Below are 60,788 nucleotides of genomic sequence, written 5' to 3' on the forward strand. Positions count from 1 at the left end.
CAACACAGGCAGAAGGTGTGAAAATAAAAGGCATGTTGGCGGGGTGTAAGATAGCAATAAGCATTAGTATGATGGAGCACAATGTGATTAGGGGTTAATGTGTAAAGCTTAAGCTTTGTGTGTGTTCTATTACTGGTGAGTCATTATGTCTATCCCTTTAAAGGCCAGTAAATACATTATGTACATTACCAGCACTAACTCATTCAGCTGGGAATTAGAGAGCAGGGTTTATAATTGAGAATAAAAAAAAGAGTGAAAGGAAGGACTATATTAGGAAACACTAAAGCTCCACTGTTTCTGAGGCTTTTTCATTAAATTCTTCAACCAGCATTATTCACAATTTGACGTTGTATCATCAGGGGCAACAATTACTTTCTGCAGGCTTGATGAGAGCAGTGATAGTCAGCGTTAGGCCGGAGCTGGGAGATGTATGCGTGCTTGTTGGATAACACATTTTCCATTGTCGCATGTGCTTATTTTCTATACAAATCCAAGAGGATAATAATCTAAACAGCTATGTCCTCCCGCACATAAAAGACGATAATGAAAAGCCTTAGCAAATAAACAATGTGCATCAGGAGAACAATTACACAGACTCAGCTGGAAACTTAGAGGAAAAGAAATCACAGTGGTATGGGATAAAATCATTTCAGACAGAAAATGACATGCAATTACGGCCATATAACTATAGATTTTTTTGGTGATTGTTATTATGTTTAAATTACTCCAAGATTTATGTTACTTGGCGTGAACCAGCACACTGTGCTTGTTTCTGTTAATCTGTTTCACATAGTGTTTGTTGTGCTGTGTGTTCTGTATTGGAGCTGGGCCATTATCTATTTAGAGTTGGAAACTAAGTAACAAAAGTTGCAGGGCTTCAAAAGAGGCTTGAAATGTAATGCACTGCAGCTTTAAGAAATGGTATGCACATCCACACAGCTGACCTATGATTAAAACACATTTCCCTAATTATTTTTTTAGATATTTTATATTAGATCTTTTTAAAGTCAAGTTTAATATCTACTTTACTTTTTATGTGGGGAAAAAAAGCGTATCACTTATCCAGTTTTCAACATTGAGTAAAAGCATTTTTGGTTAAAAGAAAATTTCTAGAAACACCATTTCAACCGCACTGGGGCACCACATTAGGGCTGCATAGTATTGGAAAAATTGTACATTGCAAATGTACTTTTTTTTCCGACAATATATATCACGATATTAAACAATGCAGGGCCAATAATGTCACCAGCCCCACCCCCCACCCACATGCTGTTTCGAGATCAAGAGCTAAATCAGTGCCGAGCACTCAAAACCTGAGGAAAACAGTAAAACAACAGTAATTGATTTTTAAAAGGTAAATAAGGGAGTTTTTTCTGGGATTAAACCGTGAATTCAGATGTAACTAGAAATATCTGCGCAAAACTGTGCTGGACTAAGGTGCACAGCTTTCAACACGTGCATTTACAAGCACGTGCCCAACCATGTGGATGGAGGCCATGCGGTTACCTCGTGTTTACTTCACATAATCTAGGCAACATTTGCAGGAGCAACATCACAACAACCATCTAGCAACAACATAACAACGGGCATGCAAAAACTTTTCCACCTTATTAACCACATAGCAACAGCTTAGCAAGACATTGCCTAGAATAAAAAAAAAACAGCTTTAGCTGCACAACCACTTTGATTTACCATCAGAAAAATACATATTTCAAATTCTATAATTAGATCTGATTGTGTGATATGGGCTTGTATGCAGCCTTTGGATACAACTTTGGAACTCTTCTATCTGCTTTATTTATTTCCATCCTTTTGTCCCCCATTATGAATCCCATCCACTTTTATTCATTTTCATACATGGCCAAAACCTACAATTTTATTTTCCAGTCAATAATCAAACCACATGGATTCATAAAGGGCAGGTCTCCAAATTCTAATCTACAGACATTCTGACCTGCACTCATCTGTTTTTTGTTTTTCATCCCTTGTTCCATTCATTCAGTCTCATTATTTTTTTGCACACATCCAAGCCATAGAGTTTTTGTGTCTCAGAAGTCACCAAACTTCATGTACTCCTTCAGGGCAGGTAACTAATATTTAATCCACGTCCATACTGACTCACACTCCTCTAATTGTCATCCTTGTTTCATCCTTTATTCCTCCGATTCCCTACCTTTCTTTTTCATCCACACCCCAAGCCTACAGTTTTCTTTGTCCAGCAGACAATTAACTGCGTGTACACCTTTAGAGAAAGTCCACAAACACTAACCCACAGCTATATTGATCCATATCGACTCATCTCACACTCATTTTTTTCATCCCTTGTTCTTCCTATTCAGCCATGTAATTATTTAGCTCATTCTTCAGGGAGTGCACATTTCTTGATTTATTTATTAATTTAATTAAGAATTGAATACCAGTGGTGAATGCTTTGCTTACAGAGCTTAGTTCCAGAGCCGACACTGTTTGTAATGACATTGTTAAGCGGTTCTAACAGTGCTGTAGTGATTCATCATTCATTTCACTTTCCTTTTATTCCTTGTTGCTTCTTGTTCTGCTCCTGTAAAAATGAAAGCCCTATGAATAGGAAACTATCAATAAAGCACAACCATTAATCATCAGAGAAGTTCTGCCCTGCAGATTATTACAATTAATTTAGAAATCCATCTTCCAACAAATGTTCCAAATGAGGCAATTAAATCAGGTCTAATGTGCTAACCCAGCTTTTCCAGCCTGTCCAGTTCTATTTTGGTGGATAAGTGGCTTCTTAATCCATTTCCCTGATACTGATTCAGGGGATAAAAATGACATTGGTGAATGTGAAATAACATTAAAACGTAATATCATGGAAACAGTTTTCCTTTTTTTTTAAAGATTGGAATGCTAGACAGCCGTTACTTCAGTGACAAATGAAAACAGTCTGCAACGGCTCTTTATTTTCATTCACAAGAGCTGCATTCTTTCTTAATGTTTCATTCTTTACTTTGTTTTCAAATTAAATTACCTTATAAAGATTAAAAAAATATTGCACAGTATCTAGAACCTTTTAACACTGTTAATGTATGTGCTATACAATAATGTATACACTATAAAATATTTCTGTATGAATATATGAATAGAATTGCTTTAAAAGTACTTGAAGAATAACTTACTTTACATAGAATTTCTTACAAAATTATGAACAGTTTTGCCTCTTCCTGCAAAGTCACCATTGTGGAGATACACATTTTTTATTGGACAGTTTTTTCCATTTTTTTGAATAAGGGCCCAAATAACATTGATCAGGCACAAAAAGAGACACTGGAATACAAGTGTTCAGTATTAAGTCAACATCCCATGAAGTCCCAGTGGAATTTGACCTGCTCATGGTCCAGGTCTTGGAACAGAGCTGTTTTCCTCAGGTTCTCTCAAAAGGAAGGGTGGCTTGGTGGTTAGCACATTCACAATTCATCACTGGGGTCTTGGGTATAAGTCCATATCTGTGTGGAGTTTCCATGCTCTCCCAGTGTCCACGTGGGTTTCCTCCAGGGACCTCCAGTTTCCTCTCACAGTTCAGATTAAATGTGTGTTATAAAGATGTAAGAAATAAAGATAAATATTGATGTTCAGTATCAGTTTAAAGTTTGGACACAAATCGATGTTGATGTTTTTCTCTTTTTCCTACAATGTCAATTAACACTGATTTAATCTAGACTATGAAGAAACACATAAGTAATCATGTATTAACTTATATGTGTGATTTCTGAGGATGGTAACCCTGATACACCTATCCTGTGCAACATAGGTAGCTTTAACAGAGGTCTTAGTTTTCCTGGGGTGGTCCTGATGAGGGCCAATTTCATCATTTTTAATCAGTTTTTGTGAATTTTTTAAAATATTTTTTTTCTTTACTTAGTTGAGTAGTACCATAATATGGATTAGACCATTACTTAAATAGGGCTATTCACTGTATACCATCTCTACCTCTTTACAACTTTACAACTGATGCTCTCAAACACATTAAGAGGCAAGAAAATCAAGTAATTAACTCTTGACAAGTTCAGCACAGCTTCTAACTAATTCCAAATGACTCTACCTCATAAAGCCGACTGAGAAAATCCAGCCAAGATGTGCAAAACTGTCATCAGCAAGAGGTGTCTAGTTTAAAGAATTTAAAATACAAAACATATTTAATACTTTTTTGTTCACTAAATAATTTCATATGTTTTAATAATTTAATAATAATTTCATTACTTTTGTATTAATGTACAATACAAATTTAAAATAATGAAAAACACCTGAATGTAAGGTATATTAAAATGTTTGATTTGTACTGTATAATCAAAAGTTAATCAAATGCTACAAAAGCCCTTAAAATGTCAGTATGTCAGTATTTATCATTTATTCATTTTCACAAATCTGGAGGTGCTTCTTTACGTTTCATTGTTTAAGTAATCAATATTGTAAAATTGCTCCTTTTTGAGCTTTGTCTACAACACATGAGAGTCAGTGAGACGTTCTGGGATGCAGCGCAAATGGGATTTGTGTTTGCTTTGGTAAAACACAGATATTTGCTTTGGTATAACACTTGTAAATAACGATCAAAGTATCTGAAGCATGGGAACCAGCCCTAGCCAACACGGTTCGAGCTAAGAAACGTTATGTCCGCATCCTGAATCTTACGAATGTTTGCTTTTGAATTAGGAGGTCATGGAGGTTGACAGATTCCTCGCCTGAAGCTCTGGATATCATCATGTGTCTCTGCATGTGTCAGTCAGCCTAACTGACTCTGGAATGGAAAGAATCAGTAGCACCGTCTGTTCCTTCTCAGATTCAGTCACTGCAGAGCTGTGTGTCACTTTCCTCCTGTTATCTCAGCTTGGGCCAAAACCTCTGGACAGTTTAATAGAAAAAAAACAAAAACAACCAATGACAGATATTAATGATCATTGGTTTCCTGATAGACCACAGGGCATCATTTTTTTTATTATTTTTAGGTGCAAATTACTAATACTGCACAAACTCTAAAAATATAAAACTACCCAAAATGCATTTAAAACCAATCAGAACAAATCTGATAATTCAAGCATCTTTGGGAGGTGGTCTAAGACACACCTGAATCTGTGTAATGTGTGTATCCGTCTCTCTAATGTACCTTCGACATCGATAATTCCTCCCAGTACAACCAAAACACCCATATTTGCTGTGCAACTAGTAAATTTCATATTCCCGTTTTACGCAGAAATCAGATTACGGGTGTAGTACTGGATTATATGACCAAAACTGATATAACAATATATTCTATTTCTTCATTTCAATTGATGCAATATAATTCTGACATTGATATGAGTAAAATAAAAGCCACTGAACAAAAATGATCTGATGTCTGTACCTAAAAACGTCTGAAAAATTAATTTGCCAATTAACACTAAAGAATGCTGTGAAAATGTGTTAAATATCGGAACTGGGTTTACGGAATCATTTTCCTTCACAACAAATATTGACGAAATAATTTCCCCTTTCTTAAATTTAAAATGTAATTTTAAATTTGTTAAACTGTTTTTTCATTGCATAGAAAGTATTTTTAGTGTTTTTAATCAGTAAATGCTATTCACATGTATTGATATTTTGTTACATTGTTAAAAAATGTTAATGCAATGTAAATGTAATGTTCCTTTGATGAGCTGATGTTAATTTATATGTTGTAGTAGTGATAATAATGTATTATCATATAGTAATTGTAATGGTAATTGTAGCATATAAATCGATGACTCTGTAATATGATGTTTGTCCTCTGTGTGCCCCCTTAACAGCTCTAACCTCTGCCCCGTGGTATCTTTTAAGATACAAAAAATAAGACATTAACAGCCCATCCATTAATCCTTTATTAATTAAGACCTTTCAGACACATTTGAGGTCGTCTGATATGCCCGCACATCAGACACAGATTTCACCTATAGTAAAATATTTGGTACATCCTAAAAATAAGGCTCCTTTATAAAGGGCTTATAAAGACATTGTTAATGTTATTAATTAGGCTGTAAATACTTTGGAGGTCAGGGCAAAACCAGGAAACTCCTTCCTGAAAAAATGTGCACAGTGAGGTCGGAGACATTATCCTGATTAATCAGTCATATGTTTATTTTATATGGTGACAAACTGTACCATTCAAAAGTGTTACAACTCAACTCTCTATCTCTGCACATCATATTGTAATCCAGCTGTTATAGCAATATTATTATGAATGTGGTTTCATCACAGCTGTTTACTGAAGCATGTCTGTACCTGTAAATGTCTGGAGGGCAGCTTAGTCTCAGCAACACAGAATGTCAGATTTCAACAAGCCCATTTGAGTCCATTTTTAGATGAATGGACAAGCACAGTGTTTAACTATATGTGAATGGTATCTATCTGCTCCTGAGGCTGATCAATACGATTTATCCAGCCAATAAATGCCAAACCATCCACACAAACCTTACATCTGTCTTCATTTCTACTGCGTTTAATCTGCTGTTACTCAAAACCCGAGGAAAACAGTGAAACAACAGTAATCAGCCCTTTAATGAGGCATTTAAATGGCCTTTTAAAAGGTAAATAAGAACCTTTTTCTGGGATTAAAAGCGTGAATTCAGCTGTTACTTGAAAATATCTGAGTAAAACTGTGCTAGACTGAGGTGCGCAGCTTTCTTCACGTGCGTTTACAAGCACGTGCCCAGCCATGTGGATGGAGGCCATACGGTTACCTTGTGTTTACTCCTGCATCTCCCCCCCCATGCTCCCCCTTCCCCTCGCGCTTCTTGAACAGACAGCCGCAGCCTGTAACTTACACAGACACAGAGACAAGATATGTATCTACTTCTTATGTTAAGAATCAAAACATTGCAACATGATGTGTTTGATTTAATAGCCTTAAGTGACATTGCACGTCTTGCAAAGTGAAATTTGCGCATGCTCACATCGTCATATATATGATATATATTAAAAAGATATCAAAGGGTCATTATCAAAATACTTTTTGGCCAGTAAAACTTTCAAAACTTGATTTAAGATTTTTAATTAATTCAACATATTTATTATATTTACAATAAACAGATTTGCCTGGTTTACAATGCAAAACAGGGTGGACAATGACAGGGTCAATAATTTTAGTGAAAATTGACATTTAATGAACATGTGGTTGACATCGAGTTGTAAAAATTTTGATGACCCTTTTCTGTTTCAAAGATATATTTTGTTATTAAGTAGGGAGACAATTTGAAAATTGGTAAGAAAATTTTATATTATTAATTTGTTTTAAAAAACGTGTGACGGTTGTGATATCACTGATGTCAAAGGTTACTTTTTTAAAGTTTATCCCAAGATCATAATTTCCATTGTGATGCTGCCGGTCAGCACAGGCATCTGTTGGCTGATGTATCAAAGCTGGGAATCCCACGCAGTTATCTGCCTAGTGGTGCATCACTTGTGGCAGCTTGAAAAGAGTTTGGCTTCACAAGATCACAGTCTGCCCACACTTTAACCATTAATGCTTACAACTAGCAAAACCTCATTATTTTTATTATGTTTCAAGAGTAAAAAAATGGTATAGTTATCTCTGAAATAAAAACATTTAAAACTTACTGGGATTTTGGGGATATGTAGTAATTGGCCGCTATTTGTCTATCACCTTTGTGTGGGTCAAACATTATTAGACCTAAGCTTATTAATTGCATTTAAGTGGACGGTATATTGTGCAACAAATACTTGCAATTCACAATATTCTATACTGTTATATGCCACTGATATACAGATAAGTTTAAAGCATAATAATAGAAATACATCCATTTATAGAACAATGAACTTTTAATTATTAATAATGTGGACAATGTATATTTTTTCATCCATAGGTTTGCAGCATAATTTTTAATTTAATTATTATTTTTTTTGCCTGAAGTATTAATTTTCAAACAGTTAAGGACAACACAATACGCAATACCGAAGCCATGTTCGTATATTGTACAGTACATTGATAATTAATTATCATAATTATCATGACATGCCTAATTAAACAACAAAAAATATCTAATTTGCATTGGATATACTGTTGTATTCTTATGTATTATTTTGTGTGCACTGTGATTACTCCATGGTGGGCAAAGCTTCTGTTGGGCAGATTTAAAGTATACACAAATGTTCCGAAAAAATACTTTTACACATATTCAGATAGGGTTAGGTTTCTCACACACGCTTTCGCAAGGAATACCGCATGTTTGTCCAGCCATCAAAATGCTTATTGAGGCTTAAATACTTTTAATTCGGGTCGCGCTGCAGATCACATTTATTTATTCACTAGAAAAGATAACAGTTGGTTGGGAAGTAGGATGTTCTCAAACGCTGCCACTCCAACATTTAAAGGAAAACATCTTCTGCAAGGTTATTTCCTGCGTGGTTTGCTGTTGATCGTGATGTGACCAGTTTGAACCCTGCTGGAAAAACAAACATGTCCTCACTGTAGATCGTGCAGGGCTAGTTTGGAGAGGTTTTTTTTTAGCAAAGACTTCAATGAACCTGACCCGACCACTCCTAAATATCCTTTGAGAAATGCTACTGATAGGCTACTTACGTGGCTCACAAAGCGTACTTCTGCAGCACAAGTTCTACAGTCATGAAAAGAGTTTATCAGTGTCCAAAAGCGTCCGGAAGCGTACAGCTATAACATTTTCAAAATAAATCAGACAGCAGAACTTGAAATGAGGACTTTGTTGGCTATTGACACTGCAAGTGCTGTGGGTCAGAAAGTCATAGAGCACAGAACTGAATAAAAAAACACAACAAAATTTCACAGTTACTATATAGTGATACAACAGTACAAAAGCATTTTTTGAATGAATTGTAACCCTTAAATACACACTTTGATTCAATACCAACCCATGGCCTCATTTTTACTTACATGAAATATTTTGGCTATTTTGTTATTATCAGCAATTATTTAAAAAATGCACTATTGTAGCTGTTTGTGGATTGATTTGTGTTAATGGTAGACTGTAGGGTTGCTAATGCCTCAAAGTATGTATTTTTTATGCAATTTTACCCTTGTACCAAATGTAGTCGATCTGCCAGGCTGAATTTAAATAAGTATGATTGTCTATCTGAAAATATAGACTTCACAAACATTTAAATACATTACTAAACTAAGAGAACTGAAGACACACTTTCCTGTTAATGTACCTGTTAATGTTAAGAACTTGTTACAAATAAAGTGATTCAATTTTGTATATTTATACCTTTGGGGGACATCTAACAGGACTGATTTTAAATGTTGTTTATAAATAAAATATATATATTTATGAGCAAATTTATTTTTATTTTATTTTTTATTCCCAATCAAATCTGGATTGTAACTTCAATTTTAAAAAACTGTTATTTGTGTTTAGCTCAATGAAACTCTCAATATTACACTTACTGGATGAACTGAGCATCCAGTAGAAAATTCATTTTGCTGTTGTTCTTTTAGGCTCTGCTGTAAACTCAATAAAGGCGGTCTGAGACAATGGGTCTGTGAGAAGGGGGTGGGTCTGCCCAATGAGTTGGTAAGTCTGGCTCCACCTCTGGTCTGTACTCCACAGGCACAGATTGCAAATTTTACAACATGGCAGACATTTTGGGATTAATTTCTTTAGTATGGAAGAAAATGGAACAACAGTATCCATACTTCCAACTCAAATAATCAAAATTTTAGCAAAAGAAATTTCTGATTTTTTAATTTTTTTTTACAGAATTGGTTTATGTTTTAAACCCAAAGCATTTGGGACTTTTTCCTAAAAAATAGAGACAAAATTCAGGCTTCAAGATTGCTTGATTTGCTTTATATGCATTACATATATTGTCCATTTTTTCTAGAAAAGAATATGTCTTCCTAAGTACCAAACTCAACGTGGTTTTAAAAACATGATTTAGGCTTGAAGTTTAAGCAGAGCTAATTGGTTATAAGTCCATTCGTTTGTCCTGGCTGATCGACTGTGTTCGGAATGAGGGGAAATTGTAAAAAAAAGGTTTGATTTTGGCAGAAACGTCCAGTGAGGCACTAAATACTTTTCTCTTGGAATGTCACATTGGTTAAAGTCACTTGAAGAGATTGGTCTTTAGAGGAAGAATCCTCAGGAGCATTGTTCATGGGGCTAACGTTCGGACACGTCGCTGCCTCGCTGTTTAGACTGCTCCTGTTGGAGGATTCTGAACTGAGGTCTTTGGAGGAGTGGCCTACAGAAGGGCAGGAGCCACACTGGCTGGAATGGCATGTGCCTAGGTATATCTCGTTGGCTTCAGGGAGATAGAGGAGAGTCTGGGAGGTGCTCGTGACCTCCCTCAGGTCATGAGACACGAGTGAAGGAGACTCTCTGGACATGATAGAAGAAACCTGCTGGCCCTCTACACAGGGGAAGGGTCCTGGTCTTTGTTGTCCCCGTGCACCAATCTTGCAGAACAAGCACTTGATGTTTTCTATGAGTTTCTGGAGCACCGATTTCCTCAGTAGGATGTAGATCCACGGGTCTAGAATGGGGTTGGTGGAGGCAAACCTGACAGCCAGAAGATCTGGGTTTTTGTCCAACCTCTTTTCCACTGGAACTTTGTACATCTGATTGACAAACACTTGTACCTACAGGGAAGATATTGGATACATTTAAGTACAAGATAAGACAAATGTGATATTTGAAAAACTTCATTTTGATACGAATAATAGTGGGGAACCCTTAGATCCCATTTACACCTGGTCACTTCATGTGATTTATATTGAAATTGTACCCCAATAAAATTTTTGAAACATTTGTTCACACATGGTAGTCAAATGCGTCTCTATAAAATCAGATTAAAATCTGATTGCACTGTGGCAAGGAATATGCAATTCCACTTGTTGCATGACAATTAGTTGTTTGTCTGTTTAGCCTCTTCCTATGCTATGCTAACATTGGTTGCTACCTCCAAATTCACAATTTTACATGCCGTTGTCTTATATGATGATCCTCCTCACAGCTTGGATCACATGGCCAGTATCACACTGCATTGGGAGGATTTTCGATTGTACTGGGAGGTGTTTTGGTTGATCAGTGTGTCCTAAGAGAGACAGGTGTGTTTACCTGTAATAACTTGTGGCTCAAATGCATCTTAGAACAACTTCTTCAGTGGTTTAATCTGTATTTGTGTAAAAAAAAAAAATTGTGTTTTGGGTGTGTTTACACTTCATGTTTTATGCGTCTTGGCCAGGTAAAATCTTTAAAACCTGTAAACTTTGCATTCATATTGGCAGGTGACAGAGTCACAATCATCCAGTTATATCCTATGAGAGAATGCAATTCATAGCTGTGATTAAGTGATAACAAGTGATAACAAAGCGACACCTTGAGTTCAGATGTTTTCAGCTTCATGCAAATAAAGTCTGATCCTGTTAATCGACATTTTAAACCAATTGATCAAACAAACTCTTCAGACCAATCACTGACACGGGGTCCGAGGTCCTCAGCTTCTACTCCCTGAACTTTTAGTTCCTACCACACTTACTTCATAAATATAGCATAAATGTAATGAAATTTGTGTTTGGTAGATTACAATAAATCTTATACTGTTAGAAAGCATGTTAAGTTCCCTTTTAAATGGGGCCACATTTGTAAGGAACATGCATTTGCGGAGTGAGATAAAAAAAATGTAAAAAAAATTGCCATTGCCAAACATCTCCCTCACTGGAAAAACAAGTTTTTTTTAATCATTGGAGGCAAACTCAATGGACTCATTTTTACTTGGCCAGGTAAAATCTTTAAAACCTGTAAACTTTGCATTCATATTGGCAGGTGACAGAGTCACAATCATCCAGTTATATCCTATGAGAGAATGCAATTCATAGCTGTGATTAAGTGATAACAAGTGATAACAAAGCGACACCTTGAGTTCAGATGTTTTCAGCTTCATGCAAATAAAGTCTGATCCTGTTAATCGACATTTTAAACCAATTGATCAAACAAACTCTTCAGACCAATCACTGACACGGGGTCCGAGGTCCTCAGCTTCTACTCCCTGAACTTTTAGTTCCTACCACACTTACTTCATAAATATAGCATAAATGTAATGAAATTTGTGTTTGGTAGATTACAATAAATCTTATACTGTTAGAAAGCATGTTAAGTTCCCTTTTAAATGGGGCCACATTTGTAAGGAACATGCATTTGCGGAGTGAGATAAAAAAAATGTAAAAAAAATTGCCATTGCCAAACATCTCCCTCACTGGAAAAGCAAGTTTTTTTTAATCATTGGAGGCAAACTCAATGCAGAGAGATATCGAGATGAAATTCTGCAACCTGTGGCAGTCCCATACCTCCACAGCCTGGGACCGAACTCTTCCTCCAAGATGACAACGCACACCCCCACAGAGCAAGGTATATTTTACCAATACAGCATTTACAGCATTTGGCTGATGCTCTTATCCAGACCGACTTACAAGCTTATTTCCATTACAGTGGTGGGCCAATGTAGTGTTAGGATTCTTGCTCAAGAACTCTTATTGGTGTAGCACAGCATAGTCCCCCGTACCTGGAATTAAACTCCAGCATCCACCATGGTAGCTCATTGGCGAGCAGTGGTCTTATACACTGCACCACACCAACCACTCAATACCTCCAGAATTTGGGAGCGGAGAAGATGGAATGGCCTGCCAGCAGTCCTGACCTCAACCCCATTAAACACTTGTGGGATCAGTTTGGGCGTGGGATAGAGTGACCTACACAACCACACTGGTTGACTTGGGACAAATGCTGGTTGAAGAATGGAGGCAATCCCACAGCAGTGTGTGATCAGGCTGGTGACCAGCATGAGAAGGAGCTGCCAGGTTGTTGAGGCTGTGTATGGTTCTTCCACATGTTACTGAAGCTCCTGTTTGTTAAATAAATAAATGGTTAAACTGACCATTTTTTCTTGTTTCTTCAAACTTCAATGCAGATAGAATTTGTCAAATTGTTCATGAGCTCAAATCTCATACTCTCAGCTCTGCTGCTCGCCCCACAAATGAATGTTCATTACAAAAAAGAAAATTAACAAGCTGTCAAATGGCAAGAAGCACTGTATTAGTACAACAAAAAAATTATCTACCAAGTACTGTTTTTAAAAAAAGATATGTTTTTAGATATACATGGAAGTGATGCTCATAACTGCTGTTTCTTCTTTTTCTGTTTTATATTTATATTTATAAAAAGTAGTAGATCGTGTGGTTGCTTGCTAAATTAGCCAGTACAGTCATGTCACACCAACATGAGACAAACTAGGGGTGACGACAGCAACTTGTGGCCTGCCAGTGTGAATGCAGGGAAAGAAAACCTGGAGTCTGTTTCTCCCAGTATAGCTGCAGTATCTCCTCGCAGTTAAGCTGCAGTATCTGCAGTGTGTAATATTATTAAGAATTAGATTTATTCAACCAAGTCCATAGAGATGCCTACAGCTGGATGTGGATCAGTCCTAGTTAGGCTACGTGCCTCATTTGAACATCTTTTATCTGGTAGAACTTTTATTTTATGATAAGGGCCTTTGAGGGACATATCAGCATCCACATAAAAAGCAGTCCCGGACAGGATATGGACCCTCTGACGCACTTCAAGATGGATAACTGATTGTGTTTCTGTTACTCATCCAATTTGGTGATTTTTACTGCCCTCCAGAGCAACGCCTTAGGATCAAATACGGCAGAACACACTTTACTTCCTGCACTGAGATTTTTGAAAATAATTAAGTTAGTTGACTAATAGTGCAATTACTAAACCTTTAGTTTCTGTTATACATTATTAATCTTGGCTTGTGTTTAAGGTTATCACCCTTTTTTAGAAGCCATTGTCCTTTTTTAACTGAACTTCTTTACAAAAAAAGTGGTTTTGCTGATATTAGATTATATTCATTCTTGTTTTCCTTTAACAGCTTGACATTTTATTTTGCTCACTGTGGACAAGGTTTACATTTAAAATCCATCAGTTCACAGAACTTTTGAAAATACATTAAGATGATGGGAAGAGCTTCTTCAGATGACTCCTCCAAAAATTGCACATTTGTTTAGGTGTAACTGTACAGTAGAACAGTAGGGGGGACCAGGGATATTTGTAACAAGGGACAGTTGTAACACCTTGAATTCCTCCAATTAGAAAACAAGCTAGAGTGATTACACTCACAGTGCTCATAGCTGGTGATACGGGAACGGTTGTAACGCTTTGTTACAGCCAATGCTGAAACAAGTAGTCAGTGACTGTCTTTTAAACACTGCCTGGCCACAAAAAAAAGTCGCCACCTGGATTTAACTAATCAAATGACCTGGGGTTGCTGCAGTTGGTCTGCAGGTTTAGGTTCAGCAACAGTATGTGGTGAAAGAATGAGGTCTGCTGACTCTACCTGAATATACTGAATATAGACCAGGTTATTCCATCAATGGAATATTTTTTCCCTGATGGCACGGGTATATTCCAAGATGACAATGCCAGGATTCATGGGGCTAGAATTGTGAGAGAGTGGTTCAGGGAGCATGAGATCATCATTTTCACACATGGATTGTTCACCACAGAGTCCAGACCTTAACCCCATTTAGAATCTTAGGGATGTGCTGGAGAAGGACTTCTGCAGCAGTCAGACTCTACCATCATCAATGCAGAAGTTCCCCCTTGGTATTTGATTTCATGTTGAAACTTTTTTGAGGATTTGTGTTTTACCCATTAAATAATTTTCTTGCATTATAATTTAATGTCTTCCACTTTGTCATATAGTGTGAAAGAAAGTAATCATCAGGCCTATTTAAAAATATCTAAATTATGTGAATTATAAACAATCTTTTTCATTTTCAGTATTTAATTGATTATTTATGTATATTTTAGACATGTTACAACTGTCCCTGGCATGTGTTACAATCGTCCCTGTACACTGGGAAGGTTTTAACAGTGGTGTGATTGTATTTAAATCAATTTTGCAAGCTATACATATTTCATAAAATGACTTAAATTCATTATTTCAGTAGTTGAAACTTTAAATTTATAATATAGCAAATGTTTTTTCATTTATTGGAAAAATCACAGAAAGTGTTACAACTGTCTATGGACTCTGAACCACTACTTGACTTACCTTCCTAGCAATCCTACAAGTCATACTCTCAGAAAGATTTATTGGTCTTTTAGACCTCAATTTGTCCTCCACCATTCCCACAAATTGTCGTTTCTTAATTAGATTAAGAAAATAGATAACTGAAAATACTTTTCATAATTCGTCTTGTTCGTCTTAAACAGTGGCAAGTAAAAATAGGTGAACCCTCTCATAGTTTTTCATGTTTTTTTGCATATTTTTTTATACAATGTGATCATTCATGTCCTCATTGAGGACAACTATAAAAACCTCATAGTGCTAATGGGAACTGTAAATGAACCCTTGTGTTAATGACCTCATAAAAAGCTAATTAGGGTCAAGAGTTAGCATACCAGCCCTTAGGTGAATCTTATAAAGTGACCAGTGAGGAAGGTGTGCTGAAGGGGAGTGGGACCACTGTTCTACACTCTTAGAAAAAAAGGGTTCTAAATAGTTATAGAAAAGAGCTGTTTTCTGGTTTTAAGAATCACATAAATTACACTCTCAGATAAATGGAACAAAATGGTCACTGGGTATTTGTTGTATACCCTATTTTACTACTATTAAAAGTATCTGAAAATCATGTTGTACCTTTTTCCTTGGTGAACAAAAATACTCCTGTATAGTATATTCTTCTGACAGTGAATGTGAGAGATATTCAGAATGATTATCCAGGTAAAAGGTACCTAAAAGCACACAAAGCTTATCGCTGGGGCTGTACCTTATACTTGATGTACAGATGTACTGATTACTGAGTACCTTTCAGTGAAAGTCTTTTTTGTACCCATGTTTTTTTTTGTACCAGTAAAGATTATAAAGATTGTAAACATCATCATCAACTGAAAATGTGTAAAGACATTGATGATATAGAACTGTTTGGCTGCTTTCAAATAAAATATGTATAATTCAAATATATATATTGTTTTTTAGTACAGTGATACAGAATACTGAATGTACTTTTTGGCTGGTTTAATTGTACAAATCTGTACCTCCTGATGTTAGAAAATAACATATCCGACCAATATTTTACATCTGAGGCTACAATTATGAAAAGTGTACCTCTGAGTACAAGAAAGTACTCATATCATACCACTGTTTTTAGTGTGCACCTGCTTTTTCTAAAGAACCTCTGAAGAACCTGAAACACTTACGACCATTGGGATGGAGCAGATGAGCACCACGGCGGACGTGGCGATGAGCAGGATGACCATCTGGATCTCAGCACCGGCCAGCCTCCTCCTGCCCAGCTCCGCCGCCCTGCCCTGGTCCGTGCCCAGCGAGGTTCTGCGCACGAGCCTGCGGTGCATGGCCACGAGCGCGCCGCACACCAGCACGTTGCAAGCCACGGTACAGAGCACGAGCACGGAGCTGACGCCCGCGTACATGTAGGAGAAAGCCGCGTGGCTGCTGACGTTCGTCCTCCAGTCGATAAAGCACCAGGTCTGCGGGTACTGCATCTTCACCTCGCCGAAGCCCAGCGTGGGCAGCGCGCAGAACAGCGCGTTGGACGCGTAGATGGCGAGCAGCGTGAGCGCCGCGAGCCGCCGGTCCACGCAGTGGTTGTAGAAGTACGCGTGGTTGATGGCCGCGTAGCGCTCTACGGACATGGCGCAGATGATGCTGAGTCCGGCCAGCGAGAAGAACAGCAGCACCACGCCGAAATACTGGCACAGCGCGTCCCCGGCCGGCCACGCGCCTTTCACATAGGTCACGATGGTCACGGGACTGGCCAGCACCGTGCCGAGGAGGTCGGTAACGGCCAGGCCGCACACGAGCGTGTAGAAGGCGCTCTCCTTCTGCTCGCGCCGCGACTTGCACAGCACCACGATGGCGATGACATTACTCACCACGCCGAAGATGAACATCACCACCGGGATGGTGGGCTCCATGCGCCGCGGGACGGAGCTCGCGCTGCTAACGCTGCTGCTGTTGTTCATTCTGCTGGGGGTGGTCTCGGGTCTCGCGTGCCTTGCTTTGCTGTGTCCTGTAGGTTTGGAGAATGAAGCTCCATCAGGCGCTCGGGCGCAGCATGTTCGCGCTCCCTGAACGCCTCCAAGCTCTACGCGAGTTTTACGCACGGAGAAACAGCGCGTCCCGCACGCGGCTCGACCTCTCTGCGTGGGCTCATGGTGAGGAGACACTAAAGTCTTCCTCCTGTGTCACAGTGTCCAGGCGGTGGTGCTGATTAAGGGGGTCGTTCTGGGTCAGCAGGAACTCGAAAGACTAGAGAGTGAAACTCTGAAAATCAGAAAGTCTGAAAACCTCGCCCCGCCTCTTCTGCTGCTGCTTTCCTCAGCTGTCTTGTGCTGAGTCGAGGGTGGAGGAGGAGAGGAGGAGGAAGGTAAAGGCTTTGGAGAAAAGTTAGGGAGCAGATTAAAAAAATGAACATTTTGATAAAGAGGTAAAATTGTTTAGTTTAGCAAGGGAAGACACGTTAAGCCATTTTCTAAATGCACACAAATCAGTATAAGTAGATATAGTAATGTCTATAGTTTATTAGATTAATTTTATTAGATTATATTGGAAACACCAATACATACTATACTACTCACGTTACATGACTGCACTGTTTAGCAGTGATAAACCATTGTTTTTTTTTTTTTCATTATTTAAAAATGTCTTGCATGTTGTTCTGTAGATTAACACATTAAAAGTCATCCAAACTGTGAAGAAAACATATGGTATCATTTTGTACAGAAAAAGTGTTAAACAACAAGAATTATAGATTCTAGATTATACAACAGATTTGCACATCTTGGCTGGATTTCCTCAGTCAGCTTTATGAGGTAGAGTCACCTGGAATATTCAGCTTTGAGTTAACAGCTGTGCTGAACCTGTCAAGAGTTAATAACTTGAATGTCTTGCGTGTTTGAGAGCATCAGTTGTAAAGTTGTGAAGAGGTAGAGTTGGTGGTAAACAGTGATAAACTCTATTTGAGTAATGTTCTAATCCATATTATGGAAACAACTACTCAACTAATAAAGAAAAAAAGTTGATTCATCTAAAAAAAACTTTAGTTTCAATAATATTGCCAGCTAAAAGCTATTAAAAAACAGCTAATTCACATTTTGATAAACAGTGTATTTTTCTTATTTATTGAACATTTCCAGGGGAAAAAAAATATTTAAAAATGACTATTCTGACATTTTTTACTGTGTGGCCCTAATCCAAACATTTAAGAAAAAGTTATGCTCAATTACTAAAGTTTGGCCAAAAATATATAATAAGTTGTGTTTCCATCCCCTGAATTTATGAGAAGAAACTTGATAGATTGATTGATTGACTTGATGATTAAAAACAAGCAGAATATGGAGATATACTCATTTTTTATGTGCGTTTTCAAAATTTACAAAAAAAAAACTATTGCTATTCTGAGCCTGACACACTGCTAACTGCACTCTGCTAAATGTATCTCTGGTGAAGCTGGTGGGGCATCATTTACCAGAACTGTAAAGTGCTGTTAAGTCATATGTTTCCTCAAACACCTTTAACTGTATATTGGCAACTGAAGAATTAATCTATGTTTTTCGTAAATTTTGTTGTTTGTTTTTCTTCTTCTTGAGGCAGTAAATGAAGAAAGTAGTTTAGGTTATTTCAGATACACCTTTACAAAAAGAACAAATGAGTCCTCCCCCAACAAGAGTACCAAGCATTAAATGATGTTTTGTCTGGAGTCAGTTTCTTTACACAGCAAATTCCTTAAGTTGATTGAACACCTGTAGTGTTGCATAAGTACCTACAGTGTTAAAATAACACAGCCTGGACTGTTCTGCCTGACAGAAGTGGAGTTATGAAATATCTAGAACATGGGAGGAGGGTCACACCTAATGCCCCTCCTCCTTCCTCTCCAACTTCCTATAAACATTCTGTTTCTTGTGATGAATGTTTCACACCCGGCTCCTCCCTGTTCCTCAGCCCTATCTCTCTGTCCTATCTCTGTGCTTCAAGGGCGGGAGATGGGTGAGATGGGTGGGTTTGGTCTCTAGCTTAAAGCTAGATCTCTAGCTGAGATATTTCCCCTTCATCCAGTCCCTTCTCAAATTACAGCTATAGGTGGTACTGGATATAGATGCAAGGTGTGGTTGTGTTGAACTCACAAACTGACCACTGGACGTCTTCTTTAAAACATGATTACGAATTTACCAGGTGTGCATTTAAAAAAAATACAGTGGTGGCAAAACATTGTTCATTTTAAATTAAAATGTTTAAAATATAACTGCAATAAGATTTGGCCTAGAGAAGGCGGCAGAATTTCTGGATCATTCTGTGCATGATCCAGCTTTAACTTGGATTGCACAGTAAACTGTGTCCATAGCCACTAATTTCTGGAAGTGTTTCTGAGCCCCTGCAGTGCTTTCTAGAACCAATGTTGCCTGTTTTTAATGCAGTGCCACCTAAAGACCTGTAGATTGCAGTGGATGTGTCGGTGGGCGAAAAGCCTAGAGTCTATTTGTGAAAATAAAAATGTCAAACAATATTACGAATGAGCAACCGTGTTAAGCTAATGGACACAAAAGTCTGTCCATGAAAACAGATCAATATATTCCTCCTGCATAAAAATATGGAGTATTAACATCAGATTATAACTCCAAATAAGGAAACATTTGATTCTAGGCATCTAGTAATGCGTGTGGACCACACATTGCCCTAAATACAGTCCATAAACTGTAGCTAGTTAATAGCACAGTAAGATGAGCTACCTAGCTCCCATATTCTGGATTTTGGGGAAAAGAAAGTCAAAAACTTTGGTGAAAAACAGAACAAGCAGAACATACAGGCTACAACCTAGAGCTAACCACCATGCGTGCATACCTGGTCACATCTCAACTATTAAAGTGACTTACAAGATCATATGTTACAGTATGTTACACATCTCTGCACCTTATCCTCACTAAACACTTTATTATACCGTATCGGTACTGCACTGTCATGTCTTTTAAACTGTCTCGTCTTTTGCATTTATTGTATTTATTGTTATTTAGTGTTATAGTTTTATGTTGCACTGTCGTCACTCCTGCACTTTATGTTGTCTATTGCTTATTGTTCCATGTTGCACCATGGTTCCGGAGGAATGTAATTTCACTACACTGTGTACCTGTACTCAGTTGTACTGACAATAAAAGCCTCTTGACTTGACTTTTACTTTTAAACAAAAAAACAAAAAACAAAAACAAATATAATACACATTTTTATTGTATTAGCATTTTCCATGTTCAAATGTTTTTTGTATATATATATACATATATATATATATATATATGTATATATATGTATATATATATATATCCACTGGTGGGGCACTTGTCTATTAGAGCGGCACCTACCTGGGCACTTTTTCATGTTTTCAACAGGAAAGGTCATCCTTTGGGACAATCTCTAATAGGAGTTGTATAGAAGCCACTTCATAACAGCACTCTTTTCTACTGGGAGGGTGGCATCCATTAATAGATTGGCACACTTTAAGAGACAGAGGGCACATCATAATAATTTGTTACAAGAGGGAGCACCATAGCTGGCAGTTTATCACTTTTTTCTGAAAAGCACACATTGGCTCTTTTCTGCCAGTTTAGTGACACTTTCTCAACCCATCCCAGGTTTGGCAGAAATGTTCTTACCCATATAGCACAAAGAATCATCCGGAGACTCGATATCAGACATGCAGAACTGGGCCAAAATGGTGGCACAAGCGACTCAGCCCAATTCCCTTTTTATACTCGGTAACCAGTGTCTTGGCATAGCTATATTATTGTCACATTATACTTAACAAATGGTCGGTGGGACAGAATCTGGCCTAGATTTAAACCAAAGCCAGGCTGATGCCACGGCCCCGAGTGTTTTTTGCTGTCTGATCTCATAGATCTCACAGATAAACGTGAATTGAATGCCACTGCCACAAATAGCCCCACTTTCAAGGATGCAGGCCTCTCAAGTTACTAGAATACGCCAGCGCAAACGACCTCGACGTTAAAGTCTGACCATTCTCCGTATAACCATTCTTCCATTCTTCTGCTTTAACAGCGATCGAGTTGATATAAATACATCCAAAGAAAATACCTCCGTGGTGTGACATGGTGCAGCATGCACAAGGCCTGAATGCACTCCCAGTCAAGTGTTCAATTACTGAAGTATGTTCGTCAAAGCAAGTGCTGAGTGTGTGGCTTTGTGTGTTCCTGTTATGTCAACCCTCAATTATGTAAGAAAGGTAACGGGGGGACAAGGGCACCACAAACCTGCCCGTACAGAGCACGTATGTGTAGTTCTGAAACCACCGCAGCTAACAGGCTAATTGTCTGAGAGCCAAATATAGTTTTACTACATGGTTTGTTCCACCCTGTTTAGACAGTGCATTGTGTAAACATCTGAGGAATATGCAGGACTTTACAGAACGAAATGTGAAATCTCAGAAAACCACAATCACGCAGTGCTTTCAGCCATTTAAGAACTCAGATATTGCTTTGGGTAATGCCACTGTTGACGATGAGCCAAGCTCCATCATGAAAGGTAAGCAAGGTTTCAGTTTATCATTCTGGTTTTTCTGTTCCGCCGAAGGCCTTTCTATTTATAAACATAAGAGCTACCTAGAGTGAGGCACAATTATGCCTTTATGGCTGCCAACATGTGGAGACACATTTGTTGGCTGTTGGGCTGAGTGCAAAATAACCGTTCCCGTTCCAGCTTTTAATCCTGCGATGTTCTTTGATATTACAGTACGTACAGATATGTTTATAATGAACTTCAAAGCTAAGAGTTTCTCGGACCTTAAAACTATCCTGCAGCTCGGGTGATTTTAGCCTACATATAGGGAAAATGTGTCAGATAGTGGCCTTGCAAATCATACAGACACATATTGTATCTGATCAGTCACTGTTGTTCTGTCCTAGATAATAGAATTTAAAGTGGCTCGCTGATGGCCCATAATCCACTTTTGTTTGGGTTGCATGCAGCAATAAATGATGACCCGCGGACAGCCATCATCTATTAGCCAGAATTTGCCAGACTGTGGACCACAGTGGAACCTGGATTACCTGGACAAGTCAGGCATATGTGAGCCATACGAAAGTTCTTACAAACTAAACAATCTGAATTTAATTTGACTTGAAACCCTTTAAAAGATTTATAGCTTCAAAGTAAATGTATTCAGTATAGTGAAATAGAATTCAGTCTACTAAGAAACATGCACAGATGTGCCAACACAAATGTACATAGTGTTTTTGAACAAATAAAAAAAAATAGACTAATGTTTTGAACGTTTTATTAGATTTAAATTCATTAGAGAACATAGGCCAATAGTAAGTCAAAAGTAAGACAAACACAGACACAGTCAGCAGGAATCATTAGGCTTGAACATTTGTTTCAAATTATTTAAAAGGTCATTTAGGACCATATATTTTTAAACCATTAGTATGACTGTTTTTGATTTGGAGAAGCATTCAAAACAGCAGGAATTACTTTTGACATGCCAAAGCTCATGGGACGGGAACTAATATTGTGTCCAATGACATTTAAGAACACTGCACTGACATGATGGATATGTGTATGATTGTGTCTCCTGCACTGAAGATGGATGTGACTGATTTCTGCCAGAGTTGCTTGTCTGGCCAAATGCCACCAGTCCCAATCTTTATCACCTCCACTGTCCTGTCCACTGGTGGTGGTAATGTCTTCTATTATGTATTCCTGGTACACACATGACACTGTGGCTCGAGGATTGTTAAATGCTGTCTCAGCACTATAATAACACAATAATTTGCATCACCTTGCCCTGAGTATTATGGGCAAGCTGGACAGTGGTCGAACTCACTCACAAGATAATACCTCACAACTTCCACTGAGGTAACACTTTATAATCAGTTTACATTAAGCCTTCCAATGACTTTTCTCATGCCAGAACCAGCATGAACTTTAGTCACCATATACAGTAACACCTAGATTAAGTCTGAAGATAAAAATTGCCTCAATCTGAACCTGTTTATCACTAATTCAAAATGCACTGGACAAAACAATTTTTAACCTTATGGGGTTTATCCTATTAATGATTAAAGGAATAGTTTCTTCAAGTAACAAAATATTTACTGTTTCATCTGTCAGATTAGTCAACATCTCAATACAGCTTGAGTCAACTGTGTGATTATTTAGAAATATGTTGTGTTAGCTACAGTATATAAGCAGATTCTCTGAATATTTTGATGATAGTATGTACTGTAAATTGGTGGATAACCAAAGTCTTATCAATTTAAAATTGAGGAATGTTTTCTGAAATTGTTCCATAATTTTCTGTAACCTTATTCTCATAACTGTCATGGATTAGCAGGCAAGGCAACATGGAGGCGGACGTAAAAGCTGGTAGAATTTATTAAATATATAAACAAATAAACAAAGAAACAAGCAAGGAACAAGCGAGAGATAAAGAAGATAACATAAGCAAACAGAGAGGCTAAAAACAAAACAGAATAAACTAAACGGGGAACAAGGAAAAATAAACCAAGGAAAAAAAAAAAATTAAACAAGATTTAAACAAGAGATAAACACGGAGTAGATAACTAGGGCAATAAACGAGAAGAAACACAGGAATCACAAACAACAGGGGAAGGCGCAAAGACCGACAAACACAGACTGAAACACTAGGGCTATATATACACAGGAAACACACGTGCAACAATGAACACCTGGGGAAACAGGTAACGAGGGGGTGGAGCTACAAATTAGACACAAGGGTAAACGTGAGTGGAAAACTACCGGGGAGCACGCTGGGAAACGGGGAAACACAGGGCAAGAAGGCAAGGGCGTGACAATAACAGCTTTAAAGAGACTCTGTCTCTTTCAATTGTTGGGATTTCTAAACACTGGTAAGGCACTTTTTCATGTTTTCTTACCTGTATGATAACCCTGTATTTTATGGGAAATGGTAAATCATACAGCATTTTAAAGCAAGTCTATAAAGACTAGTCAACATCTCAATGCACTTTGAGGCAACCTTATGACTGTTTAAGCATATGTTGCGTTAGCTACAGTATACTGGCATCAACAACCCCCTTTTTAAAATCTACATTTGAGGTAAATCGATAGAATGTATTACAATATATTAGGGAGTTACTACTGAATAGGAAACAGCTTCAGAATGGCCTGTCCTTACAGGCAGACTCAACATTCTTGGCCATCAGGACAATACACTGCACTGTGTTTATGATCAGCAAGACTGGAAGTAGAAAAACAAAACATGACAGCATTTCATCTTTTATAATGAGCACAGTTGTTGAGTCTGTAGACCCTGTGGAGTTTATATTGATGGCCCAATGCCTCGTGCAGAATACAACAAAAGAAAAAAAAGCCTTAACAATAGAATATAGGTCTTTTGTTATATTCCTGACAACATCGTATAGTCTTGCATTACACGTCTAAAGTTACACATTGGAATATTATGCGTAATTAATCATTTCAGGCATCAAAAAGCTAAAGTTAGCATGTTGGAAATAGCATCTGAGTGACACCAAATATTGTAATGAGTTTAAAACTCACACTGGACTGCCATCATGATCTGATTATTGGATGAAAAGGCCCGTAATGTTCCTGATTCATTTAGAACCTGTCAGCTGGGGAAAGGCCACATATTGTGAGATGTTACATGAAACCATGTCCTGTGGCATATGCAGAACATCAAATTTGATAGACCATTACACAACAAATCACATTAAGTGGGAAAGGCTTTCCAATTTTCCACTAATTGGCCAACATTGCTCGTCATCTCCTTCCACTTCCGCTGTTTTTTTTTCGTTACTTTAATCATAATTTTCCATATGAATCATCTTCTCTAACCTTGAACAAAGTCTGCTATTGTATTAGTAATGGTGAAAAACATACACATTTAAAAGACATAGTTCGTTTTAAAAAAGAGCTACTAAATTTGCAAAAAAAAAAAAGGTTTATTAATATCATACTCACTGATATGCTGAATGGAGCACACATGTATAAGTTGTTAGGTGATATCTTAAGCATGAGGTTGAAATTGAGTCAAGAAGACCACATAAATTATTGAAATTTGAATAAGGATAATGATAGTGGTATGATACAGTGTTGTTTAGCTTCCATACGACATGGCAAAAGTCACAGGACACTATGGGATGATACTAGTTTCCAATGCATTCCCAATTACACTGTGTTTGCCCTAACACTATGGTTACAGACCTGGAAAAATAATATTATAATACTATCGCCGTAAGTCTAACATTTCTAAGAAAAGCTAATTTAATCTAAATGTATATAATTGTTTGATCCCAGTTTATGTTTTCATTTTGCCAAGGTGATATTCCTTAAGCAACAAACTGCAAGCTCAAGCATACAGTACCCTTCCAGTAACATGTTGACTGAATTCCAATTAAATGACACCACTTAAGTGCTCTGGAAACAGCAGGTAAACATGAGGCAAACTTGCTGAGGGCCCTATGCAGTGGGGATCAACTGAGGCCCAAAAACTGGCTTTGATATGCGGCTGTATTCCAAGACGCATAAATTTGCTGATTTACAGACTTCTACAGAATGATCGATTAGCCATTTTTGTGAGCACATTCCCTTATTAGATCTAGTGGATCATTTCATAACAATGCTCCTGCCTTTACTAATTTAATCAATATTAAATTCAGCATTTCCACCTTAAATATCCATTTAGTAGGAAATAAGAGCGAGTGAGCTTGTGAAATAGCTAAAGCAGTCCAATTTCAAAACACCACAGAGAGTAGTCTGACCTGCCCACCCCTCCCCAGAGGTGAAGCTCACTCGGGTTGCCAAGTTGAGGAGGCTGAATCTACACAATCCAGTGCAAGACAAGTTTAGTAACTTCTACCATGGCAAACAACAGCGAGTCAGCGAGCTGATTAACTTTGTAAGTTAATCAGCAAATTAATACATTTAGAGTGTTTTTATTGGTTGCACATAATAAACCAGCTCATGTGAACTTTATCTGTAGCAGACATCCCAAGTTGCAAAAGTTGATTTCAGGGAGATTACCCCCAACAACAAATTAGTTTGATCTTTTTTCTTCTTGGAAGGCCCTGCCTCTGCTTTCCTTTTTTCTGTTGGAAAAAAAACTTAATTTGACAAAAATTGACAATTACAATATCACAAAAAATTGCACAACATCAAAAACATTTCATATCATTTTACAATAATTATTAATATTGCCTCCGCCATGATCTGCTTTCTCTCACTCACTGAACAAATCCCGTCCGGGAGGGGGGAAAAACACTGCACGCCCACATTAAATACTGATACAGGGAGCCACTACCAAAATGCAGGAGACTCCCGCAGCTTCAGGGAGACTTAGTTTGTCTGCTGTAGTTAGCTAACCTAGCTTTAAGCACCACTAACTGCGTTAGCCTAAGCCAGGCCTGTTATACCTGAAAAATCCTACTGCTCCAAGAATACACACCCCAGAGCCTGAGTTACTGCTTTACAGGTCCTAGTGGTATATTGCTTAGTTCAGCAGATATCATAAATATCTATATTTGAGTAGCCTAGGCTTTTTAGGGTGTGGAGCAGCTAAGGTTACAGCTGAACCAGCCCGCTTGCTAGCTTCCATGCTGCAGCACCTCTTGATCGCTGTTGTGTATAGTACTGGCAACCTCGTAGATGCAGTAAGTGTTGGGGAATGAGCAGGCGGAGTCAGAGGCCAAAACAAACACAGATGTGACACACTCCACAGTCTAAATAGAAACATACTGGCTGAAGCACTGCTGACAAGAGCTGCCAGTGCTTTAACTCAGCATGTTTCCTTAATATCTGGTGATACATTTTGATCATTTTATCATTTGCTACTGGATTTGGGTATTTGGGGACGTCCATGGTGAGAACGTGTAATTAAACAGAGCATGTGGAAGAGTAATTTTAATACAGGTTAATGTTAATACATTTCTGTTTGAAATTTTGTGTTTATGTTTTTTTATGTTAGACACTTTCAGAATCTAGAACAATATTACATTCAACAAACCTACCAGACCACTCTGTTTTCAGAATGAGTGTGTTTTGTTCTTACTGAGAGGAGTTTATGTGTTTATTCTGCTATCAAGTGGCTCAAATGCATCCAGATATAATACTGATACTCAAGACACATTAATTAACCTGGTGTAAATGGGGGTTAAGTGTGTTAGAGTATATAAGTGTATTTAATAAAAACATGTAAATACTGGTCCAAACAACCTTCCAACAGCTTGCCTATAGACCCAATTACATTACTCAGACAAACAAGTCATTTCAGTTCAGCTGTGTATTTTTCTCCATAATGGCATTCTTTACAGGCTGATAATACCTCCTGCTCCAACAATGGAAAATCCCACTTCAGGACCACATTCAGGGCTTTCAGATAAGACGCTAAAAACAATCTCACCAATCAATGATTCTTTTTTTTGCCTTTATCAAGAACCACAAAAATGTGGCCACATTCAGAATTACGGAACAGCAGGAGAATGTGTTTTGTGTGCTGAGTGGCTACATGCACACATGTGGGCGCTTGTGAATGCAAAATAAACAGAGAAGGATGGATAGGATCTCGCTATTTCGAAGAAATCTCAGTCAGCATTAAAGGAAACAATTACAGCACAGCTGGCTGCTGTATTTGTGTAGAAATGCATAGATAAAGTGTTACATAATCAGTAAAACTTTCTTTAAAACTCATAATCATAATGTATTATACAGCATTCATAACACTTTATAATAAATGCCATTACCTTGCACAAATAACTCATAAGCATACAGCTCTGGAAAAAAAAATAAGAGACCACTTCAGTTTCTGAATCAGTTTCTCTGCTTTGTCTATTAATAGGTATATGTTTGAGTACAATGAACATTGTTGTTTTATTCTATAAACTACGGACAACATTTCTCCCAAATTCCAAATAAAAATATTGTTATTTAGAGCATTTATTTGCAGAAAATGAGAAATGGCTGAAATAACAATAAGATGCAGAGCTTTCAGACATTAAATAATGCAAAGAAAACACGTTCATAAATAAATACATTTAATCACAGTTTTCATGCATCTTGGCATGTTCTCCTCCACCAGTCTTACACACTGCTTTTGGATAACTTTATGCCACTCCTGGTGCAAAAATTCAATCATCTCAGCTTGGTTTGATGGCTTGTGATCATCCATCTTCCGCTTGATTATATTCCAGAGGTTTTCAATTTGGTAAAATCAAAGAAACTAATCATGGTCTCTTTTTTTTTACAGAGCTGTACACTGCACCCTGTAAAGTAAACATACAGTAATTTAATTTACAAAGCATAATTAATGCAACACTGGATTCTAAATAAACTTTGTAACGTTGCAGAAGCTTACAGAAATAATGCCACAGCGAAAGCGTGCCGCAATCAAAACTAAAGGCGGTCCAACAAAATATTAGTGTGACCTTTTTTTGTTTGGCATTTCACAATGATACAGACTGACCTATCACTGCAGTACTTCAGGCATAAAAAAAACACTGCACATTACCAAAACATCATACCGAGTGTAGAATAGTAGTAAAAAAAGTGGAGAAAACAATATTTTAGCCTGCTTTGCTGCAATATATCACTATATAACCAAAATATCACTGTTGAGGTAAACTATGACCAAACTGCTCAGGTAAAAATGTGGCAAAAATATTATTATTAGAATAGCACTACTGAGGTAAATGTATTGTGCTTTGTTGGTATGCCTGCTCTCATATAAACATTTGCAGTGTTCAATAAATCTTTAAAACTAAACAAAAGCCTTTTGCAATAACACCTCCTTCCTACACTACAATGAAGTAATCTACTCAACCACTATGCCATTATAATTATAGCACTTTCAACACCAATCATATGATGCAGCTTTTTACATCATGCAGTGTGGTGAGGAGCTAAATATAAGCTCATTCTTTGTTTGTCTCACTCTTGGTTTCTGAGCTCACAGAATCTCTGGCATATCCTAAACAGCATGAATGGACTCAGACAAAATATGACAGTTGACGAATATTTGGGGGTTTATTTATACAGTGCAGACTTTACGATCGAGGAAAAAAAGAGAAAAAGAAATACACACAGACACAATCTCAAGTTCAGTTTACTCGACCTAACACAATAAACACAAAAAGACAATAGCTCTCGGCTGCCTGTAGCCGTGCCCACGTTTGGCACGCTACTGGGCGGCTTGCCTGGCCGCTTGCCTGGCCAGACGCTCCTGTTCAGCTTTCTCTCTCATCTCTTTCTCTCTCTCGACCAGCTGCCGACGCTCAGCCTCCCAGTCCTGCACCCGCTTCTGGTACTCGGCTACGTCCAGCTGCTCGAAGGCACTCAGCTTCTCCTGTGCCAGGTCGGATGTAAGAGCCTCCAGACTGCTGGAGTCCTCCTTGCCCTGAGCCTGTAGCTGCTCCCTCAGCTCCTGTACACCAACCAGACAGAGAAGATAGAAAAATATAGCAAGATTCTTAAAAGGTGGAGAGAATTTGGTTGGTTAAAAAATTATTACAGCACAAAAACTGTCATTTATCATTAAATCTATGCAATGGAATATCTGGCAACCGAAAATATTCAGCTGCAAAAAAGCACTTCCAGTGCAAAGCCTATTAAGTGAGAAGGTTTAATAATTTAGACAGAACAATTAACTTTATATACAGCTCTGGAAAAAATAAGAGACCCCAAAACAATTATGAGTTTCTTAGATTTTACCAAATTGAAAACCTCTGGAATATAGTCAAGAGATTGAGAAGATGGATGATCACAAGCCATCGAACCAAACTGAACTGCTTAATTTTTGCATCAGCAGTGGCACAAGGTTTTCCAAAAGCAGTGTGTAAGACTGGTGGAGGAGAACATCCCAAGATGCATAAAAACTGTGATTAAAAACCAGGGTTATACTACCAAATACTGATTTCTGAACTCTTAAAACTTTATGAATATGAACTTGTTTTTTTTGCATTACTTGAGGTCTAAAAGCTCTGCAACTTTTTTTATTTCAGACATTTCTCATTTTCTGCAAATAAATGCTCTAGATGACAATATTTTTATGTGGAATTTAGGAAAATTGTTGTCCGTAGTTTATAGAATAAAAATGTAAAATTTACTCAAACATATATCTATAAATATCAAAATCAGAGAAACTGATTCAGTAACTGAAGTGATCTCTTAATTTTTCTAGAGCTGTATTTTACATCATATTGCCATTGTGTTTTATCCCATGTCAATATATTTTTTAACAGTGGCAGCAGGCCCACACTCTACTCCCCTGCCCGGGGTATAGCTGCAGTGCCAGCAGACAGCCAACAAATGGCAAGTTTAAGTTCATTTTTGCATGCTTAACTCACATAATTTATTAAAGAATTCAATATTAACGAGTTGTCCCCCTGTCACAGGGGGACGTAGGGCCCTCGCACAACAGCGCAAATCGTACCGGGCCAAACCGAGAAACCGGTAGAAGTAATTTTAAGGTCTTATTGAGTGTGCCAATTTTCAAGAGTTTTCTATCCTGTTAAACACGTGAAATATCCATTTAAAATACAGGTGGCGCTTTAGCGCTGTTAAAATACATGTATTTGAAATTCTAATTCTACATCAAAGAACAGCCTTAGATAAGCAGGCCGGTCAAATTTTGTGAGTTTTTCTCCGTTATAACCTCCTCAAAACACCTGGCATTACCTAGGTTTTGACCTCCTGTTTTGATGTGGCATCTCACAAATTCAACCATCTGCCATTTCGTCCTCGTTTGAGATATCGACTATTCCTTCACAATTTATCATCAGATATGTTCAATGTTTATTTTTACCAAATACCAAGAGAATTCAACAAATTTGCTAGGAGTAGTTTGACAATGTACACAAAAAATGTGTGTAAAATGCAGATATTTCAAAATGGCCGACTTCCTGTTGGGCGGAGTCAGTCCTACCAATGCTTAAAATGTGTGTAATGATGTCTTTTGTGTTTTTGCCAAGTTTCATGAATTTTCAAAAATCTGTTTTCTGACCGTGTCATGGTTTCACTTTGGTTTAGTGTTGCGTCTCTAGTGAATCAATTGCTCGACATTGGGTCACCGTTTTACCGATCAACTAATCCTTTGGCAGTTATCATCAAATATGTCTGTTGTTCATTTACAGCGAAATAAGAGGTAATCTGACAAAGACTTTAGGAGCAGTTTAAATGAGTTTGTGAAAAATGTGTAAAAATATTACAAATTCCAATATGGCCGACTTCCTGTTGGGCGGAGCTAATACAACCCAATGGCAAATATGTGCAGGGTCACACTATCTACGATCCTACCAAAATTTGAGAAGATTAGACAAATTTTGACACATCCACAGCTAATTTATTAACTGAACAAATTAGGGGGCGCTGTAGAGTCAGCTAGCTACACATGAAAAAATTATCACAATATTTGTAATGTGTTTTTAGGTCCTATGCAATCTGACAATTTTCAAGCGTTTTTGATTATTCCTGTAATGTCAAATATTAATTGAAACCTAGGTGGCGCTATAGAGCCAATGAAATGCGTATATATGAAATTTCAATTTCAGACCAAAGGACCACGTAAAACAAGCAGGCCTGTAAAGTTTTGTGAGTTTTCATCCATTTTAACCTCCTCAAACACCTACCAACACAAGAATGTATTCACTTCCTGTTTTAATGGGGTATCTCAAGCAATTCAACTGTCTGCCATTACGTCCCCGTTTAAGATATCGACTATTCCTTCGCAATTTATCATCAGGTGTGTTAGTAGTTTATTGTTGACAAATATCAAGAGTATTCAACAAATTCCCTAGGAGGAGTTCGACAAAGTATGCAAAAAATGTGTGTAAAATGCACATATTTCAAAATGGCCGACTTCCTGTTGGGTGGAGTCAGTCCTACCAATACGGCAAACGTGTCTAATGATGTCTCTTGTGTTTTCGCCAAATTTCAGGAATTTCCAATCATCTGTGTTCTGACCGTGTCATGTTTTCACTTTGGTTTAGTGTTGCGTCTCTAGTTAATCAATTGCCCGCCATTACGACACCGTTTCAGCTATTGACTATTCCTTCGCAATTTATCTCCACTTATGTCTGGAGCCTATCCATGCCCAATTTTGAGGTAATCTGACAAAGACTCTAGGAGGAGTTCGAATGAGTATGTGAAAAATGTGTAAAAATGTCACAAATTCCAATATGGCCGACTTCCTGTTGGGCGGAGCAAATGCATGCCTATTGGTAATATGTGCGGGATCATATTGTCTATGTTTCTACCAAAAATCGAGAATATTGGAGAAATTTTGAGAAAGCTACAGCTAATTTAATGGCCTAAATAAAATAGGGGGCGCTGTAGAGTCCTCTAGCTACACATGAGAAAAACGACAAAATATTCCTAAATCATTTCAAAGACTTATTGAATCTGCCAATTATCAAGAGGCTGAGAGCTTTTCATAAATATGATATAAAATAGGTGGCGCTAGAGAGCTGATGAAAGACGAATTTACGAAATTCCAACTTACGGTCAAAGTATGGCCTAAGCCAAATAGCTCTGTAAAATTTTAGGAGTTTTCAAACATCCTAACCCCTCCGAAACCCAGCGGGAAACTTTTTATTTTGCAACTTCCTGTCAAAATGGCCGACTTCCTGTTGGGCGGAGTCAAATAAAACCTAATGATTCTTGTTGTTTATGAGGAGGTCAATGAGCGTACCAAAGTTGGTGCACGTTGGACAAACTTCATCCCGGCCACTGCCGACGTTTGGGGGCGCTATAGAGCTCCTGAACCACGCCAAAGTCCAGCCTCTATGGAACTTTAAAATTTTCGCCGAGCTTGAGGTCTGTGCCAAAATGTGTGAGTTTTCGAGTATCGGAAATGCCTCAAAAATGGATGCAAAGAGGCAGAATAATAATAACGAGTTGTCCCCCTGTCACAGGGGGACGTAGGGCCCTCGCACAACAGCGCAAATCGTACCGGGCCAAACCGAGAAACTGGTAAAAGTAATTTTGAGGTCTTATTGAGTGTGCCAATTTTCAAGAGTTTTCTATCCTGTTAAACGTGAAATATCCATTTAAAATAACGGTGGCTCTATAGCGCTGTTAAAATACATGTATTTGAAATTCTAATTCTACATCAAACAACAGCCTTAGATAAGCAGGCTGGTCAAATTTTGTGAGTTTTTCTCCGTTATAACCTCCTCAAAACACCTGGCATTACCTAAGTTTTCACCTCCTGTTTTGATGTGGGATCTCAAAAATTCAACCATCTGCCATTTCGTCCTCGTTTGAGATATCGACTATTCCTTCACAATTTATCATCAGATATGTTCATTGTTTATTTTTACCAAATACCAAGAGAATTCATCAAATTTGCTAGGAGAAGTTTGACAATGTACACAAAAAATGTGTGTAAAATGCAGATATTTCAAAATGGCCGACTTCCTGTTGGGCGGAGTCAGTCCTACCAATGCTGAAAATGTGTGTAATGATGTCTTTTGTGTTTTTGCCAAGTTTCATGAATTTTCAATAATCTGTTTTCTGACCATGTCATGGTTTCACTTTGGTTTAGTGTTGCGTCTCTAGTGACTCAATTGCTCGCCATTGGGTCACCGTTTTACCGATCAACTAATCCTTTGGCAATTATCATCAAATATGTCTGTTGTTCATTTACAGCGAAATAAGAGGTAATCTGACAAAGACTTTAGGAGCAGTTTAAATTAGTTTGTGAAAAATTTGTAAAAATATTACAAAATCCAATATGGCCGACTTCCTGTTGGGCGGAGCTAATACAAGCCAATTGCAAATATGTGCAGGGTCATACTATCTACGATCCTACCAAAATTTGAGAAGATTAGACAAATTTTGACACATCCACAGCTAATTTATTAAACAAATGAATTAGGGGCGCTGTAGAGTCTGCTAGCTATACATGAAAAAATTGTCAAAATATTTGTAAAGTGTTTTTAGGTCTTATGCAATCTGTCAATTTTCAAGAGGTTTTGAGCATTCCCATAATGTTAAATATGCATTGAAACCTAGGTGGCGCTATAGAGCCAATGAAATACGTATACAAGAAATTTTAATTTCAGATGACAGTACTGCTTAATTCAAGCAGGCCTGTAAATTTTCGCGAGTTTTCAACCTTTTTAACCTCCTCAAACACGTACTAACACCAGAATGTATTCACTTCCTGTTTTAATGGGGCATCTCAAGCAGTTCAACTGTCCGCCATTTCGTCCTCGTTTAAGATATCGACTATTCCTTCGCAATTTATCATCACGGATGGTAGTAGTTTTTTGCTGACAAATATCAAGAGTATTCAACAAATTCCCTAGGAGGAGTTCGACAAAGTATGCAAAAAATGTTTGTAAAATGCACATATTTCAAAATGGCCGACTTCCTGTTGGGCGGAGTCAATCATTCCAATACTAAAAACGTGTCTTATGATGTCTCTTGTGTTTTTACCAAGTTTCATGATTTTTCAATCATCTGTTTTATGACTGTGTCATGGTTTCACTTTGGTCTAGTGTTGCGTCTCCATTAAATTAATTGTCCGCCATTACGTCATCGTTTCAGCTATCGACTATTCCTTCGCAATTTATCACCATGTATGTCTGGAGCCTATCCACACCAAATTTAGAGGTAATATGACAAAGACTCTAGGAGGAGTTTGAATGAGTTCGTGAAAAATGTGTAAAAATTCCACAAATTTCAAAATGGCCGACTTCCTGTTGGGCAGAGCTAGTACAAGCCAATGGGTAATATGTGCGGGATGATAGTTTCTATGTTGTTGCCAAAAATCGAGAATATTGGAGAAATTTTGAGACAGCTACAGCTAATTTAATGGCCTAAACAAAATAGGGGGCGCTGTAGAGTTCTCTAGCTACACATGAGAAAAACGACAAAATATTCCTAAATCATTTCAAATACTTATTGAATCTGCCAATCATCAAGAGGCTGAGAGCTTTTCATAAATATGATATAAAATAGGTGGCGCTAGAGAGCTGATGAAAGACGAATTTACGAAATTCCAACTTACGGTCAAAGTATGGCCTAACCCGAATAGCTCTGTAAAATTTTAGGAGTTTTCAAACATCCTAACCCCTCCGAAACCCAGCGGGAATCTTTTTATTTTGCAACTTCCTGTCAAAATGGCCGACTTCCTGTTGGGCGGAGTCAAATAAAACCTAGTGATTCTTGTTGTTTATGAGGAGGTCAATGAGCGTACCAAAGTTGGTGCACGTTGGACAAACTTCATCCCGGCCACTGCCGACGTTTGGGGGCGCTATAGAGCTCCTGAACAACGCCAAAGTCCAGCCTCTATGGAACTTTAAAATTTTCGCCGAGCTTGAGGTCTGTGCCAAAATGCGTGAGTTTTCGAGTATCGGAAATGCCTCAAAAATGGACGCAAAGAGGCAGAATAATAATAATAACGAGTTGTCCCCCTGTCACAGGGGGACGTAGGGCCCTCGCACAACAGCGCAAATCGTACCGGGCCAAACCGAGAAACCGGTAAAAGTAATTTTGAGGTCTTATTGAGTGTGCCAATTTTCAAGAGTTTTCTATCCTGTTAAACATGTGAAATATCCATTTAAAATACAGGTGGCGCTATGGCGCTGTTAAAATACATGTATTTGAAATTCTAATTCTACATCAAACAACAGCCTTAGATAAGCAGGCTGGTCAAATTTTGTGAGTTTTTCTCCGTTATAACCTACTCAAAACACCTGGCATTACCTAAGTTTTCACCTCCTGTTTTGATGTGGGATCTCAAAAATTCAACCATCTGCCATTTCGTCCTCGTTTGAGATATCGACTATTCCTTCACAATTTATCATCAGATATGTTCATTGTTTATTTTTACCAAATACCAAGAGAATTCATCAAATTTGCTAGGAGAAGTTTGACAATGTACACAAAAAATTTGTGTAAAATGCAGATATTTCAAAATGGCCGACTTCCTGTTGGGCGGAGTCAGTCCTACCAATGCTGAAAATGTGTGTAATGATGTCTTTTGTGTTTTTGCCAAGTTTCATGAATTTTCAATAATCTGTTTTCTGACCATGTCATGGTTTCACTTTGGTTTAGTGTTGCGTCTCTAGTGACTCAATTGCTCGCCATTGGGTCACCGTTTTACCGATCAACTAATCCTTTGGCAATTATCATCAAATATGTCTGTTGTTCATTTACAGCGAAATAAGAGGTAATCTGACAAAGACTTTAGGAGCAGTTTAAATTAGTTTGTGAAAAATTTGTAAAAATATTACAAAATCCAATATGGCCGACTTCCTGTTGGGCGGAGCTAATACAAGCCAATTGCAAATATGTGCAGGGTCATACTATCTACGATCCTACCAAAATTTGAGAAGATTAGACAAATTTTGACACATCCACAGCTAATTTATTAAACAAACGAATTAGGGGGCGCTGTAGAGTCTGCTAGCTATACATGAAAAAATTGTCAAAATATTTGTAAAGTGTTTTTAGGTCTTATGCAATCTGTCAATTTTCAAGAGGTTTTGAGCATTCCCATAATGTCAAATATGCATTGAAACCTAGGTGGCGCTATAGAGCCAATGAAATACGTATACAAGAAATTTTAATTTCAGATGACAGTACTGCTTAATTCAAGCAGGCCTGTAAATTTTCGAGAGTTTTCAACCTTTTTAACCTCCTCAAACACCTACTAACACCAGAATGTATTCACTTCCTGTTTTAACGGGGCATCTCAAGCAATTCAACTGTCCGCCATTTCGTCCTCGTTTAAGATATCGACTATTCCTTCGCAATTTATCATCACGGATGGTAGTAGTTTTTTGCTGACAAATATCAAGAGTATTCAACAAATTCCCTAGGAGGAGTTCGACAAAGTATGCAAAAAATGTGTGTAAAATGCACATATTTCAAAATGGCCGACTTCCTGTTGGGCGGAGTCAATCATTCCAATACTAAAAACGTGTCTTATGATGTCTCTTGTGTTTTTACCAAGTTTCATGATTTTTCAATCATCTGTTTTATGACCGTGTCATGGTTTCACTTTGGTCTAGTGTTGCGTCTCCATTAAATTAATTGTCCGCCATTACGTCATCGTTTCAGCTATCGACTATTCCTTCGCAATTTATCACCATGTATGTCTGGAGCCTATCCACACCAAATTTAGAGGTAATATGACAAAGACTCTAGGAGGAGTTTGAATGAGTTCGTGAAAAATGTGTAAAAATTCCACAAATTTCAAAATGGCCGACTTCCTGTTGGGCAGAGCTAGTACAAGCCAATGGGTAATATGTGCGGGATGATAGTTTCTATGTTGTTGCCAAAAATCGAGAATATTGGAGAAATTTTGAGACAGCTACAGCTAATTTAATGGCCTAAACAAAATAGGGGGCGCTGTAGAGTCCTCTAGCTACACATGAGAAAAACGACAAAATATTCCTAAATCATTTCAAATACTTATTGAATTTGCCAATTATCAAGAGGCTGAGAGCTTTTCATAAATATGATATAAAATAGGTGGCGCTAGAGAGCTGATGAAAGACGAATTTACGAAATTCCAACTTACGGTCAAAGTATGGCCTAACCTGAATAGCTCTGTAAAATTTTAGGAGTTTTCAAACATCCTAACCACTCCGAAACCCAGCGGGAAACTTTTTATTTTGCAACTTCCTGTCAAAATGGCCGACTTCCTGTTGGGCGGAGTCAAATAAAACCTAGTGATTCTTGTTGTTTATGAGGAGGTCAATGAGCGTACCAAAGTTGGTGCACGTTGGACAAACTTCATCCCGGCCACTGCCGACGTTTGGGGGCGCTATAGAGCTCCTGAACAACGCCAAAGTCCAGCCTCTATGGAACTTTAAAATTTTCGCCGAGCTTGAGGTCTGTGCCAAAATGCGTGAGTTTTCGAGTATCGGAAATGCCTCAAAAATGGACGCAAAGAGGCAGAATAATAATAATAATAATAAACGGACCAAAAACAATAGGGCTTTGCACCTCCGGTGCAGGCTTCGCCTGCGCCTTCGGTGCTCGGGCCCTAATAATAAACGGACCAAAAACAATAGGGCTTTGCACCTCCGGTGCAGGCTTCGCCTGCGCCTTCGGTGCTCGGGCCCTAATAATAATAAACGGACCAAAAACAATAGGGCTTTGCACCTCCGGTGCAGGCTTCGCCTGCGCCTTCGGTGCTCGGGCCCTAATTATTAGATTTGGTATCAGTTTACCACCTCTTCACAAACTGGCTGTTATTAAGCTGTGCAGGGCTATAAAAGTAACATTAGCTGAGGTAGCTTAAATAGCTAACTTTGAGTAAGGCAGCCAGCATTTTGGTATACAAATGAGAGCTAAATGTGACTTGAATAGCACTACTGAGATCATTCATGACAAAAAAAAATATCAAAGCTGATGGAAATGTATGTCTAAAATGGCACTGCTCAGGTAAAAGTGTGGCTAAAGTAGCACTACTGTTTTGTTGGTTTGCCTGCGGGGGCATAACATGCTTAGTATTCAATAAAATTATTTTTTATAGGTTTTTTGTTCTTAAAAAAATACAGCTACAATTGTAGACTATTTGATTTATTCTGTGATTTATTCAGTTTTGACCAAAGATTTTCATTTCAGTGCTTCTCTAATTACACCCATAATAAAAAGCTGCACCAGAATCAAATTCGGTCTCCACTACAATCATCTCAAACAAATGTTGCCACTCCATCTCTAAATTACCATAGCTTTCCCTACCCCATTTCTACACACCCCAACAGTGTCACACCCTTATCCTTACATATATATATATATATATATATATATATATATATATATATATATATATATATATATATATATATATATATATAGATTTATGTAATTTTTTTTCTCCCTATATGGAGCTCTCGAGTGGTACAACTGTCTAAACACTGGCCCAAACACTGCTGATTTATCAGACAGGTCCCCAGGAATGGCACAGCTATCTGTGCCCAGATGTACTAGAGAGCATAATTGCCCTCACTCTCTGTGTGGGTGGCCTTCTAACAGTGTTCAGTGTGATGCTAGCCAGTGTGGAGGGTCTGTTAGCTGATGTAACAGAATTAGCAGTTAGCAATCATGTCCATCTTGGCATTGTATTAGTGGAAGTTTAAAAAAAGCTGTTAGGTGGCTTAGTATGCTAGCTACTGAGTAAGAAAACTGGTAAAAACGTATATATCACTCTTAGACATACTACACGTAATATAGCATTTTTCTGACATTCCAAAAGTCATGGGATAGCATTGATCACCAAGTGTTACCTGAATGGCTTGGGAACACCCACATTTATATAAGTAGAGAGGTGTTACTCTATGCAAGAGGTTTATCTTTCCTCAATCTACGGAGTTACATGTGTACTGAGAATAAGACACAGAGAGCATTACCACTCACAGTGGACAGTGCAGTGCATGGTACTGATCATGACCAGCGACATCTGGCTATAAGTATGCTATAAGCTATAAAATATACACATTTAATACAGGAGACCCAAACCCATATCCCATAGGTCAGGGCAGTGTACTTTAGCTTCCATGGGATATGACAAAAGTCATGGGACACAATACTTGTTGCTTTCCCTAACATTTGGCATGTCAGTGTACTTTAAAGATCTGCAGATATTAGCCATTTCTGCATTATATAGTATAGTATAGTTTAGTATAGTATAGTATAGTATCTCCAAAAAAAAAAAACACTTCTTGCTCCCTACTTTTGACATTTTGTTGTGTGCTGGTAAGGAATGTCTTAGGAAACACCATCATGACTAACCTTAAACTTAGCTGTGTACTGTGGTAATTTAGCTCTTTCAAGCTCATCCTCCTCATCTATGCTGTCATCAGCCTGGTTTTCGGCAGTGTTCTCCTCCGCTGTTTCAGAAGGAGTGGAAGAGAGCTCCTGTAGTATGGTTTGCAAGTAATCAAGCTGACAACACAGAATACACAATCAGAGGTGACCAAATATATATATTTTTCAGACTATAAGACTCACTTAAAATCCTTTCAATTGTCCAAAAATCGTCAGTGTGTCTTATAATCCGGAGCACCTTATGTATGAACTTTACCAGTCAGGTTGTAAGGAGCAGTAAAGCCACTCTGCTGAAGTACAGTGTTATATATCGGACTGTAGACTGACTGTTTAATGTGTTAAAACAAGCTTTGTGGGACAAACTGCTAGGTAATATCGTCCTGGCTTACCGAAGCACTCAGGCTTCCCTTTAGTGTACCTCAGGCAGCATTTACTAGCGCTAACCATGGCTAGCGTTAAGCTGCTAATGCTAAAGCTGCTTCACCCAGCCTTAAAGGATATTTGAAAATCTAAGCTTACTGTAAATAAACAGAAGTGCTTTACTCACCCAAATAAACAGTTTTCAGGAGAGAATCGTGTGATGATTACCATCCACGCTCGCTCTTTTAACTTCAAAAGTTTTTTTATTATTATTATTAGCCTAGCTTTACCTAACCTAGTTACCCCCAACACCACCACGCAGCGACAAAACCTGCTGAATTAGGAAGAAAACATGGCGACACCCCTGTCCTGACTAGTGTTGCATAATGCGCCTTATATTCGGGTGCACATTATGTATGAAAATAGACCAGAAAATAGACGATAATTGATAAGTGCGAAAAAATACAAGCATTTTTTGTTTTTCTTGTAGACTGCATCAGATCTTCTAAATCAAAGTACAGTTCTTTACAACAAGAGTTCACAACTGATGACATGACTCAAACGGTCACTGTATGGTCTTGCTCAAAAACACCACCTGAGCAGTTGTGTGTTTTCTTATACTCACCACTTCTGTAGACAATTTAAAATCCCCAGTATCAGTGCACACTCTCTCCATAACAGCCAGCGATCGGCCAAGGTAGCCTGGAGTCCAGATCAAGGGCATCTGGTGAAACACAACATGTATTCCTCTGGCCATCTCCACCTTACCTAAGAAAAGTGTTACAATATAGGTTTTAATATAGGGTTAAAATTACACAACTGAAAATATACAGTCACATTTTTTTTATTTTTAAATACATGAATTTGAAAATATGTATACATAAATGAGTGCTACAAGTTAGATTTTTTTAAATAAAATATTTATGTTGTATTATTTTTACAGTCATAGTTTATACACACCAATAAGTGCATGGCCCAGTAACTGAGCACTAATGCCAACAGAGTTCTCCTGCTCCAGTCCAGCCAGCATAAGAGCTGCTCCCACGTTCCTCTCTTCCTGCCACTGAAAACAAAACAATATTTCAGGATCTCTGAAAATAACTTTTTCTGTGTAACAATTTACACCACACATCAGCAGAGAAAGAGAGTTTTAGAGAACCCATATCTCAGATTATTATATTTTATGCTCATTTAGGTTTATTAACACAGCTAAAGTCAGAATCTGTAAAAACTGACTATTCCGAATGAACTTGTCCACACACGACAAAATTCAGTTTAATGCAGTTCACCACATCTAATCACACTGAAGTGGTAAGGAATGTCTAAAACAGGATTACTGGTTCATTCAAATATTTCAATACGGACTGCTGATTAAATATTGTACTGCTGTTTAAATATTGGTGTATGGTTATGGACATATTTTAAATTTGTGAAAACTCATTTTAATAAGATTGATATTTGGATAAAACAATAAATGAGAAGGTGTCTATATACAGTATATGGTCAAATATCTAGATATAATGAACCATATAATATAATATAATATAATACCATATAATGAACATCAAAAGACACAGCAGTAAAAGTAATCTGCTTATTTCTAAAAAAAAAAAAAAAAAATAATAATAATAATAATAAATCTTGGAAGTCTGGAAAATGGTTATGTAACAATAAATTACACCAGTTAATCTTATTCAACATCTCACAAACATTAAATCTGACAAGAAAAATAAGCCCATGTCAAATGTGGGGGCTTTTAATGTGACTTTCCTGAGAGGTACCCACTCTAAGCAAGGCTGAATGACATTTTATGCTACACAGATATTTGGAACTGACCATGTGACATAACTTCTAAAACATGTGGAAAATTCCTTCTTATAAAACGTCCTCGGCGTCACTTTTTTAAACAAGCAACAATTACATGTGCTTTTCATCTCAAATCAACAAACCTCCATCAGATATTCAAAGCTTTAGATGATGATACTGGAGATACATACGCTGAGGTCAGGCTTGGTTGCCAAGTATTTGCTCAGGGCGAATAGTGATACTATCTGTGTTGTGGGCTGGGTAAAAGCTTCCTGAAGCATCACCTCCTCAACAACCGAGCAGGCTCCTGTGAAGACAAGAGCAGTCCAAACAGTCAATTATACCGAACATTATTGGCTCCACATCTGTCAGGCAGAGGCAGTACGTGAGCTAAAATCATCTGTTCCCAACATCTTAAAGCACTTACCCTTGTAGTCTTTATCTTTTAGGTAAGAGTCGATCAGAAGATTGAAGGTGAACTCATCTGGGAACATCCCAAATTGCACCTAAATATGGGGATCAATTTAATGTTCATTTGTTTCCCAGAATAACTTTTTTTATAATGAATCTGCAATGAACTGTAGTGTTAACTTAATATTACTCTAAATAATTGTCCCTGTTTACACCTGGTCACGTTCTGCATCTTCGAGTATCAGGATTATTCACAGTCCAATCAGAATATTATGACCAGCTCCACTGATCATATAGGAACACTTTAAAATGCTATATTTACAGCAGTGCTGCTGGAGTTTTTAAACACATCAGTGTCACTGCTGGATCTTTTAAACCAGGAGGTGATCTAAGAAATGCATCCATCTCTCCAAGACGCATTCAATAGAAACAAAACACCAGTAATAATTGCTGTACAATGAACACTTGAAATTTTTAATGGGGGAGATGCATTTGAGTATCATGTGTAAATGCATGTGGCTAAAACATTTTAACAGAATACAATACAAATTAAGTGGCCAGGTGTAAACAGGGCCATTGTCTATTCTTAAAACATTTATCTCTGACCAATCCTTACCTTGTTCTTGAGTGTATGCATGGCTTTTTCTCTGGCTCCATGTTTAAGACACTGTCTGAACCAGCTGTGGACAGTCCAGTCTCGGAGATACCAGCAGTTTGGACTGTGGCGAAACCTAAGAACACAACAGGAGCAGGAGTTTTCAGGTAAATCTTTACAGTAAGGCTACTGTGCACCCTTTAATCTACAAGTCTTCTGAATGTTAAATTACAGTTTACAAGCAATTAAAAGCATACTGCACTTACTTGTATAGGTAGTATTCAGTTTGATCGATTTCCTCTTTTGAAGATATACAGTCTACAGTCTGAAAGAGGCAGAATTATTACTCAATGCAATGTAGCCTATATGTATGCACACACAACGCAAAGAGGAGGAAAAAAAAGCACTGTGAAATTTTTGATAAAATGACACTAAAAATAAAGCATCTGTTTTAATATTTTTGTTTTAATATTATTGCACGTAGTCCGGTTTATGTTATAAACTTTCAGAATTAGCTGCTAACGTATAAGTCAAATCATTTAATATGTAGTCAACAGCAGTGCTCCCTTACCCGAGATATTGTGAGAGAACTGACTGGAAACTTTCTCTCATAAGATCTGTCCATTAAGGAGGCCAACTCACCTAAAAAATACAGAGAAATTGCATTAAAATTATATTCATCAAAAAAAAACAGGATGTACTGGTTAAAGATCAACAGCACTGCTATCGAAGGGAGCAGAGTCTGGAGGAAGAGTGGAGAGACACACAGCCCAAGCTGCTTGAGGTCTAGTGTGAAGTTTCCACACTGCTGGTGTTGGTCCACTATATCAAGTCTAATGTCAGTGCAGTGTTTTCCCAGAAAATCTTACAGCACTTCATGCATCCCTCTGCTGACAACTTTTTTTTTTAGACATGCAGATTTCATTTTTCAGCAGGACTTGGCACACTGCCCCCACTGCCAAAAGTACCAATTGGTCTTAAATAATATTCTAATTTTTGAGACACTGATTTTTAGGTTTTCATTGACTGTAGGCCATAATCATCAACAATAAAATAATTCTTAAAATAAAATAGATCACTCTCTGTGTAATACATTATATAATATATGAGTTATATCACACTTTTAACTGAATTACTATACATATACATACACATTAGTGAATCTCAAAAAATAGAATATCATTGATAAGTTACTTTATTTCAGTAATTCAGTTCAAAATGTGATATGTATATAAAATACATACAACAACATTGTATGTGTAATAATTTATTTGTGATGGCTGAAAACTATATTATATAATAAGAAAACATAAGATATTTCCAGACATTCTACTTAACAAGACTTCAAGGATTTTTAAAGCCACAATAACTAAAATATATAAAAATATGGCAGTTGTTATCAACCCTCTCTTCCAACCCAAACACTATACCTCAATCAGTATATTATTAGGTGGGGATCAGTTGGGGAGGAACACCTGCAGAAAGGAAAGGGAGATCTCTAGAAGAAGAAGGAGATCTAGCAGCTCGAGTTACAAAGGCAAGTGTTAGCATAATCAACACTGCCCTCTGCTGAACACTCACATAAATAAAAGATATGTAGTTTTGAACAGGGTGCTTACCAAGGCTTTGAGGCTCAGTTTGTCTTTGTTCCCACACTTTTGTGTCTGTGTATGCTGCTGAAAGTAGACATCTTCTACCTGCAACATGACAAAACAGGGCATGACATGAGATGGGATGGGTCTGATGGGCATCCCTACAAACACTGTATTTACACTACATGTTGTTGTATACATTGCATTCAGTCGTGTTTTCACTACTATTTAGCTTCCCAGTAAACTAAACAGTCTGGCAGGCAGTAGGGAGGCACTTCAGACACAGACACGGTTAATTAGCTAATAAACCCCAGCGTTAGCTACCGATAGCTTAGCTAAGCTAAGCTAACTGATAACCTCAGCATGGGGAAGGTGAGCAGCCCTGGCTAACAGAGCAGCTCTACTGTCTATATTTACTAATAAACCCGGACACGCTCACACAGCACAGTAATGCTGTGCAGCAGCTTCCGCTACATAAACAGGAGAACCCCAAAACCCACCTGTTTCTCTGTGAGCGGAGATTTTCCCCGCAGTTCTGACCGGCAGGAGAAAGCGCTGCAGTACGGAGGCCGCCATGATCGGGTCCTTCCATCTCCCTCCTCCAGCAGGGGGGAGACAGTCCTGCCTGAGCTAAACCACACCAGCACCAACCCGAGCACCAGTACCAGTACCAGTACCAGCACCAGTATACTCCATATACTCCATATCCGCACATTCCTATAATAATCACTTCAACTTATTTAACAGTTGTCATGGCTAATTAAAAAAATAACTTATGTTTATTATTTTTATTTTAGGGGGATGTTCTTCAGAGCAGGTTTATTTTTTCTATTTTTATTTATGTTATGATTTTTGTAAATATAAAAAATGTGTATATATTTTTTATTTATTTATTTTTTGGAGTATTATGGTCTAATGGTTTATTTTTTATTATTTTTTCGTTTATTATTATTATTATGATTATTATTATTATTATTATTATTATTATTATTATTATTATTATTATTATTATTATTATTATTATTATTTCAAAATGGGTATTCTCTAGAGCCATTTTATGTTTTCTCTTTTTATTTACTTAAAACAATCTAACAGAGACGTTTTTTAATTTTTAATATGTTTTGGTTGGTATTCTCCAGAGCCGTTTTTTTTCCTTTTTATTTATTTATTTATTTTTGGGTGTTCTTCAGAGCCTAACAACGTAAAATATACAAAAATACCACCAAAAAGCAAACACATAACAATAATAATAATAATAATAATAATAATAATAATAATAATAATAATAATAATAATAATAATAATAATAATGGGATCAAATAAAAATAATGAGCTTCAAAGTATTTATGTATTTATGACATTCCTTATTTTTATTCGGAATTAGTTTTTTTAAGCAAATTTCATTTTGTGTATATATTTTTTACCTAATTAGCAATGATTTAAGGTGATAGTTTATTATACAGTCAAGCAGTAGAACCAGAAACGTAAATTTAGAAAATATTGATTGAAAAGACAAAAAACAGTTAACATTTTAACAGCCACAAATTGTAGAGCCTTTCTAGTTAGCTTTGTGGACTTAGCTGTTTTGCTGACTTAAATTCTAAAAATAAATACAAATCTCATAAAACTCAACATGAAAATAGCTCAGACAATTATTTTAGGAAGGTGACGAAAATCCACCTCTATTTAGTAGTTATTAAACACGTGTTAGTACCCATCCCAGGAAGAATGCAGTGATCTGTGTTCAGGTAATCTGTTGTGTCAGCTGTTAAAAATCTTTTCTGTGCTGTTTATTTTAGTTTAGTCTAAAAGAGTAAGGCTAGCACTGCAGCTTGTCTGTAGAGGGCGGTGTAAGCGCACTTACCAGACCTCATGAGCTTCCTTTAACACCCTTCCCACATCTCTATCTCTGCTCTGTGTCTCTTTGTTAAAATCTGTTATTACAATTATGTTATTACCATGTTATTACAGTAGTGTTATTACAATGGCATTATTAAGGGTTATTACCAGAAATCAACTACACTATTTGAGACATACATTCAGTTGATATTATGCATACAGAATATTGTCAGGGGAGGACTGAATTAACCTGTTCTCTTTTAAATTATCAAAGAAAGTAAAAGTTATAACTGGAATATTACACTCAACTCAGTTCCAGTACTGTGTGCTGTTAGACCCTAAACAGAGAATTTGAATTTAGCATCTCCTGATACTCAGAGATCCACAGCAGAGGCAGAACCTGACTAAGTATAGTCTCAAAGACCACATCCGACCATAGAAAGGACAGGTCTTCACTGTACACAGAGGATCTGAAAACTGTACGACTGTACACCTTTTTTTAATGCAGATCAACACTAGAAAACAGCCTGATAAAACTGAATAATCACATTCCAAATTTTGAAAACATGTCAATTTAGAATAGTACCTGTTTAAGTTACTGTTTAACAACACAACATTTTTAATTTTCTATGTTTTTGATTGTTAAGAAGAAACAGAGACAGAGGCTGGCAGAGTGGATGAGACAGAGAGCAAGACAAATAGAGAGAGAGAGAGAGAGAGAGAGAGAGAGAGAGAGAGAGGAGAGAGAGCAAGTAACAGAGAGAACAGAGAGTGAAAGAGAAAAGGAGAAAGTCAGAAATGCAGAGAACCAGAAAAAGAAAGAAATTACAAAAAAAATACAGACAGACAGAAAGAGAAAAAAGAAACAGTCTAATGAGAAACATACAGAAAAATTGAAAAAGAGAAAGAGACAGAAGAGAATCAGAACGAGATACAGAAAAAAGCTATGTAGCGAGATATACATCTAGAAAAAACATTCAGGAAGGGATAAAGAGAATAAAAAAAGATATTAGGATTAAACAGATTCAGGAAGACGCATAGAAAGATTAAGAACAAGAGCCTCAGAAAAAAGATATAGAAAGAAATTAAAGTCAGAATTAAAGTCAGTATTAGAGTCAGAAAATAAACATTGAAAAAACTAAATATAGATAGAAATAGAGTCTGAAAAGAAGAAAGGGTCCAGAAGAGGACAAAACGAAAAGATGGAATAAGACAAAAGTGGGGAAAGAGTGAGAGAGTATTTTTGTGTTTGATTATGTCTTGGTCTCTTGGTTTGATTAAGTCTTGTTTAGCCATTAATTGGATAAGGATGATGTCTTTTATATGCACAGCACATTTGGATGGTTTGTGCTTTTTAAATGCTGTTTATCATGGAGCCATAAATTACTCACCACTGTGTTCTGTACAAAACACAGACCTGTCCTCACTAATTACATTCCTACCTTCTTATAAGTGTAATTTATGTGTAAAATATGTTAAAAGCGTTCTGTGGCTTATGGTCTGCACTTCCAAAAGGATGTATTGAGATTGATCACTGAATCTAGGTTTTATGTTTGTGGAAACAAAATTTGCTGCTGCCTGTTTTGACCAGGATTTTGTAAAATAGGTTTTAAATCTCAGTGAGATTCTTCACGGGTTAAAAAAGGTAAATATAATGTACTTGCTGTACTTTCTGTAATTGATGAAGTGAGAGAGACAGAAAGAGGGAAGCAGAGAGAGAGAGAGGGTGGTGAGAGAGAGAGAGAGAGAGAGAGAGAGAGGAGGTGGTGAGAGCGAGAGACAGAGGGTGGTAAGGGTGAAAGAGAGGAAGGTGGTGAGGGAGAGAGAGAGGAAGGATGGTGAGGGTGAGAAACAGAGAGAAAAAGAGAGCGAGAGAGGGTGATGAAGGTGAGAGTGAGAAAGAGAAAGACAGAGAGGGTGACAAGGGAGAGAGAGAGAGAAAAAGTGAGAGAGAGAGAGTGAGAGACAGGAGTGGTGAAAGAGAGAGGGTGGTGAGGGTGACAGAGAGAGGGTAATGAGGGCGAGAGACAGAGAGAGAGAGAAAGAGAGGGTGGTGAGAGCGAGAGACAGAGGGTAAGAGTAAGAACAGAAAACATGAGAAATGAGAAAACAGTTTTGGTATTTTTTTTAATGTATTTTACTTTCTGTTGTGTTTGATGGGAAATCACAGCACACGTTTCTGTCTCAGCAGACAAAAGAAGTGCTGTATTTGTCCCAGTGAAAAACTGTAGCTGCATCAGTACAGGAAATACAGTGAGTCAGGGGGAAGACAAAAGGGTCTGTAGGGTTCTGATGACGATGTACACTGACACTTGGGAAAAACATCCTTTTGGTACAACAAATCGATTCTACAAACTGCAGAAAGAAACGGAACCGCACAATTTACTTTAACTGAGCGGGAGGAAGAGTCTGTGTATTAAAATGATGAGACTATTCTCTAAAAACATCCTCATCAAAGATCCTTTACATAGGCCCCAGTACTCACAATTCTGAAAAAAAAGGTCTTTATGTTTTATCATATGTCTCTTTTACTTTGCGTTCTTGCCTGGTATTAGAATGTTGGCCTATGTAGTGGTTTGGCATTCATTATGTTTATTGTTTTCATGGTTTGCATGCTTTAAAATATGCTGAAAACCTGCTTCACAATTCTAAATTTTAAATTCTAAATGTCTTTTGGCCTCAGTTAGGGCAAACTGGACAACAATGAAAGGAACACAACATTTAGATCAACTAAAATATATATATATATATATATATATATATATATATATATATATATATATATATATATATATATATATATATATATTGAATTGCACTACAAACTATTATATTAAAATAATTTATTTAATTAACATAAATAAATCACTTTTTAAAAGTTGCTCTGAATGTGATCCCTTTTGTTGGCAAAATGTACTTATTGTAGCTGAACCATAAGTAAAAGCCACCAACTTTGCACATGCTCATTTTGACTTTAACAGGGTTTACAGAGCAATTCTTCAGCAGATGTTGGATTTAATCAGTTCTCACACATTGAGACTCTTGTTCAGTAATTTACAGTAGGTTTTGTATACAGTCGGTTTTTCAGTGCATTTTTTATCTCATATTTCTGTACCTATGAAAGAGAAGTGATCTGAACTAAGGATTATTATACAACTGTTAGAGATTTTCTTCAAAACTTAGGAATTTGAGTTGACCTCAAAATGAAAGAATCTAGGGTAGAAACTTTTTTCTTCACTCTCGACAATTTAATGTTTTACTTTGTAGTAAGTCCTGTTTATCTGAATAAAAACTGTGGTTTTCAGGGGCTCTGAGTTCAAATCCCAGATCATGCTGCTTGCCATCAGCAGCCGGAGTCCGAGAGAGCACAATAGGGCATGCACTTTCTGGGTGGGTAGATGGTGTTCTCTCTGCACATCACTACAGAAACATAATATCTGCAAAAGGACTGATTACTTGCATCTCTTATTGCCATGAATTGTAAAAGCTGCAATATTAACCCCAATATTAACAAGAAAATCCTGGTGCTCTGTTTCACTGTTCTCCTGTCATTACAGTAGGATTTAAACAGGTTGCACTAATGGTGTTTGGATTATAGGTCTCAGATTTATACAGTAAACTAAAATGAAAGGCCAGGTCTCAGGAGGATAAAAGAGCTTTAAGTAATTCACTATTTGATGTGTTTGTGTTTGGCTGATTTCTCTGGTCTCTCGTGTACCTTCCGTCCTGCGTATAGCAGAAGTGGAACCAGGAGGAGAAAAAGAAACAGTGGTTATATTTTCCACTGTGGTGCACCTTTCTCATCAACAGGTCCGTTACAGTACAGGCTCTCCCTTGTCCTGACTCATCCAGGGGTTTCACTTCAGCAGGCCGCAGTCGCAGTACCTGATTCTGCACCGCTGCGTGCTTCCCGTTGGTCTTGGGATTGAAACGCTGAGGTGAAGGGAAGAGAGGATGAGGATATGAGAACTTCCTCTTCGCGTTCATAGTTTCATTGGGAGTAACGCCCAGTTGAGGTGTGTGGAGGGCCTGCAGTGGCTGAAACTCACACAGAGACCAAAAAGTCCTTTAATTCTGCAAAACTGATGCAGTGCATTTAAAAAGCGCAAACTAAAACGTGCTTGAATTAAACGTGCAAAATTGAACAGGACTGTGTTGCTGCAGGTTTTAATTCTAAACAACCAATAACACACCTGATTCCACTTGTTTAATCAGTTGATCATTCTTCAAACAGCTGATGATATACAATGACAAGAAAAAGTATCTAAAAACCTTTGGAGTGTCATGGTTTTCTACATAAATCTGTCAAAAAAAAGATCCAATCTTAATCCAAGTATTGACAAATAAATTGTGACTAAAATAATAACATAACATTTTGATATAGAAGGTCTTGATTGAACACACAGATGTGCTTATCATTGAGGAGCAATTTTGGACCATTCTTCCTGGCAGAACTGCTACAGCCCTCTTGTAATTCATGGCCACTTTAAGTGTACGTCTCTTTTCAAGTCAAACCATAGCATCTAAAGTCTAGACTCCAAAATCCAAAATGCATATTTGTTTTTCTTAAGGCATTCTGTTGTGGATTAGCTCCAGTATTTGGGTCATTGTCCTGTCACATCACCCAACTACAGAGTTTCAGCTAGTGTTCATACACTATAGCTAGTGTACAGACACTTCAGCTAGTGTACAGACATTATCCTGTAAAATATGTTGATGCACTTTGATATGCTGGCCCCAATTCAGCAAAGCAGGCCCAAATCATTATGTTCCCTCCACCATCCTTTACACTTGGGATGATGTTTTCTTGGTGATATGCAGATGAAAATTAGATCACATTATATGACAAATTTATGCCAAAAAACACTGTATGCTTCTGCTTGGCTAGAAGGAAAATCTGCAGCAACAATTGCCTAAGGTTAACTGGTTTGACACCCTGGTCTAAAGACTCTGCACTTGGTGTAAATGTTCCTCACATTCACAAATCTCATACAGGTTGTTATTTTATAATATTGCTTAAATGTAAAAGTGGAAAATCTAGTTGCTGCACCTTAGATCAAGCCCTAGGCAAATGTTCTAAAGCCTTAACAATTATTTATCATTGTATTAATAAAAGACCTCTGAATTCTGACTTGTTTTTTTCTTATACCTGTCTTAGGAGAAAAGGTATCAGTATGGAGAAAAGGTATCAGTACGATCACGCTGCTGATCTGGAGACAAAAGAAGTCAAATCACAAGGTCCCTTTCAGAGACTCTGATTGACAAGTGTATCTTACTTGTAGACCAACTAAACCATCAAACAAAAATGAAAGCGTATGCTGGCAATGTTTTTGTCAGCAGGTTTGTTGTTCACAAGCTTAGGGTTTGATTTAAGGAGCTGAATGCCACTTAAATATTGAATTCTCTGAGACTGCACCACACAAAAACGGTGGAAAGAAGTAGTTTAAGTCAGTAGGATTTAGATAATTTAATGAAAACAGCTGCTGTTACTCTACAAATGCAGAATACAGAAATTCATTCAACTTTAATGGTCCATAGATTGATGATCTATTATCTAGAAGGAGAATAAGAACCCCAAAATAGCATCCGTGGTTGTGAACAATGACAAATACATCATGGTATAAAAATGAAGGTGGAGGAGCCTGGAACCCCACAGAGCCGAAACAAGGCTTGTTTGATCAGGTTATGTACAGTATTCTCCTCCACTTCCTTTCCTCTTCTGAGAAATTCAGTTCTTTTCAAAGAAGAGTTGTAGCCAAATGTAGAAACATGTATGTTCTAAGAATGGGCATTTATTCATTTATTTTATATTGGATGCAAATGATTGGCCACTACTGGCCAAATGAAATTTTATTTATTTCAGCACATCTTAATACACCTTTACTTTATATTTGATGAACATAAAAAAACATAAAAATATAGTAATATGGGCCTAGTAAAATTTCACTTGTGGAATAATTTTTGGATTTTTTTTACACATTAATTGAGGAAAAATAATGATTAATACTAAATTAGTTCGGCTGATTTGTGACCAAATTACAAAAGTCAATATCTAAGGTTTGCTAGTAAAGTCTATAGGAAAACATGGTCCCACTTTAAAAGTAGTGTCTCTAATAACTGTGTAGTTACATATTAACAATACATGTAATAACAGTGGAACCAATAAAATTAAGGTCTTTGAAATATAATAAAAAACACTCCTAGGTTTAAAGATTTGGAAGTCCAAAGGAACCAAGCCAATGCACATATATGACCTTCACTGAAGAGTCATTAGAAGAAAATCAGCATTTGATGTTTTCAAAGGTATATCTAGTGATTGGTTGATGTATTTTATCTTTAAGGCACAAGCCATACTATGGTTAAATAAAAAAGGATGCAATACAGAAATAGATTTTAAGCTTGTGGGCTTTTGAATACAAACAAATTATATAAGCAAATATAATAACTTATCTAGAAGAGGATGACTTTTAATGTAGAATAATGAGTCTAAACTTACCCACAATGCAAATCCACAATGAACTGTCTCATGAGGCACATGCTAAAGGTTTTGTCATAACTTTTTTATGAATTAGAGTTGGTAACTGTGTTGACATTTGCAGGTTATTATTAAATTATTATCTTTAATAAATGGACTTTATTCAATGTTTAAGTTGTCTTTAATTGATTTTGGTTACAAAAATCAACTAAATGCCTTACATTTGCATAAAACTGTATATTTGTAACTTTAATTACTGTTATTAACAAACATTTTCAGGTATTTCCTTCTTTGATTTGATTAAGCAGATAAGCTGGTCTTAAAGGCAGATGCACATCAAAATATTGTGATTTTCATAAGTAAACCAAATAAAGTAGCCACGCAGTTATGAATAATGTATTAAAAATACTTTTAATATTTGTATAAATACAGATCAGGATTTGTGTCACAGAAAAATAAAATCACAAGACAATTTATTTTAGCTTTTATTTACATGTTATTTCAGAAATGTAAAAAAAAAAAATCAAGAAACAGGAACATTGGTTAAAATGTTATCACACTGTCAGTGCAAGAAAATCAAAGGATGATTTGTCAGTCAAACATTTAAGCAATCACATTTTTAATGCATTTAACTTGTTTAGCAAGTTTATTAAGTAAACAGTTGCAAATTTTATATTAATTTCTTTAAAAATATGTTAATCGTTTTATTAGCACAGTTGCTTATGCTACAATACTGCTGAAAAGCAAAAACTGTTTCACAGAATTCTTGCAATTTATTTATTAATATTTTTTTTTTCCCATGAGAAATTTTACACCATTTTCGAACAGAATCATTCACAGCTTAATTTTCGCTCCCGGTAGGATCTGGCTGAATAGATCTCTCCATCAGAGACTGAGCCTTGCTGACTCTCTGAGTGACACCGGAACTCCTCCTTACCCATGTAGAACTGCTCATCACTGCTGTTCTCCTCTTCATCCACGTGGACCATGACATCCTCATCCTCCTCATCTTCATCATCCGCCTCTCTGGCCTCTAGAGCTCTCCCCATCTCAGAGTGGTAGCGGTCGGGGCTGTACTGGCTCATCCTGTACAGACTGTCCTCATCCTCCTCTCTGCTGGAGCTGCCCCCGCGCACGCTCTCACCGTCCGACTGAGAGAGGCGAGGCAGGGGCCTGCTCTTCTGGGACAGATCGAAGGGCTCCTCCTGGCTGAAACGGGACAGGAGTCGCAGGGGTGCTGACAGGCACAAGCGCCCTCTTCGTCTGAAAACTAGAGTGACGGAAGAGAACAGAGGAGAAACAGTAATTAGCAATAGTATGGTCTATATCAATTTTAAAGCAGCAGTGCCTAAGAATTAAGTAATATTTAGAAAAGTATTTGGTAAAGTATTTTGTGATATATTCCTGTGTAGGGAGAGGACAAAATATTCAACTTAATAGTGTCAGTGTCCTGTCATGACCGTCCTGCAACATCTAATATAATCATTCTTAAAACCTCCAGCATGGTCTGGTAGGTTTGTTGGATATAATAGCTCTCAATTTTTTTATGGTATTTCAAAAATAAATAAAATCAACAGAAAAATATTCTGAAAAATACAGAATTTTATTTATATTAACCTGCATTTAAATTATTTTTGACATTCATCTGTGCAATTACACATTTTCTACCAGAGAGGTCTTTAAATTCCCAAACCAACAAAACTAACAGACTGACCCTTTAAAGGGATATTTTAGCTAAATTTCCCATATCGTCACCGTCCAATGAAAAACTAGAATCTTAATTTTTGTTTCTCTTATTGTATTGCATAATTTGGAGCACACAAAACTTTCCCTTTTTGACTGTATCAAAAATGACCTAAAATAAACTGTTTTAAATTGACATTCATTAAAATAGAAAAAAGTTTAATCTCATTGCTTTAAGTTGCTGTTTTGGAGATACATGTTTTCATTGGAGAGCAGCGCTGTGATGTGTGCATACTTACTGAATTGTTGAGTTCAGTCAAACGTACACTACTTGATTATGGGGTTTAATGCTAGGCCACATTCTTTTATCATTTTTATAGATAATAGTACGTCATATCGTGTCAATAACTGTCAATGCATGTAATGCCAAACAGCTTATTTAAACTGTGTTCAATTATGAATGAACCTAATTTAGTATATCATACTGATTAACTGTTCGTACCTCGGGCATCCAGGCCTCGGTCCATGATGCCATGTTTGACCTTCATGTGTCTGGTCAGATTTCCTTTCAGAGTGAACTTGCTGGGACAGTACAGGCACTTGAAGGGCTTGCTGTCAGAATGTAAATGCATGTGACCCATCAGATTATGCATTCTGTTGAACTCCTTTCCACACAGCTAAAAAAAAACAAAGAACAGTCATTCAGGACAGAGCAAATCATCAATAATGATGACACATCATATGACATAGAAATGCATATGGCATAGTAGTTAAAATAATTCACTGCTGTTTTCTGCTGGTTTATATCCTTTTGAGACCCTATGGACTGCATTGAAAATGAGCCCCCATTCCCCTTGGTCACATTCTAAACTTAAATCGCTTTCAAGGAAATGCCGAGAAAACCAGAACGTAAATTTAGCAATAACAAAACACACTCAGAAGCGAGAGTAATCATGAATGAGTGGAGCAGAGAGAGGAAGAGGCCGGAAGACAGAGCCAGAGTCTGGCTGGGAAGGGCACTCCTGCGTTGTCCTTCCTCTACATTCTTTTTTTTTATTAGGGTGGGCCTTTCCTTCAGGAGGAGAGAGGGACTGTAAACTGTCCAAAAGGACCGTGAGAAAACAGGAAGTTCTCCCAAGCACAAGAGAAAGCGAGATGAAATCTATTTGCGGGGCCTTTTCTCGGGGGACGAAAAAGCCATTGTTACAGGGGCAGTTTGTGCTGCGATATCCTTCCTATGGACGAAGAGACGCGCGGCTGCCAAAAACGCAGCTATCTGGTCATCGCCTCAAGCCGTCCATCTCAGCCCAAGGTCACAAGCATTCCAAAACAACAGGGACCCTAAAACAGCTTTGCTTGTTTGAGGAGGTGTCTGGCCAGAATTGTGCATTTCTGTAAATATCTCAGTGTTGTACATCCATTAAACTGCAGGGCATACAATACATACAGTAAGTCAAGACACAGATAGCATGCCCATGTGGGGCCCAACTGGGTCCCAGGAAGATTTTTTTGTTGTCCCCACATATGGGCACTGTGATGGGCACTGGCATCCATATGACTAAAAGGGGTTAAACATTGCCATCTGGGAATCATTCTTCACTGTCCTGGTGAGACCCATGGGAAATTAAGGTGGGCTGTAATGATATGAAGCCCAACTGAGTGCAAACCCACTCAGAGCCAATGCCAAACCTGGAACCTACCTATAGCCCATGGTCCACTTATGTGCTAAACATATTCAAACAAATCAAAACAAAGCTTAAATTAAGGAATTTTAAATCAGATACATTACATGCAATATTAAATTACTTTAATTTAATATTTAATTTCTTTTTTTTGCAGAACTGACGCTCACTGCCAGTCCTAAAACGTGACCTTATACAGCCTGGTTTCGAAACCGAGAAGTCTACCTGACCTCAACCTTTTCTCATCACTCCCCAAGATATGAAAGCCAGACTTGCATAATAATACCTCACTTAGGCTCAGGTTAAGCTATTATATTGGAAGTCATGTTGATGACGCACCTTGCATTTGTATGGCTTGATGTCAGAATGGACGATCATATGAGCCTTGAGCGTCTGTTTCTGGACGAAGCTCTTGTAGCACAGGTGGCACTGGTAGGCTCGGATGTTGGTGTGGATCAGGACGTGGCGCTTCATGTTGGCCAGCAGGGTGAATTCGCGGCCGCAGATGCGACACTTGTGCTCCTTCACTCCCTGAAAGGCATGAAGACATTTCTTCATGAGAGGGAGAGTGGGATAGGCTTCTGTCAGTTCATATGGATGCATTGAAGAGTGTAATGCATGGCATTGATATCTGATAGCAAAATAATAAGGTTCTGACCTACACAATACGCATGTTACATGACATCCCAGCCCCTATAATTGCAAGGGTTAGCACATAAGGTGGTACTGAATTTTGGTAATGAGTAAAGGGATAGTCTAAGACTTTTCCCGCTTTTCCTGCTCAAACTCATCTGTTACCTCATGCCAGGTTTCGTAGTTGTATTTTAGCAGGGAATTTAACAAACTGTCATGGACTCCTTGAGGAACTTTTAGAGGGTCTTCAATTTGAAACTTTAGAGGAACTCCTTTAGGTGCTTAAAGCACCTTAAAGAATTTCTTTTCAGTTCTGAATTAAAGGACCACAAAAAATTTAAGCTTTTTTAAACTTTTATCAATGTGGTCTACATGTCTTGCAGTAAGACTAACCACTAAAAGAAAATCAATCTTCATATAAAGCACTAAACAACGTACCTTATGGGTCAGAGTGTGCTGCTTGAGGTGGTGCGACTGGACGAACTCCATGCCACACTCACTGCAGATGTAGGGTCGTATGTCCTTGTGCTTCATCATGTGGTTCTGCAGCTGGCTTGGGTACTGGAAGCTCTTTCCACACTCACTGCAGTCGTACTGGACCGGTCCTCGGTGAGCTGTCAGGTGCCTCTTCAGTTGGGCCAGAGTGGGGAAGTCCAGACCACACTCCACGCAGATGTTCTCCTGGCCCCGCTCATGCTTGAGCTCATGAGCCCGCAGCTCGCTGGGGTAGGCGAAGCCCCGACCACAGACGCCACAGCTGTAGGGCTTGATGTCGCTGTGCTGCATCATGTGCCGTTTCAGGTGGCTGGTCTGCGTGAAGGCCTTGTGGCACACCTGGCATTTGTGGGGCCGGGCACCCTGGTGGGTCAGCATATGGGTGTGCAGGTGGCTCAGCTGCTTGAAGAGTTTGCCGCATAGACCACAGCCATGAGGCTTGATGCCACTGTGGCCCAGGATGTGCGTGACCAGGTTGTACTTGGAGGTGTAGGACTTCTCGCACATGCGGCACTTCCAGCGCTTCTGGTCTCCCCCAACATCGACATAGTAGCTGTCGTCTACATGCACGTTCAGACCCAACTTCTCAGTGGTGGAGGGTTTGGAACCCTCTTGGCTCCTTCGGCGGTATCTCAGCGCTTCGCTTTGGTAGAAATGATTGGGGGAAAGGTGCATGACTGGGCCGGGCATGACGAAAGGGAAAGGGACCAGGCTTGGGTGAAGTGGTGGGAAGTATGGTGGTGGAGGAGGGTGCAGTAGAAGTGGGGATGGCGGCCATATTGGCATGGGCTTGACCGTCTCCTGCTTGATCTGCACAGTATCATACCTGCCCAGGACTCGATGAAACTGAAGCCTGTTGAGATCGATCATCTCCGGGATGTATTTTGGAGGGCGAGGGCGGGAGGGGATGGGTTGGGCGATGGGGTGGGGAAGATGAGAGAGGTTAACAGTTCTTGAGTCATCCATCCTCTTGTTTTTGTAGTCGTTTGGGTCCATATTGTAACCTAATTTAGGATTGTTGGTGAAAGAACCTTTCAGGGCAGAAAGGCTGAGGTTATGGTTCAGAACAAGTCCTCAGATTTTTGTCTAGTGGATTCTCTCTTTCAGCATGAACTGTGGATTTGTCCATCACTTGCCTGGAAATGCAAAGAATATAGGATCATTCACTTATTTTTTAAAGAATACAAATCAGTGATGGAACTGTAAATTGTAATGGAGCCCTATTTTAACCATATATCTATTATTTATCCCTTTTGGTAAAAAAAAAACTGTTATTTACTTTGCTATTGTAAGTAAAGCATCTTCAATTATGAAGATATTTTATAGCATTTGTTCAAAAAAAGGGAGAAAAAAAAGCATACCTGTAAATGTGTAATCTGACATTGACTATGCAACAGAACATGATGTAAACTCATGATGTATCTCAAATTACCGAGACCCAACAAAAAAAGAATAGAAAAGGGATCAATACTCCTCATCAATGCTTAAAGGGGAAGTACACATAGACCCACACAGAAACACAGACCCACTCCCTCTCATTTTTCGTTTCTCTGTGTTTTCCTATACCGGACTTGTCTTTCACTTCGGGTCAGCCAGCACTTCTCTTTTCGCAGAGACAATGATTTTTTAATGTGTTTTTTCTCTCTCAGGTGAAACTGGTTTGAATGCACCACTGAGCAGCAGTGTGTTGTTGTTTTATCTGCTACTGACTTTGCTAAACTGAGGGAAAGTGAATGGGGAAGACTGAACAAAAAAGAAACACAGGAACTTAAGCAGTTCTTCTTCGGACACATGTTAATTGTTTGGCTTTTTTCATGTCTCTGTTACTGTCGCTATGATTAATCAGGTGAGTATTTCCTCAAAACCACATGGAACACTGCACGGTGATAGAGGAAGTGTCACTCTAAACTCATTTTCTAATTGGTTATAATGCACTTGTACTAAGATGTATTTGGTAGATGTGGATAATTTGAGCATAATTTTTTAAAAAATGCATAGAAGAATGTAATGATCCCATATTCCATTCATCTCACACATTTGTATAGTTATGTAATAGCAGTATTAATCAATACTAGTTGTTGTTTTTTCCCCATTACATTACAATTCGACGTACAACATACATCTACATCTAATCTATATACAACAGTCTTAAAGTAGCAGTAAAAAATATTGATTTTTCCCAAAAGTGCATTTAATATGGATATTCATTGGAAGGCTCAATTAATAATTCATAATTTTTAAGACATATTCGAAAAAAGTACTAGAAAACCCATTTGTTGTCATCCAAATTGTTTACATTTGCAGACACAATAACAAAAAAATAATCCACCTTCTTTTTATGCATAGTGTGCATTTGCAAAGTGAATATTATACTTAATATTTTACTTAAACAGCAGAACAAAGGCACACTAAGCACATTGAAATTGTATTCCAGGAAAACACATTCTTAGCCTGCATGCAGGTGCAAAACCAAACCAAACTAAGATATAAAAGTTTAAAACCTTACAAAACTGTAAGTAAGATATACAGTATGCAATCAGTCATCACACGTTAACAGTCAAGGCTGTCACATCAATATCAGTCACCTCTTCAGTCACGGCCGGCATTTGCAAAATTATTCTCCTCAATTTAGTGGCCACAGTGTGCCCAGTGCCCTGTCCCTGATGTATTCAGATAATAAATAGAGGCTCCTCCTCGCTCAGTGCCCTTGATTAGACACTACCCCTGCCTACCCCTGCCTCGGCCCACCGCGCAGAGTGCGAGTGTGAGTTAGCATGGTGCTAGCAGCCCCCGGGCACTTACCTGACGCTTGCCCTGTGCTCTGGACAATGAGCCTCCAGCCCAGCAGACAGCATTTGAAGTGACTTAAGAAAGAGAACAGGAACAATCACTTTGTTCCCATTTTTCAGATGAGTACCTTCGGAGAGAAGGAAGGAAGGGAGGGGAGAGGAAGTCAACAAGCCTGTGCCTTCCTGCTGAAAAATAAGGAAACACTAGATAGACATCTCCATTCCTCTTCAAACTTTTGCAGTTGTGCGGCTCTGAACACAAAAAAATGAAATGTATGCATTGTGTAAAGCTGGATGTATAGATCTGCAGATTTAGCACTGGAGATTGTGAAGACACAACACAGCCACTGGCCTCTATTAGACACTGCATACGTGCTGGGTTCCTCTTTTAGCTTTGCCTGTTTTGATGGAAATAGAGAAAGTCTAAGGGTGTTCTCACTCTAGCCTTTTTTTTTCAAACTTGGTAGTGCTTGCTCCATGAGTTTGCTATGTTTGGTCAAGTGTGAAATCTGTTTTCAAGACAAGCCTGGGAGCGGTCCAGAGTACCAATCTCTGGTCCTCCGGAATTCAGTGGTCTAGGGT

At 37.9% G+C, this 60,788-nt stretch overlaps 3 protein-coding genes across 4 annotated transcripts; all 3 read right to left on the bottom strand.

Moving 5' to 3' along the window:
- Positions 1–7,017: 7,017 nt before the first annotated feature.
- Positions 7,018–17,524, bottom strand: ptger4a (prostaglandin E receptor 4 (subtype EP4) a). The gene is made up of 2 exons (XM_007247213.4): positions 16,242–17,524; positions 7,018–10,615 (listed from the first exon to the last, which is right to left on the bottom strand). Exons 1-2 carry the CDS (start codon positions 17,025–17,027, stop codon positions 10,043–10,045), a joined length of 1,359 nt encoding a protein of 452 aa, XP_007247275.1. The 5' UTR covers positions 17,028–17,524; the 3' UTR covers positions 7,018–10,042.
- An 11,536-nt stretch (positions 17,525–29,060) lies between these two features.
- mrps27 (mitochondrial ribosomal protein S27) lies at positions 29,061–45,228 on the bottom strand. The gene is made up of 11 exons (XM_007247214.4): positions 45,111–45,228; positions 44,638–44,715; positions 43,590–43,660; positions 43,285–43,343; positions 43,040–43,154; positions 42,440–42,518; positions 42,204–42,319; positions 41,167–41,269; positions 40,832–40,974; positions 39,811–39,963; positions 29,061–29,482 (listed from the first exon to the last, which is right to left on the bottom strand). Exons 1-11 carry the CDS (start codon positions 45,184–45,186, stop codon positions 29,240–29,242), a joined length of 1,236 nt encoding a protein of 411 aa, XP_007247276.3. The 5' UTR covers positions 45,187–45,228; the 3' UTR covers positions 29,061–29,239.
- Positions 45,229–53,327: 8,099 nt separating this feature from the next.
- znf366 (zinc finger protein 366) lies at positions 53,328–60,543 on the bottom strand. Of its 2 annotated transcripts, none has more exons than XM_049485895.1 (5): positions 60,220–60,543; positions 57,361–58,553; positions 56,629–56,841; positions 55,110–55,284; positions 53,328–54,194 (listed from the first exon to the last, which is right to left on the bottom strand). In XM_049485895.1, the coding sequence occupies exons 2-5, from the start codon at positions 58,411–58,413 to the stop codon at positions 53,755–53,757; spliced, it is 1,881 nt and encodes a 626-aa protein (XP_049341852.1). In that variant the 5' UTR covers positions 58,414–58,553; positions 60,220–60,543; the 3' UTR covers positions 53,328–53,754. The 2 variants fall into 2 exon arrangements, with proteins under 2 accessions (XP_049341852.1, XP_007247278.3); XM_007247216.3 differs by having other exon boundaries at positions 56,629–56,820; positions 60,220–60,540.
- Between the last annotated feature and the right edge of the window lie 245 nt (positions 60,544–60,788).

Source organism: Astyanax mexicanus, chromosome 12 (assembly GCF_023375975.1).
Source record: "Astyanax mexicanus isolate ESR-SI-001 chromosome 12, AstMex3_surface, whole genome shotgun sequence".
NCBI classification, from domain to species: Eukaryota; Metazoa; Chordata; class Actinopteri; order Characiformes; family Acestrorhamphidae; genus Astyanax; species Astyanax mexicanus.

What these genes read in the sequence shown, in the direction of transcription:
- ptger4a (XM_007247213.4), bottom strand. Translation starts at nt 17,027, where the DNA reads ATGAACAACAGCAGCAGCGTTAGCAGCGCGAGCTCCGTCCCGCGGCGC. An exon ending in TCTGCTCCATCCCAATGGTC is followed by an intron (nt 10,616 to 16,241) that starts GTAAGTGTTTCA and finishes TCTTCCCTGTAG; the next exon opens with GTACAAGTGTTTGTCAATCA.
- mrps27 (XM_007247214.4), bottom strand. Translation starts at nt 45,186, where the DNA reads ATGGCGGCCTCCGTACTGCAGCGCTTTCTCCTGCCGGTCAGAACTGCG. An exon ending in CTCCGCTCACAGAGAAACAG is followed by an intron (nt 44,716 to 45,110) that starts GTGGGTTTTGGG and finishes GTCATGTTGCAG; the next exon opens with GTAGAAGATGTCTACTTTCA. An exon ending in AAAAGATAAAGACTACAAGG is followed by an intron (nt 42,320 to 42,439) that starts GTAAGTGCTTTA and finishes TTGTCTTCACAG; the next exon opens with GAGCCTGCTCGGTTGTTGAG.
- znf366 (XM_049485895.1), bottom strand. Translation starts at nt 58,413, where the DNA reads ATGGACCCAAACGACTACAAAAACAAGAGGATGGATGACTCAAGAACT. An exon ending in TCAAGCCATACAAATGCAAG is followed by an intron (nt 55,285 to 56,628) that starts GTGCGTCATCAA and finishes GTTTTTTTTTAG; the next exon opens with CTGTGTGGAAAGGAGTTCAA. An exon ending in CCGAGGCCTGGATGCCCGAG is followed by an intron (nt 54,195 to 55,109) that starts GTACGAACAGTT and finishes CCGTCACTCTAG; the next exon opens with TTTTCAGACGAAGAGGGCGC.